The sequence below is a fragment of the Melitaea cinxia genome, chromosome 5 (assembly GCF_905220565.1).
Source record: "Melitaea cinxia chromosome 5, ilMelCinx1.1, whole genome shotgun sequence".
Taxonomy (NCBI): Eukaryota; Metazoa; Arthropoda; class Insecta; order Lepidoptera; family Nymphalidae; genus Melitaea; species Melitaea cinxia.
In genome coordinates this window covers 7,903,719-7,975,807 of record NC_059398.1, presented here as the reverse complement: position 1 = coordinate 7,975,807, position 72,089 = coordinate 7,903,719, and the positions used below count along the sequence as shown (strand labels likewise).

Genomic DNA, 72,089 nt, shown 5'->3' with positions numbered 1-72,089 from the left:
TAAATACAAATAGCCAAAACCTGCCAGGCATAAATAGACATAGAAAAGAAAAGTTAACGTCTATTCATAAACGGGATATTTACCATGTTTATTATATTTTGCGAATCTCGATATTTCAACATTAACAAGTAACTGCGAATGTCTTGTTTACGAGACTCAAAAAATCTTATAAGATAACGTCTCTATACAACAACGATTACGTTCAAACAAATGCATATATGATATAATCTAAAAAGACATTTGATTTAAGTAAAAGTTTCTATTGTAAAAAAAAAATACAGAGTAAAAATTACCAGAATATTTAAAATGAATTTTAGAATTAATAGTTGAACAAAACGAACACTCAACAACGATATCTCACAGTTGCAGTTTATAAAAAGAAAAAAAAACACACATTTATTAGTGTACTTAAAAAACTCCGTTCTACAACAGTTGTTTGAGTTGTTGTTACTGTTTTTGAATTTGAATATATTTATTATTATTATAAAAAATATTAAATAATTATTATTAATTATTATTATTTGTTATTACTAATTATTATTACTTTTATTATATTCTTTCAGAAAAACACAAGACGAATAAAAACAAATTCGTTTAAAAGAAAGCTTCCGTTTTTCACGGGCAAGGTTACAAATCATTTTTATGGACGAATTCTTATTTCTCTGATTCCATTCGTTCCGTACCCCACAACAATTCAATCAATCACCATTCACTGTCTGTTAATCTACAAAAACGTATAAAATATACTCTGCTCTGAAAATAATACGATCTGGATTATTTTATTACAACAGACATAAATTTAACAAGATAGATGATACGGCTTTTGCAAATCAAAAACTTCGATTTACGTTTTATCTCGAACGAATGTTTATTTTCTCACGTGTGATTTTCTCGGAGCTTACAGATTTATTGCCATAAAAAGCAGTCCAACATTGCTATTATATATATCTAATAGGCTTATGAATATTAAGTTAATTTTCATAGTCCATATCTTTAAATATCCATATCTATAAACAAAGATAAACACGAACACACGATAACCACAACAAAAGAGAAAGAGATTTTTTTTATTTATAGTATGATATCCCTGAAACATTTTATGACAAATTTTTATGAATTCTGGCTACAACTATTCATATTAAATCTTCATCTATTTACAGAATAAAAATTTCTAGTACACCAGTGCTTTTAATATAAATATTAATATTCCTGTGTGTATAATATTAAAAAGATAGCCAAAAACTCATATTTTTCGTTATTAAACTAAGAAATGGTGAAACGATCAGTCGGTATATAAATATAAAAGTTCCGGAACTTTTTAATTGGTTTCCCTTTTATACATTTATTTTTACGTCATCTCTTGAAAGTATATTGATAAGATAGTTTATGTATTTATATTTTATTTTATTTATTTATTTTTATTTTCAAATTTCGAAGACTTACTATCTAAATTACAAATATAAAAAAAAACAATGATTACAGCCAATTTAAAATGGTAACAATACTAAAAATTGTTTCTTTCTTAAAAATTAAATGTATCTGTTCTACTAAAGATAACAAATTTTCTCTCTATTTGCTTATTTATTTATTTATTTATTCTTAATGTACACTGAAATAAAGACACATATAAAGAATATCTTTCTTAATAAGTAAATATTTTATTTTGCTTTCTACCTTAATCAGACTGAAACCAATTAAAATTTGAGTACGCAAGAAAACTAACATTTCTTGTATAACAAAAGTAAACATGTTTTTTTCGAAGCATATCACACTTTGCGAATGAAGTGACTGTCCTCAGACTCTATGTTAGTAAACGTAATGGAATATGTTTATTAGATATTTTAAAAATAAAAATGTTATCAAGAGTAATATTAGCAGAATAATGAGTATAAGATTTTATATTATCCCACATTGTTCATCCTAGGTATGGTGGGATATAACGAACTCAGGGTTAGAAGACAATTGGTCCTAGCTGTTTATATGTTGAACATTATTAGAGGCAAGCTAAATAACCTAGAGTTGCTCGGAAGAATATAAAAAAAAAAAATATTTAGAAAAAACGTATACATAACACGATCCTTGCTGCCGTTCATGATTGGGGCACCCTTAATAAGTTGAGCTTCGCACCGCACAAGACCAAAGCGATGCTACTTACAAGAAAGCTCAAATATGACCTCCCCACAATTCATATGGCCGGCACTCGGCTGGGCTTTGTAAACGAAATCAAATTGCTGGGCTTGGTCATAGACTCTAAATTGACCTTTAACGCGCATGTGTCTGCTATATGTAAAAAAGCCGCAGATATATATAAACAACTAGCACGCGCGGTGAGGGTTACGTGGGGTCTGAATGGTGAGATAGTGAGGACCATATATGTGGCGGTAATAGAGCCTATAGTTCTCTATGCAGCAAGTGCATGGTCTCCGGCAGCCGAAAAACTGATGACTATAAGACAGTTGGGCTCGCTTCAGAGAGGTTTCGCTATAAAGTTATGCAAAGCGTACAGAACTGTATCTCTGGCATCGGCCTTGGTCCTCTCGGGTCTATTACCCCTTGATCTTCGAGTCCAGGAGGCTGCTACCCTATTTAAAATCAAAAAAGGGCACTGCGTGGACTTCGTTCCACCAGGAAAAGAAATGGAGCGCAGGGTGGGATATTTACAAAATCCCCACCCATCTCTACTCATAACAACCGAGTATGAGTGCTTGGAGAGCCTGGATCACCAAACTCTTAAAGATCACCGAATAATCGGTCCCCTTATATTCACAGACGGCAGCAAGATAGAGGGAAGAGTCGGAGCTGCCCTAACATGGTGGGAGGGGGATAGGGAGTCCGGGTATTCTACGTTTCAACTTGAGCCCCACAATACTGTTTTTCAGTCAGAAATGTATGCACTCTACAGAGCGGTAATTATGGCAAAGCGGTCAAATTGGACCTCGATCAACATCCTAAGCGACTCAAGATCCTCGCTCGACCTATTAAGAAGCCCATCAGTGACCCACCACCTCGCTCTCGATATGAAAAAGTGCATACGTGATATGCAGGAGGACGGCAGAATTGTGAGGTTTTTCTGGCTCAGAGCCCACGCAGGAACGCCGGGCAATGAGCGAGCGGACGAACTAGCTAAGAAGGCAGCACTAATGAATAAGTTGGCCCCCGACTACGATCAAGTCCCAATATCGTACGTTAGGAGGCGTATACGTGAGGAGACGGTGAGGAGATGGCAGCGGCGCTATGAGTCGTCTGTGGCTGGTTCGGTCACGAAGGTGTTTTTACCGTGCGTAAAAACCGCCAGGACTATAATCAAGAATATGACACTAACACCAGTCGATGTCCAAATTCTAACCGGTCACGGGGGCTTCTCGGCGTACCTGCATCGTTTCGGCCTTAAAAGTAGTCCCTCATGTGTGTGCGACTCGGAGTGCGAGGAAACAGTGATCCATATTCTTTTAGAATGTTCACGGTTTAGCCAAAGGAGACTGGAGTTGGAAACCCAGCTACAGATAAAACTAGACCAAATTTCTCTAAACACTATCTTGGAGAAAGAGACTACAAGATCACCTTTTCTCAAATTCGCGAGAACGGTCGCTCAAATGGCTGCCAAAGCAAATGGTTCGGTCGCTGCACTATCTGCCGTCCATACAACACAGCCCACATTACAGAATGCAGCAGTTGCACAATCCAGCATTCCAAAAAATCCAATTGCGAGGTCACTGCAAGCTGTCCCTAAACTGCTGCGGAGACTTCTTGGGAGGGCAAAAACACCGACAACGTCTCAACATACCACCCTGTACGCCACGTTTGAAGAGCTAATTAGAGAAAGAGGAGAACGTGGCGACCCAAGTATAAGGACGCGGGGTGTAGCCCTTTTCATGAGTGACACCGCAGAAAAAATAGGTATCAGTTTCTGTCGCTCGGAGAGTTCGGATCGAGTGACGGTGTCGCCGGGACTCGCCCTACTCTTAAAAGGGAGTACCGCAAAAACGAGCATTAAGCGTGACAAGATTGATGCTCTGGACTTGCGGATGGTGAGTGGCTCGGACTATCGATGCGTACAGCTGCAAGAAAAGGTTATCGTACTGTTCGAATGGGGCGAGGAGACCCCATTCGCGCGGGCATGCACAATACTCTCAAAACTCTGCGGAGAAGGCCAAGACAGTGGCCCGCGAAAAATTAGTGTGGATGCCATGAGGACCGGCTTCTTTAAAGGGGACATAACAAATTACTATGGATGCCTAATAGCATCAGAAAGGCACGAGATCATAGTATATGAAGACAGGGGGGAAGATCTGAGTTTCCTGAAAGCAGAAATTAAGCCATCGTCCCCAGTTGAGGGGCCGGTTCTCAGTGAGCTACCACTGAGTGAATCCGAACGCCTACAACTGAAAATAGCAGCACAGAGATCACACACCACTTCCATGACCAATAACAGTGAGCGGACTTTCGATACCCGCTTGGTGGCACTGCAGAATTCCATCCACAGATTGGTCTCTCCAATAAAGACGACGTTTAATTCGTCTCGCCGCGCGCCTCGACCTTCAACATCGACGGACCGACAGGCTATGGCTCTAAGGGAGTTTCTGAGGGTTGACCATCTAGGAAAACCGGTTAAGCCGAAAACTCACCGAACTAGGGCCGATAAGGGACAAGTAACCCCGCCCAGGCTAAGACCGGCATCGAACCCGCTAGACCATGCTGTTAACGCAATGGTTGAATTCCTAGCCATAGTAAAAGCCAATCGAGAAGTCAACTTGGCCACATGCAAAAAGATCTTGGAGGCCCATCAGCGAGGCAGCGAAGGTCTGCTAATGGTGCTGCTCGATGAGGCAGAGGCAGCCATATATAATAACGACACGTCCCAGGTTATCAAAGGACACATGTCAGGAAAATATATGGCAGCCTATAGCGGCACGGGTGGTTTTGTGGGCACGGCCGAGGCTGCGGGGCGGGAAAACACATCACCAAAATTTTTAACACTTCCGAGGGACCCGGTTTTGGTGGTTGCCAAGTGCACGAGAGTAATGCTGGATGACAGGATGCTTGAGATGGCAAAATCCATTTCAGTTGATCTTGATGTCGACGCGGGCCTCGTGGGCTGGCAATTGCCGAAGCTGGAGTGGATAAACGGGGTACCTGGGTGCGGAAAAACGACACACATAGTTAGGAACTTCGATGAGAATGTAGAAATAGTAGTTACCACGACGGTCGAAGCTGCCAAAGATCTTAAAGAGAAACTAGCCCGCCGGTTTGGCGACAAAATCAGGTCTAGGGTACGTACTATGGCCTCCATTTTAACAAATGGATTCAAAAAGGGCACGAAATGTAACCGTTTAACGGTGGACGAAGCCCTTATGAACCATTTTGGAGCTATAGTAATGGCGGCTCGGCTATCGGGGGCAAACGAAGTTGTTCTCATTGGAGATGTCAACCAGTTGCCTTATATAGACAGAGAAAATCTGTTCGAAATGAGGTACTGTAGACCTTACCTGACAATCAACATCTCACGTGAGTTTTCCTGCACATACCGGAGTCCCATGGACGTTGTATATGCCATCTGCGAGGTATATATAAACATGTACTCGTCAAATCCCACCATCCACTCCCTCAGAATGAATGGATACACTGGCGCGCCAATACCAAAACTTCAAAAGGACACCCTATACTTGGTCTATACGCAGGAAGAGAAAAAATTCCTGATGGACCAGGGATACGGTGCTGGAGAGGGATCGCGCGTCATGACCATTCATGAAGCACAAGGGCAAACCTACAGCGAGGTCATCATCATCCAGACAAAGACCGAGAGGCTAAAAATCCACGATAGTGTGCCTCATGCGGTAGTAGCGTTAACAAGACACACTAACACCTGTGTCTACTACACTGACGACGGTGATGACGCAATCGGCAGGTTCGTTAGCCGAGCGCTGGGTGCCTCGACAAAAACAATCTTGGAGCACAACCTGAAAAGAACCATCCACAAGCGTGATATGTCGTTGGCAAGGGCTCTGCTCAAGATGCTGGGATCAGGCGTGGCTCGTGATATAGAAATAAGAAAGTAGATATATAAATATATAAATTCTTATATCCTTTTGGTTTATCAAATAGTTACAAATAGCAGTTATTTTGCATGTTGATATATTTATTTAAATTTTAGTTAAGCTAAGTTTGATTATTAATATTATCTCAACTTTACACTTTATATAAATTTGATTGATGACCTTTTTAAATGAATTTTATTATTAACAAGTAGTATCTTTACTGTTGATTTTTATGCGAAGTAATTTTAATTATACTTGCTACACGGCATTAATATATTGTGGAATGTTGTGTACCCCGTGATGGGATACATATTAGATAATAATGTAATAGTGAATTATATATAATGTTCCATATGTATTTTGTGGATGTACCTATAAAATAAAATAAAAAAATAGATAAATAAATAATTATGTAGTGAAATTTAAGTAAATAACAGAAATAGATAACTTATACATAGATAAACAAATAATAACTATATAAAAAATAAAATATATATATATAAGAAAAAAAAAAATCCTTACTAACAGTAACATAGGTTAAGTGTACATTGTAAGTAGAACATAAGTGTACATATATGGTAACTAGGAAATAAGTGTACATATATGATAACTAGGCAAATAAGTGTAAATATAGACATAGATAAGAAAAATAATAATGTTAGAAATTAGAAAGCAATTATGTGTATACTTCTGCATAAACAGTATTTAGTAAGAAAAAAAAAAAAAAAAAAAAAAAAACCGTCGGCGTCGGACCACGTCCTAGTTTTACTAGGCAGTCACAGGACTGTCGATCTGTAGTTTAATAAGTAGAAAAATCGCCTGTAGTATTATAATGCATGCATGATAAACAAAGGCACGGGCATTTTGAGCCCGTGGATCAAAATTTATAAATAAAAAAAAAAAAAAAAAAACACGTACCCTTGTTGGGACATCCTTTTAAGTAAGTGTTTTACCTGTGTCAGGATGTCCCGCTCTTCCATATTCATACATATAAGATAAAAACTTAACATTAACAATGTGCCGGACCGCTACGTGGAGAGAAGCGGCGCGCGGCGGCCGCAGATGTTAGCGGAGCCCAGCGCGCGCACTAACTTGATGCGGGAGATGCCGATCCTGTATAAGCAAGTTATTTTACTCTTTGTGCCGATCACTCGCGCCATACGCCTTCTGAATCAGTTGTCAGATCAGGTGGACATATTCTGTTGTACTCTGAATGAATTCACAAGAGCTGCTTTATTTATTATATGTTATGGTTAGTGGTTTTTTGGTTACAATATTTCAGTATTATATGTACTATCGCATTGGGCAATAAGCCTTTAATGGTAGTACATTTATGAAATTAAATAAATAAATATATAAATAATATTTTATTCTTTATATTTAATATATCATTTATTGATAATTTAAATGAAGGTTCCGTGTCCATCCCTAAATTCAATAAATTGTAAATACATATGCATTTCACTCTAACCAGCCTCTGCTTACAACCCCACCCCGCTTGAGATTGAAATATATGCAAGAAAGACAAAGTATGCGGAGTTAAAGTGCGAGAGGCATGAAAGCGAGATTTATAGGTGATGTATTTTAGGGATGAAAATGGTTGAGCAATTTTATGCTTATAATCTATCTAAATCACTTTAAAGGCACCGTTATTTTCATGACATGAGGTCCCTTATCCTAAAATCAGGCAAGGAACATCTCATCTTGAAACCTCTTAAAGAGATTACTAATCTCTTATCTTCATATTACAATTAAGATAACTTGAAATTGAATTAATAAACTTCCAATGTATCCTCCATAACTGTAACCTAAAAGCATTTACATAATGTAATCCTTTCCTATAACATTATTATATATTAAGAGAATATCACAAATTTATTTGATGAACTTTGTACCTATATATATACTGTAGGGCCGTACATTGGATTTTATTGTGAATTTTTCAAATTTTTTCTTAAATACTAATATTGTTCTATTCAAGATTTATGACTTAGCAATTGTAGGACGAGACTTTGATAAAGCAGAGGTCATGACACATTATTTATGGCTTCTGTAGGGTATACGAGAAGTAAATCCTTTACTTCGTAGCCCGAGTGAAGTTGATCAAGCATTAAATCAAGAGTAAACACTAGACAACCTCGTGCGCCACCGCTATAAATTTGCTAACTTTTAACTTTTTATTTGAATCTCTGAGGTTTATTTGTTTTTATGAATTTTCCTACAGATCAGTCATCTACTCATCAGTTCTACATTTAAAAAAAAGGCAACGTATTTTTTTGTATTTTAGTTTCTTTCGGTTGCTGCTATTATTTATTCATTACATAGTATAAAGCAAAGTCGCTTTCGGCTGTCTGTATGCTTAGATCTTTAAAACTACTCAACAGATTTTGATGCGGTTTTCTTTAGTAAATAGAGTGATTCCAGAGAAAGGTGTATATGTATAATACATGCATAATATAGTAGATTTACACTGATAGTTTTAAAGGTTTCTAATATGATGTCGTAAAAAAACACATTTTTTGCGCTTAAATTGCAAATATTTATTTTATATTTGGGATCAGTATTGCACCCAAGCGAAGCCGGGGCGGGCTACTAGTAACAAATAAAGTTTAAGCTGAACTACCTTTTGCCCATTAATTTAAATATAAATAAGTGGCAATGATCCTCTTTGTTAGTTCCAGTGTATAATTTTATTAATGTTTATTCATTAATCGAAAGGTTGTAATGATCTTAGAATGATTACGTCATACTTATTTCGAAGTTTATTCTACATAAAGTCTAAATACAACATATTCGATTAAGTACACATTTCTGAGTGTTTAGTTAGCGCTATACGTAGTAGTCGTTAGCGAAAGCAATTTTCGCATATGGGCACGTTTATGCAAATTGTAATGATACGAACCGTGACCCACGCAGAAAATCATACACAACAACACAGCAGTATTTTGAAAAGTTCGATATTTTCTCGGATTTGCTATAGTACAAAGAAGTCTAATAGCTGATGGAAGGAGATTTTAAAAAAGTCTGATTAAAATTTTTGCACTTTTTGTATCAATGAAAAAGATCAAGATTTGTTTTTTAATATTTCTTGCTCACAACTACATTCGCTTATTTACTGCGTAGAATTTAAAAACAGTCCGACTCTTATCTAGGTGTGAATCGATATACGAGGTTTTTCAACATTTTCAAGAAAGTATAGTAAATTGTAGTCAACATTAATGTTTACTTTATTTTATTATTTACTACATTCTTACATTTTACCTTTTTAAAGCAATTTTACGAAGTTTAAATAATTTTAGATCGTTTGCGTGTCTTAGCGTTATTTTTTGTCCTTTGTGTTTTTAAGTAAATTTTACTTGCGTGCGTATTTTGTTATTTACTAATGTATTTAATACATACTTAAATAAATATATGTAGGCATATCTGACAACCGCTTTATTTTTATTCATACGAAATATTTTTTTTCGGTTTGGATGTTTGTCCTTGTGGGCCTCCCCACCGTACTCCGGAGAGCATACCCGTACCTGATAGTGCTAACCTGCAGTGGAACAGCGTGGTAGATTAAGCTCTGGTATCTGAGAGAAAGACGTCTATGCCCAGCAATGGAATATTACAGGTGAATCGTAATCATGATATTTGACAAACTTTAAACATTTTTGCTCTGTTATTATACTATTATATTATTGTTGATTTGTTGAGAATAATTTAATTAATAAAACTAAATAAAAATTTACTTCAATGAAAGTTTCATTAATTTCCTTTGTACTTAACGTAATTTTATATCTCATCATTACAGCCTTTACAGTCCACTACTGGACATAGGCCTCTACAAATTTACGCCAAAAATAGCGTGAACTCATGTGTTTTGCCCATAGTCACCACGCTTGGCAAGCGGGTTGGTGACCGCAGGGCTGGCTTTGTCGCACCGAAGACGCTGCTGCCCGTCTTCGACCTGTGTATTTCAAAGCCAGCAGTTGGATGGTTATCCCGCCATCGGTCGGCTTTTTAAGTTCCAAGGTGGTAGCGGAACTGTGTTATCCCTTAGTCGCCTCTTACGACACCCACGGGAAGAGAGGGGGTGGCTATATTCTTTAGTACCGTAGCCACACAGTATAATTTTATATGTAAGGTTTAAAAATTAATTTTAGCTTCATTCTTATATTTTAGGTAATCGATATGCATTTTGATAAGCAAAACATATATTCTGTATTTGCAAACTTGTTCCTTTTAGGGTGTTCTCAAAAAAAAAAACACTGAATCACCAAATTCACCCAAATAGAACCGAACTTCTATTTGAAAATGGATTTCCGTAGTTTAGGTCACCGGACCTATCAGCAATATCGAAAATGGCGAAAGGGTTGCTGTCATTTCATCTTTAAAAAATGTATTCAATTCAAGTTAAGAATTTTTTTGTAAAGAGCAAAATATTTACATATATATACATATAGTGACCGTTTAATATTGAAGAACTTACACTACTACTGACTATCTGACGATCCGTTTAATTTTCAAAACACTACTTCAAACTACTCTTTTCATTATTTGTTATTACAACTACCGCTTTATCACTATTATGTGAAAAACTTAAGTTATTAGTAATGACTGTTTTAAATACATTTATAGTTCTGTGGCCAAGGACAGAAGGGCAATGGCTGTCTGGTATTTTAAGAAGTATATGCTTATTGTACCTTTTTAAGACAAAAATTGCAATCACATACTCATAATCGTCATAATCATGTACAAGAAAATATTAGCAACCCTAAAAAAATAACTAAACGAGCTCCGTGTTATTACTTATGTATATTTTACTTATGTAAACTGGTTGAGTTGATTGGCGTTTATAGCTACTATTCAGATTTTATGAGATATGATTATTCTATACTATGAATAAAATCCAATGTAAATCAGATAAAAAGATTCACCATAAAATTATGTCTTTAATATTAGTACAAATACTTATTGAAACAAAGAATTTTATTACTAAAAACAATTGTTAACGATTTAATGCAAAAATTGAAGCAATTTGAAGTATTACTACTTCTTTTAATTGATTCTAACATTTAAATTAAAAAAACAAACGAGTGCGTATAAATTTTAACGGATATGTATATCCTTACTAGCTGACCTGGCGAACTTCGTATCACCTTATTTTTTTCTGAAATATAATAATAACATAAATATATCAAAATAAAATATAGCCTACCTTTTAAGTTGAATCAAACTGCACACGGTGTACAAATTTGACTAAAATCGATTAAGTAGTTTAGGAGTCCATTGAGGACAAACATTGTGACACGAGATTTATATATATTAAGATATATACTTTTATGTATAGTAAAGTACAAAGATTACAATCTCTATTGTTTTATTACGAGATTTTATTACAAATATGTTGTTTGAGTAGTAGAAATCATATAATTCAAAAAAATTGTAACATAAATCAACCCTTTTGACTGTTAATACGCTCAATAAAAAATGGTCGATTTACGGCACAGACTCAACGCATTCATTCTCATTACCTAGGAGATTGCTGTTCATTTCTTTTTACGACTGGTAGGAACAGGACTAGCAGATGAGCCGCATGGAAGTAAGTGGCCACTTCTGTGTTAAGATGTTGTTCTTGTAAGAAATGATAAGCACACCGAGTCATAAATCGCGACTGTAGAACGTAAACTATTAATTTTGCTTCTTTTTTTTCTCTTCTATTATCGTAAAACAATGATGCCACTTCACCACACACATGCCACATCAATGCTACTCAAATTTATGAATTTACGGATTGAGTAGGTTTTGAGAATATATATACAAAAAGTTTTAAAATAATTAAATCGACAAATCTCGGAAAGGATAAAATTATCTGTTTATCCTCCACAAACACAAAAACCAAAAAACACCCTTATCTATGTGACATATATATATAAAAGAGTAATAATCATTTGTCTTTAGCGGCAATCAAACCTATCGGCAACTTGCGGTAACCGCTGTGATTGAATAATCACAGCTTCAGCTCGCAGAAGTTCAACTTGCTGCAGACCTATCGTTAAAAATCTGATTGATTAGAATGCTTATCGTTTTTTGTACTTTAAACTAAAATTTTATATTTGCTTTATTTATTATGTTATTAAATTATTATTTTTTTTTTTTTTGGTATCGCAAGGGAACCCATCTACGGGTGATATCCAAGACGCCCGGGTAGGCAGCCTTATTTCGTATGTCAGCTTTAGCGCTTGGGGGTGCAATACCGACCAAACCCCTGCGTGAGCCTTCAGCTGCTTTAGTTGGGGGCTCCCGGATCTGCAGGCAACAAGATCCCGCCAGCGACAGGCTGGCCTCGGCGAAAAAGCCAGACTTCTCACATTTTGAACATAATTAAATAAGACATTAGTTTAGACCACATGTGGTATCAGCTGAACTCGGGGATTAATTCTTAAATATTCGAATTTTGTAATAGTATTTCATCGAAAACTAAGTCTGTCTTCATCAATGACGTAAAATAATGGAGGTATAATCATGCGATGCTGATATTGTCATCTTTGTGAATACGTTGGAGGAGGTAAGCCAAATGCTGGGTGGCCTAAATGAGTCCTCCCGACGAGTCGGTCTCGGTATGAAATTGAATAAAACATAAGTTATGTTATTGTTGATGACACTCATCATCAAAGATATGTATTTATTTATTTTTAAGGACTTCGCCCAAATTATTACGTTGAATCGCTATTACTACAATAGTGCACTGATCTCTAAAAATTCGGAATACTTTTGTTTTTTAAGCCTTTACCCTGGCAGAAACTTTATATGTATATATAACAAAAACAATAATATATTTATAAAAGGCACTATACGATATAAATAGAGCTTAGCCAGATTATATTTTTTCTCCTTTTTCACCGCTGCAATTATTAATTAATTACTGATTGATCTGTCACGAATTGAGGAAGTTACATAGTTTCCTAGTCACATCTACATAGTTTCCTATGAGAATATATAAACCTATGAAAACATATAAAAACTTAAATTATAATAACAGCTATAAAATGAAAAATAAAAATAAATGAATGAAAGGAGAGTGGCAACTATGACCCATTTACCTACTGATTCAGAAACTCGTCGAAGAAATTTTAAAACAAAACTTTCAACTAAATAGCGATACTGTTTACTGGTATTAGAATAGTTTTTTATATTACTCCTTATTCATATTTAAGAAAATATCGTATTGGATAAAGATGGACCGATAAAAAACATCGTATAATCGATTTCTATACGAGATTCATATTAATTTTTTTAATGTACTAATTTAAGATAAAATAATAATTGTATTTGCTCACAAACGAAAAAAAACCGACTTCAATTACATCGACAAGTAATACAATGTAGATCGACGAAAAAATAGTCAAGTAACTACGCGTTATCAAAGATTACTCAAAAAGTAGTTATCTGATCTCGATAAAATTTAAATGTGACCACATGATAAACATCAGCTTTCGATTAACTGATCGATTAACTCGATTTCTCTGGATTCCCATCATCAAAGCCTGGTTTCCTTATCATGGTACTAAACTAGGAATATTTCCTTTCCAACAAAAAAATAATTATCAAAATCGGTACATCCAGTCAAAAGTTATGTAATATAATACAACGTAGGTCGACGAAAAAAGAGTCAAGTAAAAACGCATTATTAGATATAACTCGAAAAGTAGTTGTTAGATCTCATACATAAAAAAATACAGTCGAAATGAAAACCTCCTCTTTTTTTGGAAGTCGGTTAAAAAATGTATCACTTTTTTCAAATTGAAAGTTAAGTTGTATTTTGTTTTACTAACATAGTTTTTAAGTAATTATATTGTACTAACCAACTATGAGCCTACGTTGCTTGACAATAAAAGATTTTTATTTTTAATTTTTTAAGTTAATGAAGTACATTGAATTAAGAAAATAAATGGTTGATGTTTTGTTGTTTTTATAGAGTTTTCCACAGCACTCTATTTCTCTTTTAGTCACCCCATTCCTAAATAATTTATATAAGTTAGTTGTTTTTTATTTAGTCAGTTTGTAAAAATATAATAAAAAGTTGCCTCTATTTCCATCTTTAATATAACATGTCTAGCATCTATTTTTACTATAAATTAAAACAAAAACATACCACACAGATGTCTCTAATATTAAAAACTATATATGTAGAGAAAATATAGATGGAGACTAGAAATATTATTATTTATTTTTTATATTCATACGAGGTTAAGTTTCATTAATAAAATTGGTAAATAAACATACATTCTCTACCTTTATTTTCAGATTAGCTTTGATCAAATAGTAAATAATGAGCACTTTACGAGTAGACGGTTAACGAGGCCCTCAGCGATTGTCCATAATGATAACAAGTTTTGATATTTCACGAGCATTACTTAAACATAACGATGTTATGTTCAGTTTTTCCCTGAAAATAATAATGTTTAGTAATGTAGAAAGATTGTTTACTGCTTAAGCATATATTTTTATGCTAAAGAAAAAAATCTTATTTAAATTTGTTTAAGTGATATAATAGACCCGTGAGATCATACCTGGAATTTTTATAAGAGTACTTTAGTTTTTATTAGAATAATAAAAAGTTTTTGATAAGTTGCGAACCTCGTGGAATTCTCAGCGATGTGCAATGCAAAGAATAATTTGTAAAGAACTAACAACTATTTTAAATATAAAGCGTAAACTTATTTAAAAATTATTTATATTGTACTAGAAAATATGAATAACAAAGTACATCCTAATATACACACACAGAAGTCGGTCATAGTTAATATAAAACAATGACTGGAGCTTTTCTCGCGTAGAAGGAAATTCGACGTTTTGAAAATAACAAAGCTCTCACACAGTCATTCATTTTTCGTTCCACGCCCTTAATCCCAGTTTAGTTAAAAAATAATTGACTTGGTTGTTTTTTATTTTAAATAGTCTTAATAACTTCGTGCCGTTACTTGTTTGAGTGCTGAAACTTCAAAATACCTTTTAAATTACCTTTTAAATATAGATATAGCAAATATCTATGATCAACTCGCAATAAGAAAAAAAGAATTCACAATTAAATTATCTTTTCTTGTCCCGTATAACACAATTATGATTTAAGACAATTGTAATTCAAGAACATGTCTTGATTTCTTAATGATATCATTGTAATAATTTCATTTCAATCAGCATTAATCTCAATTATAAGGATAATCTCCTCGTAAATTGGAAGCTGGAATATGACACATCAGTGCATAATAAATCAGTATGACGAACATAGGATCGTCGCGTCTTCACCATATCTCGTACTCTAATATTATGTACACGTTCTGAATCGCACCTGTAAAGAGAGAAGGATGAGAGCTTAATCCACCACGCTGCTCCACTGCGGGTTGGCGGATGCGTTTGTTCTAAATATCTAATATCAAATAATAATACTTTGATTAAAACAATTAAGTTGTATTTAAATTGTTCTCTAAATTCGAGGGTCCAAATTAACGATTTACTTTTTTTTAAATAACATAAGTAGGTATTATTATACAAGTAAAACAAAAATTTTTTAAAAATATATGCATAATATGTGAGCATTGTTATTGAAAGTTATGAAAAAAGTAAGAGCTTTACATATAAAAGGGTAGTAATGAGATGATGATACTGACATCTTCACATTACCTTAGAGAACATATTTTTGTTGTAGAAAAAGTCGAGATATATACATTTTTTTTCCATTTTATTCGTCGTTAACGCCGCGTCATGTTTTAAAGGGCTCTTGAATTGTATTTACGGAAGCCGGAGGGTAGTGTTGTAAATTGTATACACAAAACATCCGAAATCACACGTTTTACAATAAAAGCACATTTGTAATGAAACATAGATTTTATATTACATATTTTTACCGCTTAAACTAGGTGACCTGACCTTGAACTATCAAGCTAGCAATTGTCAATTAGTTAGTCTCTCATTAAGTGTGTCATTTAATTTATGCTTATTATTTTTTCAATTATAAGATAAGAATACGTCACTTAAATACATTATCTCGACAACCCTTGAAAACACGCCAAACTGGAGCAATTGGATTAATACTGATCGCGTAAATACAGTAAGATAGCGAAATGTCACTCAACAGTCTGAAATAAAACTAACGAACTAATCACGCATTTTGTCTCCCCACATTTAAATTATACCAGAAATTATAAATAGCTGTATTAAAAACAATTAAATCAAATCTAAGCTTACAACTGTATCTAACATAAAATGAAATGACGGAACAAGTTAGACGAAACACTATTAATAATCGTGTAGTTAAATTGAAAGACCATTATGATGTTATGTCCCTAATGTTGTAGCTAAAAACCAGTGTGATTTGTTATTCAAAGACAAAGCTAAACGGTTACTAATGGTTCCCAAAGATAGGGGAATCTCATGAGCCCTTTTTATAAAACAATATGGAAATTTCAGGCTACTGAATAAAAAATCTATCTTGTTTTCTTGTTTGAGCCTCGGGGTTTGAACAGAAATAAAGATGCAGATCCAGAGATAGTTTTAAATTTTTTGTGTTAACATACGCAACAAAAAAAAACTTATATAATTGAAGCTTCCATTTGCATCGTGTACATTAAAATAATACCAATAAAACAGGAATATTCCCTGCTGACCAAGTTTTAAAGTTTAGCACAACTCTGTGATGTCGTTGTGAGTACAAAATAAAATTGTTTTTTTTTTTTTAGCCATCACTATATAAGGAGTGTTATTTTTCTGTATTTCGCAAGTTTAAATCATAAAAAAAAACAATAAAACATATTTTTAATATCAATGAAACGGGCTTTATTGGATAGAAATTTGTATGAAATTAAGATTTAAATATGATTTCGGCTGTCACCGACACGGCTGGCGCAATCTATTACACCAATTTTCACAAACTATTCATAGCATTTGCGGCCGTATTTCGCCAATAACTCTTGATTTCTAGGTGTTCAATGGTCTCTGGTTTACCAACGTAGACAAGTGATTTCACATAATCTCTAAGAAAAAAATCCAACGAGGTTAAATCACACGATCTTGGTGACCAATTAATTGGACCATTATTTGATTCTAATTATTCTTTCATCAAAATTTTCTATGAGTAAATCACATAATAGTGTTATGATAACCAGATGGTCTGCGAAGCTTTTAAGCCCGACAAAACACGCATTTCCCTAATTCAGTTGTAATAATTGGACTGTTTCTTAAAAAGTGTAGCTTTAATTTTAGCGAATCTATTATATTAGCATATATTTAATTTTTTCATTGTAATAAACGTTATTCGATCACAGACTTTTAATTGTTTCATCATAAAATCAAAAAAAAGCTATTTACCAGAACATAATATGATCCAAGTTTTTTCGACATTGTAACTGAACCGAAATCTTACTGTATGTATATTAATTAAAACGTAAACATAAAATTCCTATGTGAGCCTACTTTTACTAATTCTATATAGATTTAATTTAATACGTAATTTAATTTATACATTAATAATAATTTAGAACTTCCTAACACATATTAAGCGTACCTATTCGTTTAAAACTTTGGGAATTTGGAGTCAATATTTCGCTCGAGAATTCAATTATTCATCTCATTAACTATTTAATCGTAATAATTAGTATTATGAATTACGATAATCGAATATATATTCATAATTAGTTTATATTTATAAAGTTAAGATTTTACTTTGTTTGTAAATATGTATTTGAAGACCGTGACTTTTACTTCGACGACGCGACGCGTAGCGATATATCTGTACTTGGATATGTTTTCAATCAGTATTAAAATAAATACTCTTTCTCTCTTTTGACAAACTCCATTTAATGATATACGTTCATTCGATCTTATACTATATCACATTTTAAAAACTATTTCTATAGGTAGGTGAGCAGAATGATACATATTATGACTGAGTGACATAGATTAATTATATTTTAATTGAATAAAACGGAATAACCAAAATCGTGTCACCCAAGCGGGTGAAGCCACGAGCGTTAATTTACTTTAAATAAAATTTGTTCGGTGTCGTTAAAATTTACACTGAGATTGACGAAAAAATAGTCAAGTAACTACGCGTTATCAAAGATTACTCAAAAAGTAGTTATCAGATCTCGATAAAATTTATATGTGACCACATGATAAACATCAGCTTTCGATTAAATTAAAAATTTTCAAAATCGGTACACCCAGTAAAAGTTATTGCGGATTTTCAAGAGTTTCCCTCGATTTCTCTAGGATTCCATCATCAGAACCTGGTTTTCTTATCATGGTACTAAACTAGGGATATCTTCTTTCCAACGAAAAAAGTATTATCAAAATCGGTACACTCAGTAAAAAGTTATTGCGGATTTTCAAGAGTTTCCCTCGATTTCTCTAGGATCCCATCATAAGATCCTGGTTTCCTTATCATGGTGCTAAACTAGGGATATCTCCTTTCCAACAAAAAAAGAATTATCAAAATCGGTACATCCAGTAGAAAGTTATGCGGTATAATACAACGTAGGTCGACGAAAAAAGCGTCAAGTAAAAACGCATTATTAGATTTATAATTCGAAAAGTAGTTGTTAGATCTCAAATAAATTTAAATGGGACCAATTGACACACACCACCTTTCGATTAGAAAAAAATTGTCGAAATCGGTCCACACGGTCAAAAGTTCTGATGTAACATACATAAAAAAAATACAGTCGAATTGAGAACCTCCTCCTTTTTTGGAAGTCGGTTAATAAAATGTAATACAATACAAGAATCAAACTTTTCTGGCTGTCATTTCTATAAGTAATAAAGACCTTTCCTTTAGGTGAACTACTGAGTTGTCCTGTAATGTCCTATTTATTTTATAACTGAGAGGATTAGAATTACTGTTCAAAATTTTAATTTCCTACGTCGTTTTTCTATATTAACGAGCAAAAAATTAATTTTTATGAATAAAACAACTTTTCCTAACACCTAACCTTCCTAATAGCTTGCCTTGATTTGAACCTGTGAAATCTGATATTGTACGTGTTCTATCTTCTGGGCCATCTGGCACCACATCCAATCCTATTAAGAGAGAGAGATATCAAAGAATTATTCTGCTTACTTTAGATGTAGTAAACCTAATTATTACAATAATTGGAGTATGAATTAAGCATTAAAGCATATCCTCGTTTATGTTAATAATTCATACTTCAAAGCAAAATTTCGTTTGAAATGGGTTCAATTAAGATCGTTTCAAGGTAATTGCTTTTAATATAATTTACGTTTACATGAAGAAAAAATAAAATTGCTATTAAAGTATTCGAAAGCAGGTAAATTATTCGAAAAAATTTAATTTTTATGATAAAGATCGTCAATAATTTTTAAATTCAGTGAATATATAAACTTTAAATTAAAATCAGATTTAAATTAGATTTAGTATTTACGTATTTTGAAATTACTTTGAATAATTTATTGGAATTTAACAGTTCATGCCTAAATTTTTCAAGTACTGAAAATAAGTTTTTCTTATTTACGACACTCATTTAAAAACCACTCTGATAGAAAGTTATCAAAAGGGTCCTTTGTTTGTTAGTTTTATTATAAACAAAAACTTTTAAATTTTATTTGGAGTTTTAAATATTTAAAAAATATAATTATTCAGCAAGTTATAAAATTGCATATTAATAATATATTATGTACAATTGTCTTTATACACATACGAGACATCCAACACACAAGTAAGATAAGCACATTATGAAATAGCACAAATTGAAAAATGTCTTATTAAGACTTTTTCCTGCACAAGTGCACACACACACAAAAGTGGTATTGACTGGTGTTAAAGTATTTCGTATGACTATTACTTAAAACTTTCTATAGAACTCAAGTCATGTTAAGTTAAAGTGATATAAAGCCAGGAACATTGAAAAAGCTTTTGTAATTTTTAAGATATCAATTTGTTGTAGTTGCTCAAACAAAAACATCAGGCGTTGAATACAACTAACTTGAAAATTCAACATTTTACACATATATAAAATGGACGCCCTTATTTTTTAAAAACATACAATGTAACAATATCTACAATCAAATCTGTCGTTTAATATATATTTCTTTTTCTTTCCTTAAATACACAAGCATTATTCAAAGCCCCTTTTAAATCGTTAAATGTCGCCATTATGTTAAATATATTTTACATACAGTGTCTTTTACTGAAACGATTGCTTTAAAGAATGAGATAAAAACTGAGTAAAAGTAGCAAAAAATTCTTTGTAAAGGACTTTCGACAGATAAAGTATTTATATTTGTCTGAGAAAAATCCACTAACACAATATGTTAATCTATAAGATATTTTAAAGAATTAGCTTTTCTTAGTTATTAAATAAAAAAACTAAAATAATTCTTAGTAAAAATGATATCGCATAATTAAAATAACGCAACCTGCTTTGACACACTTGCTCCGTCTCATGTCAGGGAAACACCCTTAAAAGCGGGAGCCGCAGCGGAAAAAGCTGAAACGACTAAACGGCACAAATATTCGTCACTAATTCCAAATTTCATCTTTGTGCCGTTTGCAGTCGAAACACTTGGACCTTGGAGTAGCAGTGCTAAATTTTTTTTAAATGAGATAACTCCTCGCCGTATTGCCTCCACTGGTGACAAGAGGGCTGATGCATTTTTTACCCAAAGAATCGGCATAGCGATTCAACGGAAATCAAGAAAACGTCATCGATAGACTAAAATAAGAATAAATTAATAACGTCGAAAGACTAATAAATTGTTTTCTAATAGCGATAGATGGCGCTAGTTTATTTACCATATTGATATTATATTTTAATCTTTTTCTTATTTACTGAATTTTTGTTCAATTACAATAAAATACAGCCTATGTCACTCCTGAATAGTGTAGCTTTCTGTTAGTGAAAGAATTTTCATGATCGGATCAGTATTTGCGAAGATTACCCCCCACATACAAACAAAGTTATAAACTTTGCCTCTTTATAATATAAGTATAGATAATGCGTATTTACTTGACTATTTTTGCGTCGACCAACATGATATTATACCGCATAACTTTTCACTGGGTGTATCAATTTTGATGATTCTTACTATAATCGAAAGCAGATGCTTGTCATTTAAATTTACTATAGATCTGATGGCGTCTTTTTGGTTAATCTTTGATAACGCGTATTTACTTGACAATCTTATCGTATACCTATGTTCTAATACTTCTCGATGTAATTGAAGTCGGTTTTTTTCGTTTGCGAGCAAACACAATTATGACGGTTTATATAGTAACGTAATATTTACTATTTTGCTCATTTGTTAAATAAATATTTATACAGACTGCGACATTTTATGTATTATTGGAAGTAAATATTTGTTCGATTATTGGAACACATGTTTTTTTCTAACAAAGTTTTTGTATTCGTTTATATATTTTCAGACGTTATGATAACATTTCAGCACATTTAGAGTTTTGGATAAATCTAATACATTTGAGTGAATCTCCAAAAATAACAAATAATTCAGAACATACTTAATTGAAATGAACTTAGTTCTGCAATGGTGAGGTTTTAGTTTCTAAGTCTGGGGATGCACTTTGTTAAAAACGGAAATAGGATCAGCGACTTGCTTGAAATCTACAAGTGTTGCAGGTGGCTACGGAAACCGCTTAGAATCAGGCCGGCTCGACGTCTTTTTTGCCAACTTATTATTATTTAATAAAAGAAAGAAATAATAGCTTATAAACAATTACTCACCCGTTGAAATGAAATCTGGTATTCGGTAAAACATAGCATATTTAAAATAAACAAGCATTATTTCGCTGTATACTATGCAATACAAAAATATTTATAGAAAAATAAACAAATTCTATGCCCTTCAATAGCACACTTTGAAAGTTAATGGAATGCCATTAGTATTAATCTATGCGAAACTATTTAAGTCTATTGATACATTATTTTCAACACAAAAAAGCTTAAATATTTTAGAATATTTTCTAACATAATTACAAAAAAGCAATATTTTTTAATATTATTTCTCATATAATCTTTGCCTACTTCTAAAGATTCCAGGAGTAGCCCAATCATTGAAAGACTTCCAATACTTTGGAGACATTTTTTTAGTGTAGGTAAATACATTCTTAAACACTTTTTTTTATATCATCATTATCATCATCCTTTCAGCCTATCGCAGTCCACTGCTGGACATAGGCCTCCACAAGTTCGCGCCAAAAATGAACATCATGAACTCATGTGTGCTGTCCATAGTCACCACGCTGGGCAGGGGTTGGTAACCTAGTGCTGGCTTTGTCGCACCGAAGGCGCCGCTGCCCATCCTCGGTCTGTGTATTTTTTTATATGACAAAATAAAATTTCATATTTCTCATTTATATTACCTACTAACTGTTTATCTATTTGATTTCTAATATTGTTCTTAAATCTTTCAATACCTTCACAGGAACGACCACCTTACTGTTACCAACCTGCTTTTCTATATTAAAATTAAAGCTGACTAATTGAACACAGTGATCAGTGGATCACAGAGCTCAGTGATATGTGACAGAGGACGAAACATTACATAAAGCTAGAACGGGCAAATAGTCAATGAGATAATAAAATAAATTATTTTGTTGTCAAAAATATTTTTGTTTACTTAGCTTTTATAATTTTATTTTAGTATATTCATACGAAAAATAAATAAACATTGTGTTACATTTTATTCCTTTGATATAGCTTAAACAAAGTTTTTCATCAAACTTTCATATTATTACACATTTGCGACGTGAATACGACAGAAATAATCTCGCAAATATAATATTACTTTTCTTGTGGCTTAGAGAATAGTCAATTTACTCTTACCAAACAGTGAAACAATATCCGAGTGGATTCTTTGTTCCAGTTGTTTTATAACAATTGATTTGAAATTTACTGTAGTTTTATGAAACTAAGTTTTGCACCACACATTCTATACTAAAACTTGTTAAAAGCATCAATATGATCCAGTATGTTGTAAAACTTGAAAACTCTCTTAGACGATCGTGATTAGAATGCAGAATGACGCTGCGAAAATTTCAAGTACTAAATTTTTCTTTTAAAATTCCTGTATGTTTCGGCAATTTGTCTCTACGATTCTACGATATATACTTTATTGCACTCAAAAAATAGATATAAAACATACAATAATAGAAAGGTTTATGGCAAAGGTGGACTTATCTCTGAAAGAGATTTCTTCCAGTCAACCCATGGTCATGAGTAAGTGTTTCATATAGCGAGGCAAACAGTGCAAGAAGTATTCATTCAGAAGAAAATAAAAAATAAATAATAAATATTAAAAAAAAAACACCAAAGAAAAAATAAATAAAATAAAAGAATAAAATTTATATATATATACAAAAATGTAACATACTACATATTAACAAATACATATAAAGATACATACCAAAATATAAATATACTTATACATATACATAAACATATACATACTCACTATAATATATAAGTAAATACATACATATTATATAATATACAGATGATTACACATTAGCTAGTGAAAGCAAGTGTTTCTTTAATTTATATTTAAAGGAAACAAGGGAAGGACTAGTTTGAATGACTCTTGGGAGTTTGTTCCATAGTATGGAGGCGCGTACTGAATAAGAATTTAACTTAAATTTTGTATTACATTTTGGTATGTCTAGCTTAGCTGTAATGCCAGAGCGCCTGGAACGAGTAGGAGAGGGCAGTAGGTGAAATCGGGATCGAAGATACGATGGAGCATTTGGATCGTGAAGGATATTAAAGAGAGTGGAAAGGATGTGCATATCACGCCGAAGACGAATGGGGAGCCATTTTAACTGAGCACGAAAATGAGAGATGCGATCAAATTTTCGCAGGCCAAAAATGAATGTTATGGCAAGATTTTGGAGACGCTCTAACTTTGTAAGTAGCTCCTCAGTCACATCCAGATAGCATACATCAGCATAATCAAGGATAGGCAGTAGAAGGGTTTGCGCAAGCATAATTTTGGTTTGGAAAGGAAGAAAATATTGGAGACGCTTGAGAGAGTGAAATGTGTAGTGTATTCTTCTGCTGACCTCGCTGACATGAGCTGACCATGACAAATTGCAATCCATAATAAGCCCTAAATTCCTAACTTTATCACAGTAAGGAATTGGGACCCCAGAGTACGAGATTTTAGGAACCAATTCCCAGTCAAGTCTGCTTCTCAATCGACTACTTCCAATAATGATAGCTTGTGATTTAGCAGGATTGACCACCAGACCAAAAGACCTAGCCCAGTCCTGAACTGCGACAAGGTCACTATTTAAATTTTCAACAGCCTCATGTAACTCAGTCAACTGAAAGTGTCTGTATATTTGTAAGTCATCTGCATACAAATGGAAGGGAGAAGTGATAACACGAGAAACATTGTTAATGAACACAGAAAATAGCAATGGAGATAAGACGCCACCTTGTGGAACACCAGCAGTAAGTTCCATCCAATCTGACGTATTGCCGTTGAAAGTAACGCACTGCTGGCGTCCAGAAAGATAGGAGTGAAACCAGTCAATAACTGCAGGTGAAATGTTAACCGCACGCAGAGTACCAAGAAGAATGTCGTAATCAACTGAGTTAAAAGCACTGCTAAAGTCTAGCAGGATCATGGCAGTGAGCTTGGTTTGATCCATTGCACACCGGACATCCTCTGCCACATTCAGCAGTGCTCCAACAGTGCTGTGGGAGGGACGGAAACCGGATTGATAAGGAGATATAAAATTGTAAGAGGAGAGATGAGTATAAATTTGATTATGAACAACGGATTCTAGGACTTTGGAGAGTATGGGAAGAATGGATATAGGTCGAAATTGAGAAGGGATAGTAGGATTAGAGGTTTTAGGTAAGGGTATGACAAGAGCTTTCTTCCATAGCGATGGAAAGACATTGCATGTAAGTGAAAAATTTATTATATGAGTAATTACAGGTGCAATGTCCTCCAACACCGGAAGAATCATGTCGAGGCTGAGGCTATCGTTACCAATTGCTTTAGTTGATATAGAACGTACATGCTTCTTAATATCCTCCTGCGAGACTGTTTCAAATGAAAAACTAGGTAGGTCAGCCGGCCTAGCATGCATACAACGAGATATCTCTTGACGAGAGAGAGATATAATGTCTACATCGAGTATTTTCTCGATTACCCTAACATGCGCACTACGAGAGACAAAATTCTCTTCCGAAGACTTCGCCTTGTCGAGTAGAGAAACATTATCAACCATAATCACAACTGAATATCATTCTTATTTCTTATGTCGTAAAGTTGAATTTACAAGGTTATTGACCAATCGTTCCAAACCGGGATGAGCCAACGTTTGTATAATTTCAAACGAGTGACACATGTTTTATTTAACAATGTTCTCGGCCTTTTGGCTAAGATAAAAAGTGTATATCTAATTTAAAAAATCTAATATGGAAAATAAAACGGCGTAAGTAAATGAATTTAATTATATATGTAAAACAATATGCTCGTGTTGTGCTTTATATCTTGTCGCACATTAGATAATTGTAATTCTATCACGCATTGTTTTTTTTTTTTTTTTTAATTTTTAAAATTTTTTGAATTTTTGAATTTTTTTTTTTTTGATTATTGATTTTACTTTTATTCTATTTAATTTTATTTTTACTTATTGATTTTTTTTATATAATTTTGTTTTGTTTTTTATTCTGAATGTTGTCTTGTCTTGTTGTACTAACCCAATATGGACTTATACTTTGGTCTGAAATAAAGTATTATTATTATTATTTAGAAAAAGAAGCAACAGGGCGCAAATACGTTTTTTGTGTCATTATATGGCACACTTCACTCGAATTTTCGCATTTCCCGCTCTTCGTATACCGTAATTATATAATTATAATAGGGAAACGCCAAGGTATACAAAAAATAGGCACCCGGTTTTATTTATTTTTTATTTGTCGTCTTTCTCGTCGATAATATTGAAAACGAGAAGTTTCTCTTCCTAAAACGACAAAATTCGACAAAATTACGATGTCATGTTAGCTTCCGTAGAGATAAATATCACAGATCACTAAAATTTAATGATTATCTCTTCTATTGACGTAACGAGAAGAGTATCGCGTGCACGCATGTTAGCTACTGTAGACATAGAGAGATAATACGAGAAAAGGGGTAGACAAAATTTTGTCGTGGCGCGCATGCTAGGCCTGCAGGTGAGACAAAAGTGGATAAAAAAGAAAGCGTTGCAGCCCTAGTATTAGAATCCACAGTTACAGGTAGAGTAATAAAATGTGTGTTCAGAGAATTTAGATTCACGGAACTTATATACTCGCCAACTAGCAGTAGAGCAGCTATGTGCATGCGTCTCTTTATGTTAGAGGAGTCCATTACGTACATGTTCACTATTAAATGCGACCTGTGCAAGCCGTGTTACTATACATTATATATATATAGCTATATGTATTTATAGGTTTTCTGCTGAGCATTTTTAATAATAACTTCCTATCTCAGTTCATATTTTATACATAAACATTTTTTTTTTAATTAAAAACGAATACAAATGAACAATATACTTTTTTGAACAATATTATAATTAAGATTTATTTGAATTAAAATAATTTAATCGTCATTAAATGAAGTAAATAGTGGTCTCCTTGACAATTTAAAAAACGAATGTGCTTTAGACCACACGACTGAAGTATAATAGCTTTAGCAATAGCCCTACACAATAGGCCTGCACTGTGTCTTAGTTATACAAAACGCAACTGGCTATGAGAGAAAAAGAAAAAGAAAATGTGTGCACGCAGCTCTCTCTCTTGCTCCGTCAGCCTTGCCCAATCACACTTTTCGTAACGCTCTCGTCACTCATTCACCAACTTACTCCCCAAGTTGAGCGTGCGTAAAAAAGTTTTACTTCAATAATGACAAGTCAACAATCTCGGATATATATAGAAAAAATCTGAGGATATATCCCGGTTTTCCAAGAAATTATTTTAGGCATACTGAAATAATACTGAAAAGAAAGCAATTATAATAATTAAGTATTCATGTCCTGACTTCATATCAAATATAACATTGTTGAGTATCCAGATACAGAAGTAAACGTACTTTTGTATGGGCATACACATAATGTTATCCGAAGTTTGTAATTAAATGTTGCGACCTACGAACGCTATCTTGTGATACTGATACGCAGAACAACAGTTTCATAAGTTAATTTTAGTTATTATAGACAAACATCACATAAATACACTTCTTGATATATTACATTAACAAAACCACTGTACCTATTTGATATATCTACCCCGAAGTTACCCCATCTTTATCAAACGACTAAACGATAAAAAACTGTAAACAACGCTTATAAATTCCCTAAATTACCATATTAGGGTATTGTATGGTACAGTCTATGGTTGAGTGAAAGATGACATGTAAGGGAAGGTTGGTGATGGTCTGGGCGTTTGTACAGTCCTTGTGGGTCCCCACCGTGCCTCGTAGAGCACGTTAAGCCGTCGGTCCCGGTTGTTATCATGAACACCTGATAGCGATCGTTACTTATAGTAAGGAATATATACGCCAACCCGCATTGGAGCAGCGTGGTGAATTAAGCTCTGATCCTTCTCTTACATGGGGAAAGAGGCCTATGCCCAGTAGCGAAATATTACAGGCTGAAGCGAGGGAAGGTTATGAGGGAAACCAAATCCAATGAAAGTCGATCTAACACTAAGTAAGGACGTCATTCGTAGCAAACAAATAACAATTTAAGAAGAAATCTGTATCAGTCAAATAACAATCTCGTAATAAATAAGCTAAATTAAGGAGGTTATTAGTTTGCAAGACAATCATATTGCTCTATGTGCGTTAATCCGTACAAATCAACTGAGGTAGGGCACAGCAGGAATTTCCTGCTCAAAATATGGAGCAGCCCGACTGGGGTAGTACCTCGACCTTACAGAAGATCACAGCAAAATAATACTGTTTTCAAGCAGTATTGTGTTCCTGTTGGTGAGTAAGGTGACCAGAGCTCCTGGGGGGGATTGGGGATTGGGTCGGCAACGCGCTTGCGATGCTTCTGGTGTTGCAGGTGTCTATAAGCTACGGTAATCGCTTACCATCAGGTGAGCCGTACGCTTGTTTGCCGCCCTAGTGACATAAAAAAAAAAAAAAACAAATATACCTTATAAATGGAAATCAGTGTAAGTACATACGTCCAAAAATCCATACCTACGCTACGGGACTTATGAAATAAATACGCTGTTGCAAGGTGATATGACTTTAAAATACATAATAAAAACAAAAGCAAAACAATTTTTTATGAAGAATGTGAAGTTAAGTAAGTATATTCTTTATTCTTATATTAATGACTTATTATGCGAATTATATTAAATATCAAAATATGTTATATTTTGTTACGGTATTAAACACGAAGTTAATTGAGTTGATTATGTGGTGAATATCATCTAATAATAATATCAATTGTAATCTCAATCATTTTTATGAAAAATTACTTCGCGAAACATTTTCTTGATATCCGCCATTAACGAATAATTGTATTGTCATTAAGATGTCATTCACAGAATAAACGTAGGTCGTCCGAATTAATCCATCAATAAGTATAATGGGGCTCTTAATTTTGTCTTTGAAAATCAGGATAACAAAGAAACTAAGAATAATTTAGATTATGTATAATAGTCTTAATCTACGAACATAACATACTGTAATTTGAAACTTGGACACTTTTGAAATGTTCTTAAGACTCTTAGTGAATATTTCTTTGACTCAATATAGGAATTTTCAAAGCATTCTACGTATTTAGGTTTAGATATATTTTCATAAAAAAAATCATTTTTGAATATCGCTTATATTTTAAATTAATTTCTGTTTTCGAGATCTCACTCAAGCCTTAGTAAGAACTCATGGACCAACAAATATGCATCAGTGGATTAATTACAGTACGTATACAATACATACGTTAATAGTATAATAGGTTTACTATCGCGGTGCGTATGCATTAAAAATCCCAGTCAGTGTTTATTAACCACTGACCGTCTATGTCCCGTCCACCTTCTAACGCCGTTCCGTACACGTTAGATAATTATGCAGCTGCCTTTAACTCCGCTTAAATAAAATGTTAGTTGAATGCACAGAACGCTGCTTGTGTACTAGAATACCTTAGGAATACCTCAATTGACCTGAGTGATGAAAACAAGAAACTGCTATTGGGGGTCGGTATCATTCATTTTAAATTTGATTTATTAAAAGTTAATTAGAAATTTTCTGTGTAAAACAATTTAAGATTGATAAAATGAAAGTAAATTTAAAGGGCCTTCAGATCTCGTTAATTGTTTTAGTGGGGCCTACTGCCAAAATGAAGAACTAGAAGTTGTCAACATAGTACAGACTAGCAAATCTTTCAAGTAAAAGATAATAATCACTGTTTCAGTGTTTATAATATAATCTAAATATTAATTATGTTTGTCATCCTTTGATGGTGAGTATAAAAGCATTTAATCAAAATAGGTTCTCATCTATACAAATAAATAAAATTGGAGTGTATGTTTGTAATATTAAAATAACCGCTTTTTACTAAATGCATATGGATATATACATATACATCATACAACATATACTAAAATAACATTTTTCGTCTGTCTGTCTGTCTGTTTGATCCGGCTAATCTCTGATACGACTGAACCGATTTCAACGGGACTTTCGCTGTCACTGTCACGGTGTGTGATAGCTGATGCAATAAGGAGTAACTTAGGCTATTTTTGTTATAGAAATTTATTTATTTTGTAACTCTGCAAACTGAACAATATTTTTTTTAAATCCTACGCAGATGAAGGCGCGGGCTCAGCTAGTAATGAAATAAAGCTTTTTAGATAGCTCAACTGTACGTTTTAAAACTTCTACTTGATTATATCCTCCGTACATGTTGTACGTACTTATGATAAATATACCTACTTTGTTGCGTAATAGTCAATAAAGTCAAACTCGTCATTGATGCAAATATATTGTATTATTTTAAATTTGGAAAATCGATGCCGAAATTATCAACATTCATTCATCATTTTATGTATAAAAAAAAATACACACAGTCACACACAGACAATTACGTTACCTATGAGTTTGACATATACTTATAATAGGGGAGTCTAAGTGGGGATTTCGGATGTAACTCGGGGCCAGAAGTTTAATATGAGGGGAGAATCCTTGTACCCTGTTGAATACTTTTACCCAGTCTGATTCCTCAATATAGTGGTGTGCGTTCAGAGCACTCGGTCAGATTAGTAAAAAAAAATCGATCTACAAAACAAGTAGGGCACGTCAGAATTAAATAAAATAAGTTCCTTACATGCAGAAAACAAAATTACTTTAATAATCTGACGATTTGAACGTGACAAAAATTTAATCGAGTCACAAAGTTGCAAAAAAAAATGTTTACCTGGAAATATTCGAGCGCATTTATTTATTTATTTTTTTATTTAATAATAATAATATTAAGAGAATTACTTAAAAATTATAGAATTAATATATTCTGCCGATTTCCACAAGCCGAAGTATCTAAAATTATCAATAGAGTGTAATACGTACAACTATCAAATACCCGAGTAGAAAAAAGGTCAGGCTCAACCAGATCATGTATCTGGACCGGATCAGGATAGGATAAGGTACGCCTGATCCGGCAAGCTCTATCAGGACCAGGTCCGGTCCAGACAAAGATAGCCTGATGTAAAATATAATCAAGTATGGTAAGGCATACTGGATCAGGATCAGGTCCGGTCCAGACAAGGATAGCCTGATGTAAAATATAATCAAGTATGGTAAGGCATACTGGATCAGGACCAGGTCCGGTCCAGACAAAGATAGCCTGATGTAAAATATAACCAAGTATGGTAAGGCATACTTCATCAGGACCAGGTCCGGTCCAGATCAGGATAGCCTGAAAGAAATTACGCGAACTGAGCCTGAATCGCGCTATTAAAGTTTTTAAGCGCACTTAGTATATATACAGTTATTAGGACAGTCTAGCAAGGAGTCCATTTCTACACAGTGGAGCAGTCGTAAGTAATAGGAAATAGTTAATTAGTAGTTAAATATTAGAAGTTAAGAAATATAATTTAATTAATAATAATTAATTAATAACATAAAAATAAATATAAATAATTAATATCTAAAGTAAAAACATAAATAAATAATACATTGGAAAAAATAAACGGAAATAAATATCATTAATAATTATGTTAAGTAAACTTATAATATCGTCGTTTTTTTTTTTTGTTAAACAATTTTTTCAAGAATATACATTCGTGTTTTTTAAAAGGACCGGACCGAACCGGCTGATCAGGATGAGATGAGATTTCCTGATCGGGTCCAGACCAATCATCTGCGTTACATGCCTTATCTAATCCTGATCAGGCATGCCTGGTCCGGTCCTTCTCAGGAAGTCGAAAAAATTTCTACTCGGGTATTATGTATTTCCCGCTCCACGTCTCTCTTTCCTTCTCACTCTTTCTTTATCTCTTACTCTCTCGCACTGCCCCACACTACTAAATGCCACAATGATGTCATATCAGATGATCACATCAACGTGACGGTGTTTATTTGTATAATTGTATCCAACGCTTTAGTATGTTTATTATATTTTTAAAAGTATTTTATGAATTTGTAGTGAATTTAATATTGATATGATTCGTCAGACGAAGTTTTAATTTAAATATATATATTTTATAATACCTATATACTTTTTCTGATGAGTTTTATTTATTTTTACGTGAAAAAATTTACAACAAAAATATAAAAAATATTTTTTTGGTTAGATTAAAAAAACCCTTTACAAAATTGTCTGTCTTTTTTTCAAAATTTCTACATCTTTATACAGCTTTCCACAACGAAGAATCCGGCAGATGTATATCTCTCTATGAACAGAAGTTTGTAGACTATATGCGCTAGCAATCTCTGACGCGCGCGAAGAAAAATTTCTTACTCTTTTTTTTACATTTTTGAAAATCCGTACATGCTCCCCCACCACTAAAATGGTAAAAATCATATGAAGTTTTTTTTCTTTTTAGCATCTAATCTTCACGATCCAATAGGTCTATAAAAGGTTCTAACAACGCATTTAGCAGGCTTAGGCTCCCCTACTATTACACATATTCTTTGTTTTTAAAAACAAAAACCTAGCTATATAGGAATAAGAAAATTCAAATTACATTGAGTTGAAAGTTTCGACCATAAGATATTAATTTTTTAATGACTTGTCTAGCTTCAGCGTAGCAAGTGTAGATCCTTGAGATCTGATGTCATGTGTAGTTTATGACGCTGTTTAACTAACAAAACTCCACATGGCTCTATGGATTAATTTTCATCTAAACCATCAGCGAATTTATTTACCAGAATGAAAAGGATTTTCATTTCAGTTAAAAGTACGAAGTACCTACGAGTACATTGTCGATTTCCTAAAATGTTTTCGTTGGATCAGACATTCAATATGTAAAATTACTTTTAATGTAAACCCATCGAGAATTCTTATTAAAAGAAGTTGTATAAGTACTATAGTAATATCGGTATGTTCAGATAAAGTAGATGAGTTAGTTTGTTTAGCTCCTTATTTGAACGCTCTACTCTTTGGAATTACTGGTTTGAAATTGTGGTTGGAAATCTAATTATCTCTCGTTCAGTAACGTATAATACCTTAGAGAGAACATCATGTTCATTTGAAATATTCTTTGTATGTTTGATAGCCTTTATATTGAGAAAGAACTGAATTATGACAAACATTGCTGTCGGTCAGAGGAAAAAGTTTAGTAATCCATTAAAAAAACAAACTAAATACTAATATTAATTATTTAAAAAAAGATGATAAAAGGAAAGATGCTTTTATACATACTATAAAAATAGAATTAGTCAATATTTAGTTTAACGTTTAATGAAACAAAACTGAGTAACATGTATTTACCGTTTGGAAAAAAGGCCAATGTCATTCGACGAATAATTATTTCTATTATGGCCTCTAATATCACATTTTTTAGATCCATTTTTTCAATTTACCTTATTGCATGATTACATTAATATTGTGTAACATACGAATAGAGGGATGACAATGGTATCTTACAGTATGTATATAGTATAAACCATTAAACATTATCCAAATAATAGTGCTACTAATGCGTCCATATGAAATGGCAATATATGTATTTATGCTCGTTACTATACACCATATTTACGTGTGTACTCGTAAATGTTGTGTAGATAGATATACATGCCCCTATATTGACTAATTTTCGTAGATGATTTGACAAAAAAACTCAAATTAGTTAGATAATATTCATAAAGCTAGCAAGACCGGATCAATTTCTTCTTCTTTTTCGTAAATATATTTCCCGCAAGCGTGGTGTATCTTAAAACTCGCCAGTTTTTATATCTAAAATGGTGTAATTAGTCCTTATTTCATTCTAATTAACTAAACATCAAATTGGACCGTAGATCTATTATAATAACCTTTTTTAATTTGATTAGTTTTATACAAAACGACTAGATATTATGCGTAATTTCTAGATTACCTAGTATGCTTTGGCCTGAGCTTAGTGTAGCTGTATAATTATGTACGTATAGGCTACAGTTTTGAGTCTGTATTCATTCTGTATACATTATTGTAACTGCTTTTAGGGAATACATCTTTCTTATTCGCAAGATAGATATGTAGGTATATCGGCTTGTACTGGTGTTTTTATTTTTGTCGTGACAGCATCTCGAAAAAGGATAACTCATTGTCCCGTTACGTCCATTGTACGCTTGCGCAGCATCTATCTCTCTTCCACTCAATTGGCCTATGCGTCCGAGAAGATGTTTTGTTATGACGTTGTAACGTAAAACTATCGTCCGTAAGCAAACTTTACAGACAACCAATTTTTTTAACTAAATAAATCATTAAGTAATGTAAAATTGTAACAGGATTAAATGAGCCGATGTCTGAAAAGGCGAATAAAATAGTTTATTATCAGAGCAATAAAAACCAAATTATCGTAAATGCAACCTGTTTAGTTATTTGTTGTTCCGTCATTACGCAAAGCTGCTGCGGGAATTCGAATGTTATTTTATACTATTTTCTAAAGGTCAACTTAATATTTACTATATTTAGCGTCTTATTTTCGACATAATATCCAAAACTTAACTAATAAAATGTGAGATATATTATGAACTTAATTTGATTTAATTAATTGATTCTTGTTTCGTAAGTTCAAGTTGTATTAACATTAATCAAGCAAAACAAAAAATAATTAATTTTAATATTTTATATTATATCCTACTTCTACAACGTTACAAGTTACGGTTAGACAAAAATAAGCTTATTAGTTTATATACATAGTCGTACCTACTACGGGTGGGGCGATCCCCTTCCGTCCTTGGTCCCGTACGGTTTGGGTTCATGTAACGAAATTTACCTGTCACGCAAGTAATCACCAATGAACCACCAACGAATAACCTGCAGGTGGAGAGGACCCAAAAGCGTGACAATGCCTTGCTAGTAGCGGTCCAAGGCAGGTCGTCAAGGCTTTGACTATGTTCAAGCTTATCGCCAATACTTCGCCACCCTGATTGATCACTTAATCTGACAACAACCAGACGCTTATAATCGCTTCAAAAGTGGAACGGCCTTACAGGAAGCCCAACTGACTGTCAGCCAGATCAGAGCCTAGGGGGCACAGGTAACTTCTGGCAAGACAGACGATCTTTTCGAAAAATATTGACAACCTCATTCAGCAGATGTATTATTAAATAGTATGCAATATCCGCAGACCTGCCTTCCTTCTTCAAGAGGACTAGAACGGCTTCCTTCCTAGCAGTGGAAAAAGTTATGTTACAGGAACAACTTCCAACTTTTTCTATTCTTGTTTGACTCATCTGTTCTGGACCTTGTCTTCCCAGCGGTAATTTTTATGTCATATTCCTATACTTTAAATTGTCTTTTGCACTTCCGTTCTTCGTTTTTGGGGTGCAAATTTTCAAATTTTGTGTTCCATTTATCTACTTAATGCGTGTCCTGACCATGTATTTATTTTTCTGAATAATGGATGTAGTTCTTTCTATTTCTTTTCCGAATTGTTGTGTTTTTACTCTGTCTGAATACATAGTCTAAGCGCTAACCGTCGTCAAAGGTTATGACCGAAAATAAGAAAAATAATTGTGTTTGCAGGCAAACGAAGAAAAACCGACTTCGATTATATCGACAAGTAATACAACGTAGGTAGAATAAAAAAAAAGGTCAAGTAAATACGCATTATCAAAGATTACTCCAAAAGTTGAATCAGATCTCGATGAAATTTAAATGTGACCACGTGATAAACATCAGCTTTCGATTAAATTAATAACCATTAAAATCGGTACACCCAGTAAAAAGTTATGCGGATTTTCGAGAGTTTCCCTCGATTCCTTTGGAACCCCATCATCAGATCTTGGTTTCCTTATCATGGTACCAAACTAGGGATATCTCCTTTCTGACAAAAAAAGAATTATCAAAATCGGTTCATAAACGAGTGAGTTATCCCCGAATATACATAATATACGGTCGAATTGAGTAACCTCCTCCTTTTTTGAAGTCGGTTAAAAAACATTTTAGTCAAATTAGCATGGTCCTTCTTTGAATCAATTTATTTTACGTTATTATAAAGCAACTTTACCCATGGATTTATGGATGCATTTAATGGATATGATAACCATAATATGCATATGTGGGACGGGCGGAATGAGAGATTAAATAGGATTAATAATGAAATCCCGTTGATACCTTCAAATCACAAAGTGATTAATTACAGATAAGCTTTTTTATAAATGTTCTTTTTACGAAGTATAAGAACCTACGTAAAATGTTATAAGTACTATAACCTATTTGTTAAGTTTCAATATAATTAGACGCATAGAAATCCCTACGCAAAGTCCCATTTATTATTAGTCCTCTTACGGACGAATCATAAAATTAAATAAATCAATCCTTTAGTCAGGATTGATTGTAATAAAGAATTCGTGTATTTAATTTCTACACATAGGTAGGTGGGATGAAATTAAGGGTATGAACAGTTTCTGTTCATATTACGTTATATATATATACAATTTACTACAATTCAACGATATAAACATTCGTTATAAAATACTACTTCTAAATTACTAAATTCATTTCGATATACATATAGAAGTTTGTATAGAATGATGCGTTGGCGTAATAGTTAAAGCAATTGGTTAACACACTCTCAGCATCGGGTTCTACAGATTTTTGTCATTTTCTGGTCATTTATGGTTGTTTTATGTGTATTTTCAGACAGAACTTATGGCCAACTAGAGGAACGTACACTTTTACAGCGCTTACCTTTATTTTCTTGTCTACAGCTGCTACCCATACTCTTTCAAAATATCATATAGCAGTCAATCGTTACTTTCTCATTTATATATACCCCTTATTTCACAAGTACACATGTTTTATTATAAAATATATATAAAAAATCGTTACACTTAAACTGAAGTATAAAAATTTCGCAAACAAAAATCGATTCAGACCTGGATTTACATATTAATTACATCTCAGTTGAACCTTTTCGCAATCACAAGCGAAATCAAAACATGGAAAATAAAACAGGTAGATTTAAGAGTGAAGACATTGAAAACTTAGACCGAAACACTCGAAAGGGTCTGAAGCCGCGCTCTACTTTTATCGAAACAGCGAACGCGCAATTTCATTGAAGCATTCGTCGGTTGAGAGTCTACTTCGAAATAATTATACTTGTCAAAGAACACAGCGGTCTCACAACACATCTCTTTTATACCAATAAAGAAAAATACGGCAGTTTTCTCACATTAAAAAAAAAGGTAGGTAAATATATATATACTTCAAACCAACAAAATAGTATTTTTTATTTATTTTTTATTTTGCCGTTTTAAGTTTTTGGAATTTGTTTAATCCAACATCGAACTTATTAGTTCCAATTAAAAACTGAATGCTATGAAAGTGATTGGGAATGGCAATATCGTTATTAATATATTTCTTTAAAACAATGCACATGCTAGAAGAGATCTAAAGCCTAATTAACCACAGTGAATTTCTAATACTTATCCCTACTAATATTATAAATGTGAATGTAAGATTGTTTGTTACGCTTTCACGCGAAAACTACTCAACCCATCTTAATGAAACTTTGTACACATATTCTTCGATTAGAACGTAAGTCGAATTACTTCGAGTAGAAAGTAAGTAACACAGGATACTTTTATGAAAAAAAATATATTTATTTTTTAGGAAAAATAAAAAAAAAATTGTCAAAAAATCTCAAAATCTAACTACTTCAACGCCATCTAGCAGTCCAGTAATTAAGTTCCAACCCTGAGTACTGTAATACCGTTGCACTGTATTATCGACGGTCACGTCAATATCCAATCCAATTGACTATAGATTGAGCTGTTTGGGATTTTTCTATATTCATTGTTATTTTTTTTTTCTGTCATTATATAAGTATATAATATTATGTAAATTATAAATGTGAATATAAGTTTGTTTGCTACGCTTTCACGCGAAAACTACTTAACCGATCATCGTGAAACTTTGTACGAATATTTTTGGAGGTATTAGAAGTAACATAGGGTATTTTTTATTAAAAAAAATTCAATGCGGGCGAAGCCGCGTGTAAAAGCTAGTGAATAATAAAATAAAAGTGGATATGTAATATCACAAACATTTTTTACAAACTACATTTAATTTAACTTGCCTTGAACTGCCCGAACCAAGCAATTGGTATGTTTGTAATTTCAATTTCTGCCCAGTGTCTAAGTATATTGATTCTATTTATATTTTGTGTTATGTTATATACACATTCATTTAAAAAAAATGGTAAAACATAAACATAAAAAACGCTGGCGGGATTGCCGAAGTTCTATAGCGTCCCCACGGTTCAGGCATAAGCGAAAAAGTAGGAACACCCCAAGGGTTTTGGCCCGTGCGCGTTGGACATAGCCCGCGACTCCACGGGACCATGGGTAGGTACCCAGGTCCCTCATAGGTCCGATAGGTCAAAAAAGAGGTATGCGACTAGGTCAAACAAGCGTACAGCTCACCTGATGATAAGCGATTACCGTAGCCTATTGACTTCCCCAGTCGGACTGCTCCAGATTTTGAGCAGGATATGGTCCTGCTATGCCCTACCACCTTAAGCTTTGTGGCTACGGCAATATAGAATATAGCCACCCCCTCTCTTCCCGTAGGTGTCGCATGAGACGACTAAGGGATAACACAATTCCACTACCAAACTTATAAAGCCGACCGGTGGCGGCATAACCATCCAACTGCTGGCTTTGAAATACACAGGTGCATACTTCGGTGCAACAAAGCCAGCCCTGCGGTCACCAACCCGCCTGCCCAGCGTGGTGACTATGGACAATACACATGAGTTCACACCATTTTTTGGCACGAACTTGTGGAGGCCTATGTCCAACAGTGGACTGCGATAGGCTGAAGTGTGTGTGTGTGTTTGTTGGTTGTTGCCCTACCTCAGTAGAACTATGCCCAACCAATCCAACCCAGCCAAAAAATAGAAATTTATATCAGTTATTTATTATCTTTGACAAAGGGATAGTTTCCTGCCTTAAACCGCGTATGTGGGTTAAAAAAGATGATTTCCTAGTCGATATGCAGGTTATATTATGTATGAATGTAACCTGCATATCGACTAGGACGTCATCTTTTTTAACATGGCTTCCTAGACAACGATCAACTTCAGGCAGTAGCCTCTCCAATATTTTTTTTTTATCAAATTCGAACTACTCTGAAAAAATTTTAAGCATTGTCAAACAAAAAAATATTAGGTCTTTACCTAAAAAAATCGCTAAGAACTCGAATTCTAAATTATGTTTATTTTAAAAATATAGAATTCTATTTTCATAACTAGTCATTTGTTTAATGATTAGCGTTCTGCTTACATCGCATTTGTACATGTTCGTCATCAAGGATAATTATGTTAAAAATACGAGTGATTATGGAGTATGAATTCCATCGTGGTAGCAAAACGTCAGAAGCGGCACGCAACATTAACGACGTTTACGGTGCAAACACTACTAATGATCGTACCACCCGTTATTGGTTTGCTCACTTTCGTTCCGGATATTTTGACCTAAGAAATGAACCACGTGCTTGGCCAGAAATGTTGGCCGACAATGACGAATTAAAATCGATTGTGGAGGCTGATGATTCTCAAACTACAGCTGAATTAGCAGCAGCTTTCGAAGTTAGCACTAAAACAATACTGGTCAATTTGCTTCAAATTGGCAAGGTAAAGAAGCTCGACAAATGTGTGCCTCACGAATTGAATGAACGCAAGCGCGAAATACGCGTCGAGACGTGCCTTGCACTGCTCAACACACGAAGGCATATTGAATCGTATTGTTACTTGTGGCAAAAATGGATTCTAATCGATAATCGCAAACGCTCAGCTAGTCGGTTAGATCCTGGTTCAGTGCCTAAACAATGCCCTAAACGAAAAGTGACCCTTAAGAAAGTGATGGTAACTATTTGGTGCTCTAGCGCCGGTGTAATTTATCATAGCTTCTTACCAAACGGCATCAGTATTATTGCAGATGTGTACTGTGAAGAACTAACCACAATAATGGGGAAGCTCGCACGTCTCCAACCAGCTTTGGTCATTCGCTCGGCTCCGCTGCTCCCGCACCACAACGCGTGACCTCACACTGCACAGCAGACGGTCTCCAAGTTACAAGAGCTGGGGTTGGAAGTTCTCCGTCATCCACAGTACTCACCAAATCTTGCCCCTACAGACTTATACTTTTTCCAGAATTTGGATAACTTTTTGGCGGGAAAAAATTTCAATACATGAGAGGCAGCACAAAATGCCTATGAAGAGTTTGTTTTACCACTAGTTTTGTTGTACCACTAATTTGGCAAAATGTATTGATTCCATGGCATTACTTAATCAACCACATGATGTAGGTAAACTCTTTTAATGGATTGAACCGATTACGTTATTTGACTAACTAAAAAGACAAATAAAATAATAGTAAAAAAAAAAAATAACAAAAAACCCGTCTGAAATCATTTTCTACTAGACCCCACTCCCCCCTTAGGTGAGATTGACGCTGAATATAATAGAGATTGGCGGGAAGTAACAAGCTGTTCAAGTATACTAGTTAATTTATTTAAATTAAATTAAATTCAACGCAGAAACTAAATGATTTTAACAGCCATAAGATTTATTTTAGCGGGCAAACTGAACACTCATTTTTTTTTAATATCTGTATTTTTTTAAAGTTGATTTGAGATTATCGATTGTCCCCCCGTCGGTTTAAATAAGATTTTGTGAGAGTTCATTGGATCCGTCCCCCCACCATTCTGAGATCACGTAATAATGGATGTTCCTTTAGTTGTTCTTCACACAGGCGGGTTTTTTGTTTTTGGAGTTTACTCCTAAGAATTGATTTTCATATAAGGGCCCCGATATGAAAATACGAGGAGTAAAATCTACTGAACGAATGATCTCGTTAAGGTTCTCGCAACGCCATCTAACGACGATGGCGTTATTATAAGACGACGTTTTTTAATAACGCCATCGTAGGTCATCGTCGATAGATGACATTATTTGGTTCGTGTATTTACTATTTGATATGGTATTAATATTTTTCTTAGACTAGTAAGCCTTTTTGTGCCTATTTAAAAAGTCGATCTGAAGGAGTAAACTACTTTTCATAAAAATAAGTGGTACAATTGAATGCAATCCAATTGTTGTATGTATGACTTTTCGATTTATTAATTACACACAAATAATTTCGCCTATATCCTGCGGATGAAGAAAATAGTGCAATTGATAAAATATTTTTAATAGGTGATGTGTAACTCAAGTCACATGTTTTTCTTGTTATAGTTTATGTAGTCATGTCCTAAACGACTGTGAATACCTTGTTTTATATATCTAGGTCGGCATACAAGCGTACGGCTCACCTGATAGTAAGCGATTACCGTAGCTTATAGACGTCTGCAACACCAGAAGCATTGCAAGCGCGTCACCGACCCTCTCCCCAATCTCCCACTGTTCCTGGGAGGGGGGAAGGACCAGAGCTGTGATCTTCTGTAAGGTCGAGGTAGTGCCCCAGTCGGGCTAATCCATATTTGGAGCAGGGAATTTCCTACTGTACCCTACCTCAGTTAAAACCTGTACCCTTTTAGAATAGTGTTTTTCTAGAGAAGCATTTTATTAAAGATGGATATAGTGGATTTGTATTTTTCTAGGAGTCTCACACACACACACACACACACACACACTTACTTCAGCCTTTCGCAGTCCACTACTGGTCATAGGCCTCCCCAAGTACGCGCCAGACATCCCGGTTATGGGTTCTGCCATGAGTTCGTGCCATAAATTTTTTGGAGGACGACACCTAAATTCTAATTTATAAATATTTTTTCAATTTCTAGGTCTTATAACAGTATCCAACTATATAAGTGTTATTTTAATAATAATATAGGTACCTACATAAATTGTAAAAACTAATTATTTGAAACTTATCATTCAAAATTAAATTCTTTGACACAAATATTACAATTTCAACCTTGGTAAAAAAATTACAACCTTCTTCAATTAAAAGATTGTTAATGATGAATATAAATGGTTGGTTTGAAAGGAATGTGTTCATCGCTTTATGAGTTGCGCGAGGAATATCCTAATTTGTGTAAAGTAGTAAATAAGAGAGTGAAAACTTCAAAGTGAAGAGCTTTTCAGTTATGCTTCAAAAACAAATACAACGTTGGGAATAAGTATTCTATTCAGAGCTAACGTATAGTACCTACAGCAATGTGGAGGATTAGGTTAGCGCCATCCTTCTCAATCAATTTAATACCAACTGACAGTATGAAGCCTGTATAAAATGTAAATGTTGGGTTGTCTTTTATTTTCCTGTTATAATTACTATGTTAGCATATAGGATATAGGATAAATAACAATTTAATATCATTAGACAGATGGGGAAGGTCGCTTCTAGATGTTAGATCATTATAATATATTGTTATACAAATGGATACACTACATACCACGCGATGTTGATGACGACGCGTTGGCACAACGGTCACAGACCTGGTTTGTGGCTGTTGCGGTTTGGATCCCCGCACATGACAAACATTTTGTACTACTGGCCATACAGATGTTTGCCGTGGTCTGGGTGTTAGTGCGGTCCTTGTGGGTCTCCCACCGCACGTTAAGCCGTCGGTTCCGGTTGTTATCATGTACACGTGATAGCGATGGTTAGGTTAGGTTAGGTTAGCATAGTAGGCAATATATCCGACAACCCGCATTGGAGCAGCGTGGTGGACCTTACTCTGTTCCTTCTCCTACATGGGGAAAAAGGCCTGCAGTGGAATATTGGCTAAAGCGACATCCTTCTCAAAAAGCACATATTAGTGATGTAACAAAAATTCGCATTTGCACATTCGTATTCGCGAATGTTAACGATTTTTTGGCCTTCGCATTGGCAGAAAACAATACAAATATTCGGAGAATGTATTATTTTATGATAGTAAGAAATTCGGATTAGAGACGACTAGCACTTCGAACTAATGAATACGTTAAGCTTTAGTTAAACTTTATCCGAACATTTTGTTAGCGTAGCTATTATAAAAAGGAAAAAAATCTTTATCGATTTACGTTCAGCTAATCTTGACTGTTTTTTTTTTTTTCGGTATACAAAAACAAATACATAATGCTAACGACACATACGTTTTCAGCGAATGTTTTTCAGGTTTAGGTAAGATCGTAAATATAAAATAGGTACTATTTATAGGATCATATAGCATTACATTCTTAGATATAATCTCTCCCGTGTTCTAACAAGCCCTCCCGTGAACTCTCACACTGAGATCTTTTTATAGACTAGTATAGATCAATTACAAACAGTATTTTGTAAATAATTATTGCTGTTTAGAAAAATTATTGTTGCATTATGTTCTATACATTTATTGACGAAAATTTAGTAAAATAAACGTTAATAACGTTAAACGTGCGTTCAATGGAATTGGAAAATAAGCCTCTTTAGTAACCTTTTTTTTTCTTAATGTAAGTGAAATACATTTTAGATTCAAAGAAAATGTGAAAACTTACGTAATATAACAAAGAAATTATACTATAAATACTCCAAATATAATAGAAAAAAAAATTAAAACCGCTTGGGGTAACAATAATTCGTTTCATAATTTTTGTTTTGAACTTAGATCTGTATTAAAACAGTAAAATAAAAATAAGTTACTCTTCATAATAGGAAAAGGATGAAAATAAAACACGAACAGCTTAATACGTTAAGAATATCATATTATAAAATATTTTTAGCCTATCGAAACATAATCTTAGGGGATCTACATTTATTTACAAAAAAAAAAAAAAAAACGGAAGGCGGATGAGCCACAAGTAGTTCAGTCGTCACTCGTCGTGCATGCGCTCGGGCGCAGGAAAGCCGCGTGCAGACAGCGGGTCGGGGGCGGGCGAGGCGTGCGGCGCGGGGGACGCGGCGGGCGACGCGGCAGGCGACGCCGTACCCAGCGGTGAAGGCAGCGTCGCGTACACCGTCGGACGCGGCGGCTGGTACGACGGCGCGTACGAGTCGCTGCGCGGGTTGTAGAACGGAGAGTCGTCCGCACAGCAGTCGAAGTTCGGCGAGTAGGGCGTCACGGCACCGCACGAGGGCGCGTCGTCGCTGGGCCGGTAGGCGGGCGCCACGGGCGCGTACACGGTGCGGCGCGGCGGCTCCGCCTCCGGCCGGTGGTGCGACGACGGCGCGTACGCGTCGGACCAGCGCGCCTTGCTCGGAGTGAAGTCACCCTTGATGTACAGCTGTATTGGCCTCCGGAATCCTTTGCTGGCGTGCTGCGGCACTCCCAAGATGCAGCATTTACTGAATCCGACTTCCGGAGAGAGGAGATATTCCCGAAATTTATTAGGAAACAACTCGATTGAGTTAAAATTCTCATAAATCGTCGGCTGCAACAAAAAAAAATAATAATTTTCGTGTAAATATGTCGCCAAAATAAACTATTGTTTATTATTAAATTGCAAATTATAATCATATTAAATGACAAAATGTTTCATCGACCTATACCCTAAACCCGCTATACTCATCCTGGGGCCCGCGGGCCGCATGCGCATATAATTAAATGCTGTGTCAAAACTTATTTTTTCATTAATAAAGTAACTATATTGTTAACTTGGAATTACGTTTTAATTAAAACCTAAATAATTCTAAATAATTTTGCTTGCAGCCCGCGACACCATGACTAAAACGTGTTAGTGGCCCCTATAAAAAAAGGTTGAGTATGGCTGCCCTAAACATGACGTTATTATATATTATAAAAAAGATGGTTACCCCTTTTTATGGTTTTAAAGGTTTTAACTATAATAAATTTTCGTAACATTATACATTATCATATCATATCATTACACAATTATCAATTACATCATCAACATCACATAGCTTGTTATTCAATAACTTATTATTTTTAATGCTACATGTACGTGAATATTACGTTTCATTTATTGTACAACACATAATATTTAAAGAAAATTTTGCTAATTGGTATAACGACATAATGTTTCATGTTTAAAATTTAGGTGATTTTTTAAGTTATTTAAAAAAAATTGTATAACTACTTGATTGAGTTATTTATAATTATACTAGCGACCCGCCTGGGTGCAATGCTGATACTAAATATAAAATATAAAATAAATATTTGAATATATTATGCATGTATTATACATATTAACCTTCCTCTGGAATCAGTCTATTTACTAAAGAAAACTGCATCAAAATCCGTTGCGTAGTTTTAAAGGTTAAGTTTTATATATATATATATATATATATATATATATATATATATATATGTGCTGTGTGGCTACGGCACGAAAAAAAAGAATATAGCCACCTCCTTTCTTCCCGTGGGTGTCGTAAGAGGCGACTAAGGGATAACAAAGTTCCACTACCACCTTGGAACTTAAGAAGCCGACCGATGGCGGGATAACCATCTAACCGCTGGCTTTGAAACAACAGGCCGAAGACGGGCAGCAGCGTCTTAGGTGCGAAAAAGCCAGCCCTGCGGTCACCAACCCGCCTGCCCAGCGTGGTGACTATGGGCAAAACACATGAGTTCACGTATTTTTGGCGCGAACTTGTGGAGGCCTATGTCCAGCAGTGGACTGCAATAGGCTGGAAAGATATATATATATATATATATATATATATATATATATATATATATATATAAGTATAAGCATACGGACATCGGGAAGTGACTTTGTTTTATACTACGTAATGATTACAAATAGGTATTTCAAGTTATAACCTACTTTATTATATTATATATAATAAATATACTTCATATTGAAAGAGGACACAATATGGAGTTGATTATTTAAAAATATTGTGTCCCAAAAGGAGAAAATGATTTTGCCCTTTTTTAAATATGTATAGTAATCAATTACATAAAACATGAAAACATAATTGTCAACAGATTATTGTTTTGTCTTTAGCTATTCACATTGGGTTTTTCATCGAAATAAAGCTGACGGAGCCAAACTCGTTGAAATCATCATGAGATATTGTTACAAACTTATTAGCACCATTTCTGTTATTATTACGAAATCTTTTTATAGATAGTTTTCAACTATTACCAGCATGACTAATTTTTAACATACCATAACAATTATATCTTCAAATCATATCATTAAATTTTAGATCATAACATTTGATTTAAAAAAATGATCAGACATGACTAGATCTCTGTGTACAATACAATAATATACAAAATAAATGCTTACATTTATAAATTTTTATAATATTTTGTAACTAACAAATATTTTTTTTAGACTTCTCAACCAAATCTGTCTAGTAAACAAACTTTCAAGAAAACATTTCAAGACAAACAAAAACAAGTTAATTTGATAAAAAAATGTAACAATTGTCCATAACAATAATGACCACCATTCCTTGTTTAATATTTAAACGTTTTCATTTTGCTTTATACAATAAAGAGTAATATAATAAAGAACACTGAAATAGTGGACAACAGTTAACACAAAAGTAATATAAACTGCGTGGATCACCTAGTATAGTACTTTATTATTATCATAAAATAATTGTAATCTTTTAAGTTTAACTTACCGTTAAACGCTTCTTTTTCTTATAGCTAGCCCAGTTCTGAGCTTCCAATACAAGTTTGCCTCCGGGGCGTAAGTCCGCAAACATCCGCCGAAATGCACGCTTAAGACCTGCATCACCCCAGTTAAGATGCAGCCATTTGGTTGTAGACAAGCAAAGGATCAGATCAAATTGCGGGCTCTCCATCCCAGAACCGACTGCTACTTCTTCACGGGGTACATAGTTACCCTGTAAATAAGATAAATATAAATTAATATTATGTTAAACATAAAATAAATGAAAATTATATATAAAGTAAATAAAAGCCAACTTTTACCAAGTTGGGTTGTTTGGAAGAAATGGTTAATTAGCCAGAAGTCTGTCCATTGTACTTCATAATATGTAACTAACTTTACATTTTGTTTGTAATATTATTGTGATGTACAATACAGTATAAAATAAAATAAAATAAAATAAATACCTAATAATTATTATTATTATATTAATTTTAAAATGTATACATATATCGTAAACAGTTACTTAAATAAACATATTTAGGAAATAAAGTAAGAATAAAATTAAGTAATTAAAATATATATAGTTATTTATTTTTCCATGCATATATTTACTGTGGCAGTTTACATGTATAAAGTCCCCATAATATGTCAAGAAAAGCTCTACGAATAAGATTTTTTTTAATTCTTACTCGTCCGCAGAAATTTGTGTTCTTAATACTTTCAAAATGCTGTGTGGTTACGGCAGTAAGAATATAGCCACCCCTCTCTTTACGTGGATGTCGTAAGAGGCGGCTAAGGGATAACACAGTTCCACTACCGCCTTGGAACTTTCGCAATGCTTGAAGACTAAAGTCTTCGAGCAATGCGTCCTGCCTGTGTTAACATACGGAGCCGAGACATGGGCACTGACGAAGGGACTGGTCCGCAAGTTTAAAGTCGCCCAACGAGCAATTAGATTAAAAATGAGACTATCCGCGAGAGAACGAAAGTAACCGACATAGCCCACAGAATTAGTAAGTTGAAGTGGCAGTGGGCTGGTCATCTGTATCGCAGGACCGATGGCCGCTGGAGCAGACGGGTCCTGGAGTGGAGACCGCGTCTTGGAAAACGCAGTGTGGGACGTCCTCCGGCCCATTGGACCGATGATCTAACGTAAGATTGCCGGTGTAGGCTGGATGAGGATTGCAGAAAACCGGGATGTCTGGCGCGAACTTGGGGAGACCTATATCCAGCAGTGGACTGCAATAGGCTGAGCTGACTGACTGACTGCTGACTTGGAACTTAAAAAGCCGACTGATGGCAGGATACCTATTCAACTGCTGGCTTTGAAATACACAGGCCGAAGACGGGTCTTCGGTGCGACAAAGCCAGCCCTGCGGTCACCAACCCGCCTGCCCAGCGTGTTGACTATGGGCAAAACACATGAGTTCACGCCATTTTTGGCACAAACTTGTGGAGGCCTATATCCAGCAGTGGACTGTATTAGGCTGAAGTGATGATGATGAATGCTTTCAAAACATGCACGTTTCTTAACATTGTCTTCCTTTAGAATAACAGTCATAGTAAACAATTTTTTTTTTGCAGTATGTATCTACTGAACCAGTTCAGGATTTATATAAAGGTTTTTAACATTATTAAAAAATTTAAATTTATATTAAAAATAAAATAAAAGCTATACCATATTATTCGGTTCAAGATTATATGGAACATATTAATGATAAAGAGGTTTGGACTTAGTGGTGCTGAATTTCATGCAAGAGATAACAATTTTTATAGTAAACACAGATTTTTTAAAACAGCAACTACGGCAATTCTTCCCTTTTATTCACTGCAGAATCTACATTCTGAATTGGTGGTAGTTCCACTTTTAACTATAATTAATTAAAAAAAAATACATTTTAATTTAAAAAATGACTTTGTTCAATTTGAAACCTAATTGAATAGAGTATTTTTTTTATTTTTTTTGACTTGGATTAAATAGTCTTTAAACTTACTTGTTTAAAGGTAACATTATATGGAAAACCCAGCATTGACTCTTCAGTTTTTGGTTCACCAAGTGGACCAAACATAATGGACATGGAAACAGGGAAGAAGCATTGCCCTTGTTCCTGTTTATGTATTGACTTCCTGTTCTTCCTAGGTTTCCTAAATTTCCTTCCAGACAAATTTTTCTTAGAATCATCTTCTTTTTCCTGCTTCTGGTCTACAGTCGTACAATCGTTACATTTTTCTTCTTTACATTTATCACATTCTAATTTCTTATCATCACTTTCTTTTTCATACTTTTTGTCATCATCTGTCTTTGGTTGTTCTGACGGAACAGGTATAAATGACCTTAAGTTTTTTCTTGCTCTTCCTGAAAAAGTAAGAATAGTATGGAAATTTAAATACTGTATTTCTTACATGATCAACTATATTACATTTAAATTTTATGAATGAGAAAAATTGTGTAAGTAAATAAATACAATCAATTTAAAAAAATATTTAATAATTCGTTTTTCTTAATTAATTGGATTATTAATAATATAAAATATACTAAAAAATCAAATTATAAGAGTTCACATATTTAGTTAATAGTAATATATACCGATTAGCAAATTATCAATATCAATTCCAACAACTGATTTAGCGCCAAGAGTGCGGGCTACAGCTATTGATATATGCCCAACATTACAGCCAATGTCCAGCACATCCTTGTTTTGAAAAAGGTGCCGGTGCATTTCAAATACTTGAAGTCTTATGTCCATCATTGCATTCAAGTTGCGATATCCATAATACCTGTAAATACATAAATTAAATTAAATTTTGTTAAAAAAAAGTTTACTGTTATTCAAAATACAAAGGAATTGGTTATTTATAGTAGTACAATTTATGGAGGTAGAAACATAAAGATTTTACAGCTACTTTTTTATGATTAAATAATAAAAAAAAATTCAAGTTGATATGGGCAGAAGCACACTAAAACCTACCTATCATAATTTCCATATTGATATCTTGAATTTTTTGGATGAAATGTTGGCATTTTCTGATCTTCTTCAGACAAACTTTTCAGCTTAGTTCTATGTGGTGAAGTAGGTCTTTCCTGAGTGCCTGCCCGTTGTTGTGGCCGAGCCCTCATCCAGGCACCAGGTTGAGGAACCACTGGACTGACAATTTTATCCAAAGAATCCATCCTTCGCAACTTTTTGCCATCTTTTCCTTTTAGAGAACTGTTTTCACTTTCACTACAAGATCTTTTACGAGCCTTAGATCCAGCAGTAGATGTTGACGGTTCAGGGGGTAGTGGTTCTTTAATACCTTCTTCTTTTTCAGTCACTACTTCTACGGTTGGTAAGGTAGTCTCAGTCGTACGACGTCTTATTCTTGGTTTTTTGCGGGGCTTCCGCTGTTGCATTTCCAGTCTTTTCTCATATTCTTCATTATCTAAAGGTTCCATTAGGTTAAGAGGATCTCTAATATTAGGTGGTATTATAACATCTATCTTAGCCTTGTGCCTTGGCGGTGTTGGGAGTGGAGAAGATTCAGGTGTTACGGCATTCATTGCTCTGTTTACATCTTCGTCTTGCAAGCTATTAAGATTTAATGGATCTGATATATTACCACCAAGAAGGAATTTTGTAGGCGGAATAAAAGCTTCTTTGCGCGGTCTTTTATAAGGAAGAAAGAATTTCGAAATGGAAGGAAAACTTTGTGCTCGTTTTTTACTTTGTTTAAATTTTGTGCCAGCATGATGAATCCTTCGCACGGTAGATCTCTCTTGGTTGTCTTTCGAAGGAACATGTCCTTTTTTCCCGTGTCTGGATTTCTTCTTAGTTTTCTTTGAGCTTCCGGCAGCGGAATTATCACCCTCTTTAGAGGGATTAGGGTCATTCATAGGTACATTCGATGATGTACTAACATTTAGAGATTGGTCTGTACTATCTGTAACATCATTTTCAGAAATATCGCCGGCATCATTTTCAGCAGTTTCACACTCACTTTTACTTTCACTTGTGATAACATGTTCTTCTGAACTACCCATTTTTATTTTTAATAAAAAAATTACATATTAGATTGTCACAAAAAAGTAAAACTTAAATTTACCGCCACTTCGTTTCTTGCAATATGTACAAGGACATCCGTCAAAGGTGATAAACAGGTCTAACGACGGGAATTAAATTTGTTATAAAATAGAATAAGGGAATGATATACACATCAGTCTTCTCGGCTTAACTTGCCAATTGTATTTTCTTGTAAGACAAAATATAACAACACGATGATTTCATCAATTATTCACCACACTGCACACACCGAAACAAATAGGAAAATGGCAATTTGACTGTCGTTTAGTGTTGCAAAGTATAATAGTCTCGTGTTCACAATTCACATAGATAATAATATGGCTATTTTTAACTTTACAGATAAAAAATCTATTAAATTAATTATAGTTTACCTCCCTGAACCAGGTAAAATGATTAAAAAAGCTATCGATTTAAAAAAAAAAACTTTGCGTTTGTTTATGTTGCAAACCACTTCTAAGAGTAAATTTATTTAATTTTTTAAAATAAACATCAATCCAACAAATAATAATTTTTGACGAACAAATAAATACAAGCGAGATATTTTTTTTTTGTACAAATGACTTGATTATAAAAAAAATAGTAAAAATAATTTTTCAGCCACCAGGTTAAGGGGGTCGACGACCTGTAAATTAATTCTAAAATTAATAAATAAAAGAATAAAAACGATCGCATAAATAATTTAATTAATCAAACAAATGACAAAAAATGAATCTATCGATTAAAAAAAAACTTAATTTGATTCACATTGCGCCAACTTAAGAGTTACGGAACCCTGATCCTACGAAAATGCTGACGAACTATACTACTGATGGAATCTTCCCAGGCAACCACCTGGCGACCACCCAGGGAGGTTTCCACGGTAGCCAAGATCCCCGTATTAGCCTTTCAATGCCCCATTGTTTTAATTTCTAACTTTATTAATTGTAACATTATTTTGATAATTCTTTAGTCCCGCTTCGACTAACGCAGTCGCTAGTAACAAGATTTAGTTAAGATAATTATCGTATTACTATATCATGCATACATAATTAATAATTATTCGGTTTTTTGTCAACCTCCTGACTGCTACAAACGTAATTAAAGGGTAAATTTATTTCATTATTTTAAAAATAATCATCAATCGATACAATAATAGTTTTGACAAACAAATAAGAAAAAACGACGAACGAACGATTTGTTTATAGAAAGGCCAGCCGCCAGGTTTAGCGAGGTTTCATCATTATTACAGCCTATACAGTCCACTGCCGGACATAGGCCTCCACAAGTTTACGCCAAAAACAACGTGAACTCATGTGAACCCTCTCTCCCCGTGGGTGTCGTAAGAGGCGACTAAGGGATAACACACTTCCACAACCACCTTGGAACTTAAGAAGCCGACTGATGGCGGGATAACCATCCAACTGCTGGCTTTGAAATACACAGGCCGAAGACGGGCAGCAGCGTCTTACAAAGCCAGTACTGCGGTCACCAACCCGCCTGCCCAGCGTGGTGACTATGAGCAAAACACATGAGTTCACGTTAGCGAGGTTTACAGTATTATTATTTTTTTGATATAACTAAATAATAATCATATAAACACACCGGCATATTTAGCAGAACACAAAAAAAGGTCCACAATTAAAAAAAGATATGGTTTTATTTTAAAATCTACTTACTACACTTTTTTTGTTATTTAAATTTCATTTGTTTTTCTTAAAATGAGGTCACATTAAGAACAGATTTTGCGAGTAAAGGCTATTTGTGAGAAATGGTACATTTTTGAACTTTTCATGTAACCGGGAAAAGTGAAAATTAATATTAAGATAACAATTAATTAAATTAGAAAAATGGTGATTAATATTGCATATTTCCTCCACGTGCTCTTATATACTGAGAATGATGTTATCGATGGTCTCCTGGGATAGTCTCCGCCATTCCTCAACTACGGCGATTCGCAGTTCACCCATGTTGGCAGGAGCTGAAATTCTGGACTTAACTTTTCTTTTCAGCAAGTCCCAAACGTGCTTTATTGGGTTCATATCTGGTGATCTCGCCGGTCACTCTATAACAAAAATATTCATATCATTAAGATAAGCTTGAGTTTCCCGAGCGGTATGCGGCCGAGCATTATTCTGCATAAAAACAAAATCGTCGCCGATATATGGGGCAAATGGTACGACATTTTCTTCTAAAACTTCTCTGATATAGCGGTCTGCAGTCAGACTCACTCTGTCAATCACTACCAAGTCTGTGCGAGCTCTCAAACAAATGCCCGCTCAAACCATTATTGATCCACCACCGTATGCAACTGTAGTTTCAAAATTTGTCTGATTGTGTCGTTCTTCTTTGCGTCTGTATATTCTTTCCCTGTCGTCAATTTGATTTAAGATAATTCTGCACTCATTACTAAACAATACCTTACTCCATTGGTCCGCGTTCCAAAGTCGATGTTCCTGAGTAAAAGTTAACCTGTTTCTACGATGATTTACCTCGAGCCTTGGAGCCTTGGCGGACAAAAATGAACCCAAACCAGCTTCTTCGAACCTTCTTCGTACCGTACGCTCACTTACGGTTACACCTCGCACTGCTTCTAACTCATGTCGGACTTGGACGTCTGTCAAACGGGGGTTCCTACGTACACGAAGCCGAATGAAACGATCATCCCTACTCGAAGTGCGTCTTTTTCTGCCTTGTCCTGCTCTTCTCACATAAGTACCTGTCTCCCTGAACCGTTGGATACTGCGGTGGATCATTGAAACTGGTCGGCGAAGATCTCTGGATATCACTCTGTAGGTTTGACCATTTCTTCGCATTTCGAGTGCCCTGGCAATCTCCGTTGGGGCTAAGTCAGGCATAATTCAGTCCTCAACTCCAAAAAGATACGCGATTAAAAAAAAATAACAAAAAACAGTATTTCAATGAAATTTTAAATCAAACTCAGAAGGAAGAAATACTCGAAGTTCGCTCCAGATAAGGTGTATTTGAATAAAATTAAAACAATTGCATAAAATGTGATGTTCAGTTGTTTTCTTAATTTGAAAATATTTCTTTTTAAATTAAATGACGTGTAAACCAGCCAGCAACCTTATATGATACTGATATCAAACTTTTATTTTATATTTCGCTAAATATGCCGGTGTGTGTATAATAACACAATAGTTTTTTACAAAAAAGTTCAATTGATAATATTGTATATACGATTATAAAATACCGTTAGAAGGCGTTAATTTTCTTAATAACCTTACGTTATAAAAATTTTTTAAACTTTTTCGTTACTAAATTACCATTCAAAATTATAACTGTGTAAAATATATCATATACATGTATTTAATTACCAAGCTCTGGTTTGTATTGTTGTTAAATATGTATCAAAAATAATATATGATATATTTGGTTCACAATTAAAGTACCTATTTATACTTTTGTAGTTACAATGGGGCTTTGAATGGGGCTAATTTATTATGTTAAATGTTACTATTATATTACGTACCAGAACCAGATTACCTAAAAATGTTTATTGAAATATTTATAAGCATATAAGTTTCTTGATTAAAACTAATGTTTATATGGCAACACCAAGAAGGAGCGTAAATATTCGAATTTCAAACTGATGCGTCCGTTTACTAATCTGACAAACGAAACGTTTTTGTGTTCGTGTTATTAAGTGAATATCTTTTCATGTGATATATTTATATAAAAAGGAAGGTACGTAATCAAAGTAATTCTATGCAATGACTATAATTATGCAGTTAATGATATTCGATATTTTTGCATAATCAGTTCAGTGAGCTTTTTGATAGAGTAAAACAAACCTCGATAAAAAAAAAACCTCTATAATTTAAAAAATTAATCTGGTTCATTGCCTCAAAACCCAAAACCTCTGTCTGTCACTGTTCATGAAACATTACTGTGTTATAAAGTTAGTGAAATGAGTCCTAAAACTGTTATTTATTTTACCATTCCTACTGCGCATTCGGGCGAAAATAGGAACAATGTGCATACATGCACTAGACGTAATAACTGAAATCTATGTAACGTATTCAGTGTTTCCCTTGGATTTTAACTTAAAGAGGTTCTACTGTACTGTAAGTTGGTCATGTTTGATCGTTCATCAGTTGATCGTTTATCATTAATCTGTAAGCTATGAATAACATTTTAATTCTCTAAAAAGAAGTAGTTAGTAAAAGCTAAGATATCATTGAATTTATTTGTTTGTTGTTATTTTTCAGATGTCTCGCATTCCGAAATTTCCTTCAACAGTTACTAAAGAGAATAAGCCTACTTTTACAAGTGGTCGTAATATAACAAGAACAATAGGCAATGGGCTCAGTGATGCTGACAAAAAAAACCTGTTATTAAACCATACAAAACCTTTGCGTAGTACTTCCTCCACTATTGTTGCAGCTCCACGACTAAAAAGGTCTGCAACTGCACCTTCTGCAGCTGCAGTGCCTAATAAAACAGCGAAAGTCGAAAAAAAGCCTGCAACAGTTGCACCGAGAATTGCTCCATATGATTACAAAGCTCGATTCAATGATTTAGTTGAAAAACATAAGGCCATTAAAAGTGAATTGAGTGATTTGAGAGATAAGCATTTAGAAGTGTCTGATGAATATGAAAAAATAAAAGAAACTGTTGAGGGAAACATATCTGAAAGAGACATGTTAAAAGAGAAATTACTTAATACTCTCAAAGATTTGAGGCTGAAGTCAAGTGAATATGAGAGCTTGAAACTGGATTATGAAATTCAAAAACAAGAAAATGAAGAATTACACAGTAAAACTCGACTTTTGGACGATGTTACTCAAAGCTTAAAAGTTAAAACGTCCGAGTATGACAAACTCAAGATGGAATTTGATGACCTAACTCGCCGTCATAAAAGTTTAAGTGAAGAAGCCGAAGCATTAAGAGTTTTGACTGATCATCTCAAGAAAATATCAGTAGAATATGACAAACTAAAGTTAGATCATAAGGAAGCAATGGACACAATAACAAAAAGTAAAACAGATTCAGAGGCTTTGCAAAATATTTTAGCTACCATGTATAGAGATCAACGCGTTTTAAGAAACACTGTTCAAGATTTAAAAGGAAATATACGGGTGTACTGTCGAGTCCGTCCCCCACTAGATTCAGAGGCTTCAAAGCCTTTATACAATCTTAATGTTCTTGATGCTTGTTCTATTGAAGTAGAAAAGATTGAACTTCTGAATTCAGCTCGAAAAGGAAAATCTCAACACTCCTTCTCCTTTGATGGCATTTTCACACCTCATTCATCTCAAGAAGATGTTTTTGCCGAAGTTTCCCCAATGGTTCAATCTGCTTTAGATGGCTATAATGTTTGTATCTTTGCATATGGCCAAACTGGTTCTGGAAAAACCTACACTATGGAAGGTGGTTGTGGGGTTGAACAGTATGGTATTATACCAAGAGCTATAAACATGATTTTTACATGTATGGAAGACTTGAAAAGAATGGGATGGGAATTGACTATAAATGCTTCCTTTTTAGAAATTTACAATGAAATCATTTACGATTTATTAAATTCTAGCAAGGATCAAGAAAGCCATGATATAAAAATGGTAAACTCAAAAGGCACAGATTTATATGTATCTAACCTAAAAGAAGAAGAAGTGAAAAGCACTCATGACTTCATCAGATTGTTAATATTTGCACAACGTAACAGACAAACTGCAGCAACATTGAACAATGAAAGAAGCTCCAGATCTCATTCAGTTGCACAAATAAAAATATCAGCTATTAATGAGAAACGTAAAGAAAAGTTTACTAGTAACTTGAACTTGGTGGACTTAGCTGGTTCTGAGAGTGGAAAAACAACTCAAAGAATGGATGAAACAAAGCATATTAACAGATCGCTTTCAGAGCTGTCAAAAGTGATTTTGTCTTTACAAACTAACCAGTCCCATATCCCATACAGAAATTCTAAACTTACTCACTTATTGATGCCCAGTCTTGGGGGCAATTCTAAAACACTTATGTTGGTCAATATCAATCAATTTGATGAGAGTTTTAATGAGACTCTTAACTCCTTAAGATTCGCCACAAAGGTCAACAGTTGCCGGACAGTTAAAGCCAAGAAAAATATTACTATGGTTGACTTATAATTAGTATTTTGACTATTATTAAAATGTAGTAAACATGATCACTTATAGTTATACCATCTACGGTGAATTCCCCTTTAATATACATTTTTGTATTGAATACTATTAATAAGTGGTATAGCTAAATGTACTTTATTATTATGTTAACTAAACTTGACTCTCATATCTAGCTTTTAAAAACTCATTGAACTCCACCGAATAATGTTTGATTTTCTTGATATGTATAATAATTTAACATTGTAAGGCTTGAAATTAATTAAAATATTTTAAGGTATTAAAATAATTTGAAAGTTAGTAAAGAAAAAAAAACTTTATTTTTGGATAAGTTTATTTACCCTATAAACAGTTGTTGCTTGGTAGACATAATTATAGAGATATTTGATTTAAAGGACTTTTTTTCAATAAATGTAAATATTATTTTAACCAAAATTGATTGTTGTTAAAAACTTATTCAATTAAACAATGTTGTTATTTTGATCATACAACACAAACAAAGCTATTAGATATTGATGACTTTTTATGATGATCTTTAACTTAATAACTTAAATTTAGCTTCGACATGGGCAGGTCTCTTGAGTGCTAAATATAGTTAAATGAACAATGAATGCTAATATGTACCATTGAAGTTCAATTTCTTTTATTAAAATTGTTACAAGAAAAAAATCAAATTATCATGAAAAGTATTTCAGAAAAATATTAAATTTTCATGTTTTAAATACAAGTAGCCATTTAATGTACATTTAAAAAAATTGAGTTGACAAATGCCTCAAATTTTAATATTAAGAAAGATTGAGATATTTGTAAACTATACGTGTAAGAATTTAATCCAATCCTATGTAGTTGTTAATTTAATTTGTAATTAATGATTAATTATGTTATTACTATGATTATTAAATATACATTTCCTTATATTATTGGTATTGTTTTATATTCAAACCACACATTTAAAATTAATCAAGCTTATATGAATCTTAATTCTGCAATATAAATATTATTTTTTAAGCACTAATAAAAACAATATAACAAAGAAATAAAAAAATATTTTTTTACTTCGTATGTCCCTGTAAAAATTTCCAATCAAAACATTATTTCGGTAAAATATAACTGTATTGATTATGGATTCATTAGATTCGTGTGTTGAAAAAAATACCGAGTCGAGTATTTTAATAATATTTTATGTACTCGTATATTATGTATGATGTAAGTAAAGGCAGGTTAGGCTTTTTAACATGTTTATGTTGTTTTACTGGGATAACTCTGATAAAACACCAATAAAGTCTTGTTGCAATAAAGTGTGAGAAGTAATAATTGTGTTTGCTCGCAAACGAAAAAAAAACCGACTTCAATTACATCGACAAGTAATACAACGTAGATCGACGAAATAATAGTCAAGCAACTACGCGTTATCAAAGATTACTCAAAAAGTAGTTATCAGATCTAGATAAAATTTATATGTGACCATATGATAAACATCAGCTTTCGATTAAATTAAAAATTATCAAAATCGGTACACCCAGTAAAAAGTTATTACGGATTTTCGAGAGTTTCCCTCGATTTCTCTGGGATCCCATCATCAGATCCTGGTTTCCTTACCACGGTACCAAACTAGGGATATCCCTTTTCCAACAAAAAAAGAATTATCAAAATCCACATCCACAGGTACATCCAGTAGAAAGTTATGCGGTATAATACAACGTAGGTCGACGAAAAAAGCGTCAAGTAAAAACGCATTATTAGATATAACTCGAAAAGTAGTTGTTAGATCTCAAATAAATTTAAATGGGACCATTTAAATTTATTTGAGACACACCACACCACCTTTCGAATAAAACAAAATTTGTCGAAATCGGTCTACCCGGTCAAAAGTTCTGATGTAACATACATAAAAAAAAAAGTACAGTCGAATTGAGAACCTCCTCCTTTTTTGGAAGTCGGTTAAAAAGACCATGGAATAATAGTAAACAAGTACTAAACGTAGTAATATTCAAAATTTATTAACGAAAGAAATTCTATGTTAAGTTCCTAACCCTTCAACTCTTCTCAATTCTTTTAACTAGCTACACACAATAACAGAGTTATAAAAATAATATGCTCAATTTTAATTAATAAATGTACAATTATGTTTGAACGCAAACGAAAAAAAAATCGACATCATTTATGATAGAATGTAGATGTTTTTAAGCACATCTGCAGAGCAAGTGCCATAATAATTTTTTGAGATATCCAGAAAAGAAAAATATTTTTTTATAATTTGTACTTATTTTCTTAAGTTTCGATCGTCTACAACGACCTATTTAGTTAACTTACGTGCAATTTTAGTCATTGAGGTCATTAAGCATCTCATTCTTCATGTAAAAAACCAAAAAAATAATCATAAGAGTCAAAAAATTCAAAATATTCAATTCAATAGCCGAAAAATTGGGCATTTTCATAAAAAAAATTAAAACTCGAATATCTCGAAAACGGTTAAGTTTAGGATGGGGGGTTGCATAGTGAAATGATTCAGAAATGGTGTGTACTACACGCCCCTAACCGATCTAGGTCGACTTTTCCTGTAACTCTGTATATATAATTGACTCCTTTTTTAAAGTCGGTTGGAAAAATGAAAGTAACAAATCTTAGAGTTGACCAGATATAAAGTTTGAAATAAAGTTTTGAGGGTGATGGCCAAAAGTTTTTTATTATTATTATTTATTTATTAGTTCATAACATTTAGTCATCAGTCCTCACTGATTACAATTGCAACTGTTCCATAAGATCTATATTTACCAAAGCTCTTGTATCTCTTTTTGCCATAAACAAGTAAAACAAATAAGGGATATTATGTATGTATTTTACTTTTCTTAGTTATAGATTTTAAAATACAATAGTAGTATAATCTAGCCGACCTGAATTGTATCTCTTGCCTCCAAAAATGCCTGCCCTCTAGTGATAAAAAGAAATATTTGATTAGAATAATGTTGAACAATCAAACATCCAAGCAGTATTGAATTTCAACACTAGATGGCGTAACTATCATTATTAATTTTAAATTTTTTAATGTAACTTGTTTGAAGTTTTGATTCAATAGTTGATAATGACATCTTGCGGGAATGGAATGCATTTCTAGTGCATAATTTAACGAAGGTTTGATATTGCAGATGGCCCTTAGGTTCTCTCGGCAAATGCTCAGCAATAACAGTTGTGCCCCGAATTAAATAAAATTAAGGTAATGAAGTTAAGTCTGTGTAGAAGCTCTGATCGTATAGATACCTTATTTTTTTAATAATTTTTACTATAAACGAGTATACTAGATGGCGTCACTTGTTGTCACGCATTTCATATTATTGTATTTATTAATTCAGCTTTTTTGGTATATATCGTGTGTAATTAAAAAAATAATTATTAAATGTAATTGTTAATTAATACTTTTAAAATGTAATTGTTTTTAATAAAACTTATTTTGTTACCAAAGATAAAAGGAAAATAAAATACAAAAGAAATTGTAATAAAGGTATAATTAAATATTGAAAGACTAGATCAAATGAATAACTAATACATCGCATTCTCTTTCACATGAACAAACACAAACGTAGTTTTTCTGTATATCTCCGAAGCTCAGCGGTGGCGACAGGAGAGCGGCCCTGGGGACCTACGGCCAAGCGAAGGGTGCATGTAATGCAAGGCGAGTCCAATTTCCTCCCGCCAAATGTTCAACGTGATACATCTGATTCTGTTATTGTTTCAGAAAATCTTGCCGTTTCTATTGTATTTATAAGCCTATCTAATCCATACAAAAACCCTTCCTCGTGGTTTCCTTGCTGCCAGGGTTCCCTATGTGTTACTTTGATTTCATTTGGCACTCGTCGAGTCTTAGCAAAATCAATAAGCCAAGCTCCAACTCGTTCATCGTCGTATATAATGAAAATACTACTACCAACAATTTCATGTGTTCGAAAGAACTCAGACTTTTCGAATAAACTTCTGATTTCCCGAAGACGAGCAGCAATTGCACTTCGAGCCCGTTCATTGTTTTCGAAAAAACGAGCGATTGTAGCTGACAGTTGTTCTGGCTCCCTTACTTTTTGAAGATCTGTAAGGGGTGGTTCACCGGGCATTTTAACTGCTTCAATCCGAAAGCCCTGTTCAGCAGACGATGAGCATTGTTCACGGAATTGCATATAACGTAGCTTAGTAACAGCACGTGCATCATGTTCAGCTTCAGTGGGGGCATTAGGGTCCAGACGAACCATTTTCTCATAAAGATCTGTCCTGGCGCGAGCGTTACTGACTTCGTCTTCCAAGAAAGTACGAGTCCCCATTTTGATATCCATTACGTGAGGATCGCGAAAACCATGAAGAAGATCTTGTAATTCAATAAAATGTTCACCACCATATTCTAGCTCCCTGTAGAATCGAGGAATCGCTGATCGCATATGTGGGCAGGCCCCTAGAGCCTCATATGCGTCGCGTTCAGGATTGTGCGCAGGATGATCGCCAGCCGCCCGGCGCTTCCATACTGTACCAGGACCTGCTGGTGCCAAAGATCCCGGATGTCCAGACAATTGAAACCATTCCGATGATCGTGATTTAAGTAGAGCATCGGATGCAGGTGCAGAGAGCTCCAATGCATTCTAGAACAAGCAATGTTTTAAATTAGACAAAAACATAATAGATTTATTTTATACGGATACGTCTATTTTTATATATAAGTGACTTCAAATGTTGAATGTATTAGTTAATACTTTAAAATAAAAAATAGTCATTTAATGGCCGCTAATTATCTAATTAAAGTCTTTTACTTAGTAGAATACAGTCTCTAGAACTGATTTCTTTGAGTAATTAAGGAAATGACTGTATTATGAAATACAAGTAAAATTACGTATTAAGATTCTTTTAACCATTTTTTTCATTCTTTAAAAGTTGCAATTTTATAGTTAAAAAACTTTTATTAATGAATATATAAGTAAAGGGAGGTACTTACAATTGCTAAAAACTTGAGTAAATCTGATGGTTGCGATGACGGGGTGGTTGGTGTAGGAGCGGCAGGAGTGGTATCTACGGATGAAGTAGTGCGTTTCCAGCGCTTGAACAAAGCGCCTTCGTTCTTAGTACGCCAACGATCCTCATCTTTGCCAGCAGCAACCTAGGGACAATGGAAAACACAAGTTGAAAACACAAGTTGAAAACACAATATTTCCACACGCATTATCACTATAGATAATATTCACTGGCATATAAAATTAAAATTAAAAGAGCACCACACAATGCGATGACGTACCGCTAAGATTTTATTTGCAGCGTAAAGTAGCCCGCCTGGGCCGAGCCGGCTCAGCACCGACTGGCGGGAAACACTGTTCATCTTGCTAGTGACGGTCATATTGTACGAGTGCGTGCAACGAGAGTCAAACACAAGAGCGATACTGAGGAACGCGCAATAAGCGATCAACGTGCGTGACTTTACGTGTATAGCTTGCGAGTAATACCAACGGGAGGGTCATGCGAGCTTATATAGAGACCTCGGCTTTCTCGTGACGTTGACACTGCGCCCGCCCCTCACCGCTTTCCGTCCTCAGGCCGATACATTAAGTTTTCTGACGCTGTTTTTCACTAAACCTAAATTCAACAAACGATTACATTTATCGTTCGGTGATCGGAACAATAACTCGTGTCCGATGTTTTATACATTTACAGAGAACGTTGTTTTGGCAATTTTTTGTAGCTATTACAATACAAACGTGCTTATAATATTGCCCAAAAGTGAAAGTCTTCATTATCGCCAGATAAGTCATTTGAGTGCTATAATTTAATGTAGGTACACGTATGCAATTTAATGGTTTCAGTAGAAGAAAATAATTGTCATTAACTCAAAACGATAATAAGCCTTTTATTTTGTTATACAATAGACGTAGGTAAGTAATACTATTTTTAAATTTAACTCTAAATAGAAAGAAGGAAATATTAAAAAATCATTATAAAAAAGAGATAAATATTTCAATGCAGATCTATTAAATTATAAATTATTAATTTACTAAGTCCTTATTTTTTAAATGTAGGTACACAATTATTTAACAAACTAAACACAACTTCATTAATAAATATTATAATTAAAATGTTATTTATTTACCAATTACATTTTTGATTAATATGGAAGTGGAAATAATTTGAGTAGGTTAATTAAAACTTTTAGCAAAATTCTTTAATACTCGTGCTGAATAAGTACAAGTTGAGCGACGTGCTATAAGGGACAGAAATAAAATTTGTTTTGAGCAAGACAATACAAAGTTCAGTAAATAATGCAGTTTTTTAAATTTAATTAAATTGTTATCCTTATGATTGGGAATAAATAATTTTTGGTTAAATAACTAATCAATTATATATAGAATGCTATGTAGTTACTATATCTATCAAACCCTAAATATAATATTATTTTCATTTTGTTATAATATATCTAATATTAATATCACATAATCTATTTACCTAGCAGTGTTTTAAATATTTGTGAGCTTTCCAGAAAAGAAACTGCAATGAAATAGCAATGACTTTATCTAAATTTGATCACTCTTTAAAGCAGGGGTTCCCAAACTCATTTTGTCTACTGCCCACTTAGAGAATAAATTATTTTATAGTGCCCCCTTTGAGCAATCTTTTAATTAATATTAGTTGATGTTCACAAATTGTAGTCGAGAGTCCTTATAGATTAAATTACAAATCGCCCCCCAAGCCTCTACACAACGCCACCATTTTTTTTTAGGTCTCTTACCCTTTAGTACTGCAGCGCTCACAAGGGGACGTTATCGCCCACTTTGGGGAAGGCTACTTTAAACAACAAAACAAATATACATACACAAATATAGAAACAAACAAATATAGAAACAAACAAATATAAATACATACAATGTATTTATATTTGTTTGATGACCATCGATTGAAGAGTGCTTAAATTAACAAACTTTTTGAGTTAGTCTTGAGAATATATTTATTTGAGATGATTTGTAATATAATACTTTTTTTAAAACATTTCCCATTTCCAAAATAATAAATTAATGATAAAGTTTTAATTTGTAATAATATTAAACTATATATTTATATATTATAATTATACATAAAAACAACGCTACATACTATAAAGTTTTTATATGTTAACAACAAGGTTATTCTACTGTTCCAAAAGACGTCATATTTTTGTTAATGACAAGAATATTATAAGAAGCTTGAACTGTCTGGTTTATATTATTACGTAATTAAGAAATTGAAGCGAAGCGTGGAACTGTGACGTAAGCCGATATCCTTAGAATGACGTGACGCAAGGGGAAGATACGTTTTCGCTCCATATCCAAACATGACGCCCGAACATCTTCGCTCAACTTTGGTTATTAAATGACGTCGACACTTCAAATGTATTTGGAATACAAGCGTGTATAAAACTATGACAACAACATAAATTAATTTTTTGATTCCAGTGCGTAGTTTTGATTATCGTGACGCTGCCTAAAACGTGACTGACCGTAATGCTTAGTTGGAAGGCTGCGCAATGCAATCGTATTGTCGACGTTTATCCAGTCACAAATGTTAGCAATATATAATTTTTAAAGACGTAAAGTGTATATTTTTTTATTTTTTATATGAATTATAAGGATATATAACAATGCAAAAAATTAAAGGAAATCTTGATAAACTAGTTGATTACAAAAGGATGAAGAAATATACACACTTCACCGGTAGTTAAACTTTATAGCCCCGAGTGCTAAATTTTAAAATACGTCACTAATTATAGTCATTTAAAAGAGTATAATGAATATTATTTTGTAGTTATTAATTACTATTTTGCTATGATGAAAACGCTATGTTGATTCGACGAATGAAGCTAAATTTTAATAAGTATTAAAATTAAAGTTATTACAGGACATTTAAAATGTGAAAAGCTAGTATTTGCAAAAGTGATTTAGCCCTAAAAGTAGACATAAATATTTCAGATATCATGACACTGAACCGTGACAGTAATGTAAGCTAAAGCGATGATTTTAATACATGATTTTTGTGAAGCAAATAGGTATTTGTCAAATGTATCTCATATCTATCGCGTGACAGGCAATATGTTACGTTGCGCGTTCAAGTCAGGTAGTTTATGTTTGACGTATTAATAAATGATAGACAAGGTGCCGAGAATAATTTTTTAAAGTGCCTACGTCGGTTTTATAATTCAATGACTTAAATGAAATAGTACATACAGTATTTTTTGCCTTGATAGTATGAATTTAATAAACTAGGTATTTATTTTCGTATATAATAGTAAATATATATTTAATATTAAATAGTAGGTACTTGGATCTTTTTGGAGTTTAGTCCGTAATAAAATTATAAGTTGCGCGGTATGAAAAAAATATGGGCAGTGACATCGTGTGAAAACACTGATCAGTGACGGCGAGAGTGATGCTTCGCTGCGATTTTAGTTGATTTTAGAGTTTTATTATTTAAATTAAGTTGATATAATTAGATTCATTAAATATAACATTTTTATTGAGCTGACACAGACACTTTTTCACTTCAGCCTATCGCAGTCCACTACTAGACATAGGCCTCCCCAAGTTCGGTTGGTGACCGCAGGGCTGGCTTTGTCGCACCGAAGACCCTGCTGCCTGTCTTCGGCCTGTATATTTCAAAGCCAGCAGTTGGATGGTTATCCCACCATCATTCGACTTTTTAAGTTTCAAGGTGGTAGTAGGACTGTGTTATCCCTTAGTCGCCTCTTACGACACTTTTTATTACTGTTAAAATAAACTTTATATAAAATTTATTTTTCATCCAAACTTACTGCTTAAACTTTTAAATAAATTTTCTTTTGGAATAAATAAATAAATATGAAAGACATTTAATATAACAAGAAGACTTAAACTTCAGTCATGTGATATACCTACTTGCACAATCGTTATAAAATGATTAAATAAATGGTAAAGACAACACCTACTTATACAAACGCCTAACGATTCCGACATTTGAGACTTCATGACTATGACCTTAGACAATAATTTTCGTTGTTTATCATACCTACATGCTTAATAAATATTTATTTTATTTTTTAAATATTATTTCTTCAAAAAAAATCTCGATACGACGTCACCAAAGAGCTTTGAATAATGTTTTTGGTAGCAGAATTTTATACTCATGTATAGATAATAATTTAAAAAAAAAATAATACTTATTGTATGCCAAGAAAAAGTAACATTAACAAAAATGAAATATGTACGAAAGGCGGCCTTATCGCTAAAAAGCTATTAAAATTTACTTAGCAACTTTGGAGCAGAAGAGGCTATTGTTGGTATAGATTACAGAATTATTTAGATGTTTATATTTATAAAAGGCATTTTAATAAAAAAATATACTAAAATAAATTTCAATTTAAAACTGTTCGTATAGTAAATATAACAAACAGTTTTATTATCATTACAATTGAAATAGTACTATGGAAATAGACCGATCTTTAAATGAATCGCATCATCTAACCCCTTTTTATGCAAAATACGCAATACCTGACATATCCTGACCCCTGTTGAATAGCTAAGTCAGGTCAGGGTCAAGAAAGTTACACAGTTGCGGAGTACATAATATATTTCCTTTGCACATTGCATTATGCACAGACAGCGTGTGAGCTTAATGCACGTCTGAAGGCTAAAATTGCATATCGATTACGCTGCACTATATAAATTCACGTCCATACATTTGATATGCTTATCGAGTAAAATCGGCTAGTAGGTCAAATTATGCATGAATAACAAAGCCTTGATAAGTATATAACTTAAATAGTAATAAACAAACAAACGTCATTTAAATATAAAACATAAATTAGTCTTAACTTACCGTGTATATCATTTTTATCATTTCGTAAAAGTTATATCTAACACATGCAAAATCAAAACACGGCAGGTCTATAGCTCTCAATAGCATATTTCTATAATCAAACGTCAAAACGTATCAAGATAGAATAACAGAGGATACAATACACTGTCCTAGCGGTGTATCCATTATTCCTGCCGTACTTTTCCGTTGTTTGCAATATTACCATGGTGTCGTGTCAATGTGTGTTATGTTCAAATCAAATATGTTTAGCACCAGCTAATATATTGCGCTCAGTTTGTTCTCGTGTATGGGATGTGATAATATATTTAATTTAAAAGTGTCACAAACATTGAAAAGTTGCCGTAAATATTTAATTATCATTCCAGGTCCTACATTTGACACTTTAAGTTTTTGAATGACGCTACATAAGTCAATGAGCTAAGATTGGTGTAGGCGTTGATAATTTTTTCAGTTTATGGTAAATTTATATTTCCTTTTTTCCACACCACACAGTCTGAGAAAAATCGATTTAATACCCTACTTAGTGGTAGGAAATTAGTTCATTTCGTCACGCAAACTACCCTGTAATTACTTTTTTTTTGGGAATATAAATAGATAATATGTGTTTGTTTTACTCTGTTTTATCCATCTGCATTAATTATTATGTTATACCATTAAAGCAATCGGTCTCGTTATAACTCCTGTTCGAAACAATTTATTTCGTTTATATAAATATTTCAAAGCCAGCAGTTGGAGGGTTATCCCGCCATCGGTCGACTTTTTAAGTTCCAAGGTAGTAGCGGAACTGTGTTATCCCTTAGTCGCCTCTTACGACACCCACGGGAAGAGAGGGGGTGGCTATATTCTTTGATGCCGTAACCACACAGCATACATACACAGCTCGACGACGGGCAGCAGCGTGTTCGGTGCGACAAAGTCAGCCCTGCGGTCACCAACCCGCCTGCCCAGCGTGGTGACTATGGGCAAAACACATGAGTTCACGCTATTTTTGGCGTGAACTTGTGGAGGCCTATGGCCAGTAGTGGACTGCGAAAGGCTGCTGTGATGATGATGATATAAATATTTGTTTCTGGACTTTGTCTTTGCATTTGTTGGTTTATTTTTTCGCCATGTTTTGGACCACACAAAGCCACACCAGTCAAGGATTCCTGATAACGACCATTTAGTTCGGTTTTCTGACTTACCACATTGATATTGTATTTAATTGACTAACCATTGTATGGCTAGTTGGTGTAAATAGTTATTTTAACAGATGTCATATTTAAAAGTAATGAATGTAAAATTCTAGAATGAAAATTTGACTGTATTTAAAACCATAAATATGATTTTAAAAGTCCTCTTCAATAAAATATGTTTTACATAACAACGTTTTACAATTGATTACATATGTTGTTTAAATTTCAGCTCTACTCGTAGTAGACACATTCATAAACTAATTTCGCTAGCATATAAAACACTTGCTGTAACGTCAGACCAATTGTTTTTGTCGATGACAAATTCACAATAATATATTTGCTTATTAAGTCAGCGATATTGAATAGGGATGTTGTGAATGTCGAAATTAACCATATGACGCAGATTAATTTCAGTACACAGGTGGTCTGTGTTGATACAGCTGCAAAATCCATCTCAGTACGATATTCATATTTAGCATATCAACATTCTAGTCTTCGCGTATGAATCATTTTTTGCTTAAAGGCAATATTCAAATATTGAATTCGAAATTAACGTTATTTTAATAAAACAGCAAAATAGGTTACAATTAGGGAAATATTTGTGAAGCCTGAATAGTTTTTTCAAACATCGTGATACGAGTGTTGCTTCAGAAGCTGTGACTTCAAAGCGGTTAAGCCGCATCTTTCGCCAGCATATAATCTACAAGATAAGAGAGTATAATTTATCACATAAATACCAATAATTAAAATAACTGTCCTTCCAACTATTCCATTATAGGATACAAAGAGATAAAATGTTAATTTAACAAACTTAAAACAGCAACAAAAGGATGAAACCATTTAACAATGAGTATTTAGCGGACAGGAAGCGAGCGTGCAAGATGTACGATACCCAAATAAATAATAATAAATCGCTTTGTAATCTGCCTTAGCAGAGTACTATTATTTCGATTGAATTTATTATCAATATCTATAAATAAGTATATTTACAAACAACTTACAATTTCCTGCCACTAAGATTTTAATAATCTATATTTCTACACCTACTAATTAATAATGGTAAGACAATACGTTACGCTTAAGCCTGTAACATTCCACTGCCAGGCAAAGATAGGCATCTTTCTCCATATAGGAGAAGGAAACCTACACCCAACAATCCTTATCCTATATGTAAGACAATATAATTGATTAATTATTGTATATGCAAAATTCAGCTACTAGTTAGGAAAACCGTTTGACGCGGAACTTTTGAACTATTCACACCATCATGTTTTAAAACCTAAATTAAAATAAAATTGTAGATGTGTATATACCTATATATCAATGCGAAGCAGTTAATATAAAGACCAAGTTTTAAAGGTCGTCTAGTATGAGTAAATGTTAAGAAATTGTCTCAACGTACTCGCATAACATCTAACTAAAGGTCGTCCTCACAACAAGGAAAATCTTAAGAGGCTTACGCCATAACATGGCTTTACTATAGCGTGCTCGTCTATTCTTGTCAATTTCGTTAAGTTGCTTTTTTGTTTCCTTACAACTTTTTCCTTTCAATTTGAAGACTATGAGTAAAAAATATTTTTTAAATCCTATTTTCTAATCAACAGTCAACAGTCGTCAAAACTTAAGGTAGAGCTCTCACAGTGATCTAACCCCCTCCACCCCCCCCCCCCAAGTAACTGACGGCCTTAGGAAGTCTCAATTTAGGACGTTCATCCATGATGCGTAGCATGCACATCCTGGTGTGGTGTAAAATCATTGTGACAATCGTAGCGACGAGATGAATTGTATACCTTACTCATCATTTCATCACTTCAACCTATCGCAGCCCACTGCTGGGCATAGACTTCCACAAGTTCGCGCCAAAAATGGCGTGAACTCATGTGTTTTGCACATAGTCACCACGCTGGGCAGGCGGGTTGTTGATCGCAGGGCTGGCTTTGTCACACCGAAGACGCTGCTGCCCATCTTCGGCCTGCGAATTTCAAAGCCAGCAGTCAGATGGTTATCCTACCATCGGTCAGCTTTTAAGTTCTAAGGTGGTAGTAGAACTGTGTTATCCCTTAGTCGCCTCTTACGACACCCACGCGAAGAGCGGGGGTGGCTATATTATTTACTTCCGTAGCCACACAGCAGATACCTTACTCACTACAGTTTAATGGGATTATATATACGACCAGAAAAAAATCCTGCCGAAATAATAGTCTTGAGGATAGGATACGTATTGAAATATAAGAAATCACAGGTAAGACCAGGTAGAATTCTATAAAAAAAACTACTGCAACTGCACCCACATGAGTATGATGTAAAATCCTCGAAGGCTATTACAGTTCTGATGGAAGGTTTTTAATTTTAAAGTTTGATCTTGATGAAGATACAACATTTTTCTTATCATATTTTGTAAACATGTTGTTGGACACTGCAACATTATCATTAGACGTAAAAAGTACTTTAATTACAATTTATGGCCAAAACGAACCAACATAAACTGGAAGACTACAGCCTATACACAAACATTAAGTTTATAATTTTTATTTACAAGCGAAATTGATTTCTTATCGCATTCGAGGATAACCATCACAACTTGGTTTGTCAGCTCATTCAATTCGGGGTCAAATGTTAATGACAGCGCAAGCGGAAACCCGCACTGGCGAATACAAAATAACAAACCGAGTGCTGTCCAAAGCGGAACTTCAACACACCATGACTTTGGCTCCAGGACATACCACACACTAATAATACAGTCAAGGCACTACAAAACAGTTTTAATGTAACTCTATGAAGCTAAGAAGGTATGTGTATGAATGTGGTGTATGTATGAAGTAATGTATATGTAGTGTTTATATAAATGTATAATTATGTGTATATATATGTATTACATATGTATATATATATATATGTATTATATGTGTATATATATGTATTATATGTAGTATATTTACTTATTTTTATATCATATAGCTTGTAAACTCCATGCCAATTCTTTATCAACTATTTGTACACTTCCCTACCGCTTCTCATTTTATATGCCCTGTCCTATACCCTAAGGTTGTCTGGAAGAAATCGCTCTTAGCGATAAGACCGCCTTTGTACATCTTTCATCGTATGGATCCCTCTTTTGTAACATTTCTTTGTAGTGTACAATAAAGAGTATTTATTATTATGTGCAACTATATGAATAAATAGATGTTATGTTTGTTTTCTAGGTATGTATAGATAAGTACCTTCATATTTCTTTATTGCACTTAAAATTTTTGTACAATTATTCATATACAAATTGAGTTAGCAACGGTGGACGTATGTCTAGAAAAAATCTCTTCCAGCCAACCTGTGACAGTGAGAAGTAATTATTAATTTTAATGGAACTTTTCAACAGTTATTATTTAAAATTTTGCAGAAAACGTTTTTTTTTTTAAGTTCTTGTATAATACTTAAAAATATATGAATTTTAATCATTCTATTTTAATTATTTTTGCACTGCTGTTGATCTTGGGTATATTAAATAGTATATACATTTATCATGCACAAACGCTCATCTATTCCTAAGGTAAGAAATTTAATACTTCAGTTTAAAATGATATACACAGTAAAAATACAAAAAGTGTAATAAAATGTACTAATGTAAATGTAAAGGAAACATTTTTTCCTGGAAAAGGATATCTTCTAAATCTAAAGAATAACAAAAGTTCTTTGAAGTCTTTCAATAAAATAGAATAAAAGAATTTTTGATTTTGACTGATCTTGTGAATGAGATCATATCATCAAAACGTATAAAAATTTACGAAAATGTCAAAAATTGCTATGGCAATAAATTAGCAAGTACACTTGTACGAAACATAAAATATTTAATCAAAATTCAGGATACGTCGCGGAAGAGGAAGTAACGTTTGTGTTTATCCTATGTGTCCTGATCACCTCTTCCATATATAAAGTGAAAGTTTACCTCCCAGCTAACTGTGCGATAACTGTATTACAAGATTACACAACACAATTTAATAAGCTCTCATCGTAAGTGTTTTAATGACATACGCGTTAAAAGTGAAGTTTAGGTAGAAGTAAACGTTTTATTACAAAGATTTTCACGTATCATCTTATTTCCATGGCTTGTATCGAGATGGAGTGGAGACGAAACTCATTTTAATGTAGTTAGATATATATTCAGAATTTGAGCAGGTCGTCTCAAAAAAAAAAAAAAAACGAATAATTTTTATTCATTTCATCACTATATTGATTTTGTTACTAGCTAGTTTGTTACTAAGCTGAAAAGTAGCGAGATAGGATTATTGTATAATAATTAACTTCTTTTCATCTAATATATAAAATTCTCGTGTCGCAGTTTTTGTAGTTAAACTCCTCCGAAACGGCGTGACCAATTCTCATGAAATTTTGTGTGCATATTGGGTAGGTCTGGGAATCGAACAACATCTATTTTTCATCCCCCTAAATATTAAAGGTAGTCCACCCCAATTTTTTTTTTTTTTTTTAATTTTTAGATAAATTATTTATTTTTTATTTTATTGTGATTTGACGTTGAAAAATACATACAGTCCTAAATTATTGCCCTTCTACCACCAACCTTTACCTATTTTTAAACAGCATTTAGCGGCAAGACAACGTTTGCCGAGTCAGCTAGTATTATATTATATATTTATATATATGCTATATTTAATAATATTATATTTAATAGTTTATATATTTTTTTAGTTTAAAACTTACA

General features: G+C 33.6%; 4 protein-coding genes across 4 annotated transcripts; 2 read left to right on the top strand and 2 right to left on the bottom strand.

Moving 5' to 3' along the window:
* The first annotated feature begins 39,043 nt into the window (after positions 1-39,043).
* On the top strand, positions 39,044-39,745 carry LOC123653797 (histone-lysine N-methyltransferase SETMAR-like). The gene has a single exon (XM_045589779.1). It carries the CDS (start codon positions 39,044-39,046, stop codon positions 39,743-39,745), a length of 702 nt encoding a protein of 233 aa, XP_045445735.1.
* A 3,606-nt stretch (positions 39,746-43,351) lies between these two features.
* Positions 43,352-50,545, bottom strand: LOC123654003 (7SK snRNA methylphosphate capping enzyme bin3-like). The gene is made up of 5 exons (XM_045589965.1): positions 49,174-50,545; positions 48,792-48,982; positions 48,199-48,560; positions 46,212-46,436; positions 43,352-44,038 (listed from the first exon to the last, which is right to left on the bottom strand). Exons 1-5 carry the CDS (start codon positions 50,223-50,225, stop codon positions 43,481-43,483), a joined length of 2,388 nt encoding a protein of 795 aa, XP_045445921.1. The 5' UTR covers positions 50,226-50,545; the 3' UTR covers positions 43,352-43,480.
* A 3,316-nt stretch (positions 50,546-53,861) lies between these two features.
* On the top strand, positions 53,862-57,402 carry LOC123653505 (protein claret segregational-like). Its single transcript, XM_045589496.1, has 2 exons — positions 53,862-53,949; positions 54,474-57,402. Exon 2 carries the CDS (start codon positions 54,474-54,476, stop codon positions 56,364-56,366), a length of 1,893 nt encoding a protein of 630 aa, XP_045445452.1. The 5' UTR covers positions 53,862-53,949; the 3' UTR covers positions 56,367-57,402.
* A 2,440-nt stretch (positions 57,403-59,842) lies between these two features.
* LOC123653796 (inositol-trisphosphate 3-kinase homolog) lies at positions 59,843-61,722 on the bottom strand. The gene is made up of 3 exons (XM_045589778.1): positions 61,624-61,722; positions 61,327-61,488; positions 59,843-60,976 (listed from the first exon to the last, which is right to left on the bottom strand). The coding sequence occupies exons 1-3, from the start codon at positions 61,720-61,722 to the stop codon at positions 60,056-60,058; spliced, it is 1,182 nt and encodes a 393-aa protein (XP_045445734.1). The 3' UTR covers positions 59,843-60,055.
* Between the last annotated feature and the right edge of the window lie 10,367 nt (positions 61,723-72,089).

What these genes read in the sequence shown, in the direction of transcription:
- LOC123653796 (XM_045589778.1), bottom strand. Translation starts at nt 61,722, where the DNA reads ATGACCGTCACTAGCAAGATGAACAGTGTTTCCCGCCAGTCGGTGCTG. An exon ending in CTGCAAATAAAATCTTAGCG is followed by an intron (nt 61,489 to 61,623) that starts GTACGTCATCGC and finishes CATTGTCCCTAG; the next exon opens with GTTGCTGCTGGCAAAGATGA. An exon ending in TACTCAAGTTTTTAGCAATT is followed by an intron (nt 60,977 to 61,326) that starts GTAAGTACCTCC and finishes TGCTTGTTCTAG; the next exon opens with AATGCATTGGAGCTCTCTGC.
- LOC123653505 (XM_045589496.1), top strand. Translation starts at nt 54,474, where the DNA reads ATGTCTCGCATTCCGAAATTTCCTTCAACAGTTACTAAAGAGAATAAG.
- LOC123653797 (XM_045589779.1), top strand. Translation starts at nt 39,044, where the DNA reads ATGGAGTATGAATTCCATCGTGGTAGCAAAACGTCAGAAGCGGCACGC.
- LOC123654003 (XM_045589965.1), bottom strand. Translation starts at nt 50,225, where the DNA reads ATGGGTAGTTCAGAAGAACATGTTATCACAAGTGAAAGTAAAAGTGAG. An exon ending in ATAATGTTACCTTTAAACAA is followed by an intron (nt 46,437 to 48,198) that starts GTAAGTTTAAAG and finishes TCTTATTTACAG; the next exon opens with GGTAACTATGTACCCCGTGA. An exon ending in AGAAAAAGAAGCGTTTAACG is followed by an intron (nt 44,039 to 46,211) that starts GTAAGTTAAACT and finishes TTTTTGTTGCAG; the next exon opens with CCGACGATTTATGAGAATTT.